This window comes from Pleurodeles waltl, chromosome 8 (genome assembly GCF_031143425.1).
Source record: "Pleurodeles waltl isolate 20211129_DDA chromosome 8, aPleWal1.hap1.20221129, whole genome shotgun sequence".
In the NCBI taxonomy this organism is placed as follows: Eukaryota; Metazoa; Chordata; class Amphibia; order Caudata; family Salamandridae; genus Pleurodeles; species Pleurodeles waltl.
The window spans coordinates 1,417,547,590-1,417,608,537 of record NC_090447.1 but is presented as its reverse complement, the minus strand read 5'-3'; the positions used below and the strand labels follow the sequence as shown (position 1 = coordinate 1,417,608,537).

General features: G+C 44.1%; 1 long non-coding RNA gene across 1 annotated transcript; it reads right to left on the bottom strand.

The window, feature by feature from the left end:
* Window positions 1-1,856: 1,856 nt before the first annotated feature.
* On the bottom strand, window positions 1,857-49,245 carry LOC138249247 (uncharacterized). The gene is made up of 4 exons (XR_011194810.1): window positions 49,116-49,245; window positions 4,023-4,058; window positions 2,367-2,504; window positions 1,857-2,040 (listed from the first exon to the last, which is right to left on the bottom strand). It is a non-coding gene; the product is annotated as an uncharacterized lncRNA (long non-coding RNA).
* Between the last annotated feature and the right edge of the window lie 11,703 nt (window positions 49,246-60,948).

The following is a 60,948-nucleotide window of genomic DNA, read 5'->3' as shown; positions in this document are numbered from 1 at the left end:
ACCAGCGCTGCCTGTAGCCAGGGTCCACTACTGCCCAGTGGAACACCACCCCGCTCATCATTGTTGACGGCAACAGACTGCATCCCTCACCACGTCCTATGAGGGCTGGCGCTGCTTTGCTGTGGCCCAGGAAGTGGCCCACATACCTGCCCCTATGGATGCCCTCTGAGTCTGTTTTTAAATTGAGTAGAGAGTTATGGAATTGGGAAGGGAAGTTGGGGAAAGGGTAGCACGCGTGACATTTGGGAGTATTTGCTTTGGGAGAGGAGTGGGCTTATTGTGGGTGAAAAAAATAGATGTTTTTCTGACTTTCCAAAGCATATCACTCATTATCTGTCTTTTGTCCTTGCACTGCTTTTTAGCGTAGCATTGTGTTTTTATGGACAAAAAGCCTTAGTCACATACTGTACATTGACTTTTCCCCCTAGACTTTTCCTACATGAAGCCCATTGCATATCATTTTTCAGTAGGTTATTTTACTTACCTCTTCATGCCGTCCAGGATACCCCACTAGGTCTGTTTGACTTATTACTTGATGAGGTTTTACTACTTGTGTAGCACCCAGCCACTTATCAACGTGTATACTAGTTAATTAATACCCTTGTCCTACTAACTTTTATATCTACTGCTCCCTGGGGGTATGCCTAAAACATACACAAAAAACTTAATCTTACTTATCATTCTCTGCTTGCTGAAAGCAACTTCAGTAACACGTTTCTAACTAGTTCACTTCTTAGTTCTTACCTGAGTAAATGAAGCAATGGCTGCTACCTCTCCCAATATTTCAAAACCTTATTGCAGGGTTTCCGAATGGGCTTTCTTAATAGTGGTGGGAGCAGTGGGCTAGTGCTAACAGAGAAGACATCACAAAGTGAGGTACCACTCCCACCTATTGCAAATGAGGTGAACTCCAACAGATTATTCAGAAGGATTATCCATCATAGGCAACTAGACTGAAAGAAAACACAGAGTTAGTGGGCTATCAAAGACTGAGCCCAGATCTCTACTATGACAAAAAACTCATGTTACGAAAACTAGCAGTAGTAATATCTAAGCACTTTGGGGATCTAGTATTTAATTTATTAAAACAATTAAAACTAAACTTTTTAAATCCTTAAGTCAGAACTCAGGAGACAGTTAAGCATTTAAGCAACACAAGGCTTCATTCAGAAAAGTAAAGTATGTTACCTTTTTGGTGTTAGTTTACTCTTGCAGTGTACGTTTACAAGTAGTGACTTTTCCCTCAGTAACCTTACAAGTGGTAACTTTGCAAATAGTCAGTAAACCCTATCACTTTAAAAGGAGTTACTATTACTACTAGTTAGTTACTTCTCTTAAGGTTACTACTCGTAAAGTTGACTTGTAGTTCAACTGCAAGAGTGAACATACACCAAAAGTGTTACTTTAACTTTGTGAATAAGGGCAGATAGTGCCCACTAGTACTGCTTATTGTGAGACAGACATTGCTCTAAGCAAGACTCTGCACCTTGATGATGTTGTCTATTCATGCCTGGGTTGGTAAGTGGGGCTGGTGTGGGCTATTGGTCAAGTAAGAAGAGCACACAATGAGTTGATGTCACTTTTACCACACCCCCGCCAAGGGTGTGATCCATTTATAGTGTAAATTCGTAAGTCTCACTTCAATATATTACACAGAATGGTGGAAGAGGATCAGGGGTTTGATGAATGGATGGTAACAGGAGTTGGGGAAAGGTGTGATAAGGACAAAGACAACATTCATCAGGTCGATGAGCAGCACATCAACATCACATCTATTGTGGGAGAAAATGAAGAAATAAATGCATTGCGAACAGTACTGCAGCCCCGGAGTCCCAAGTTATCTAATTGTTCTGAAATAATGGAGGATTAACAGTTCACAAAATTGTGATTGTTAAGAAAATAAAAATGATATCGTATATAAGTGCCAAAATGGATGGTGCATCTGCATTCTTCTTCTCTGAATGTCTGTCTTGAGTGCATGGCTCAACCGGTCTGGTAAGCAGGAGTGTTAAGGAGCTTTAGTCCAGAAGAAGAGAAGTACTGTGAATTACAAAAAGGAAAATGTTGATAATGCACAGTCAAGGAGAAGGTAAGCTTCATGGTGGATAAGTATTAAGAGGGCAGAGAAGAGCATAGGCTGGTGCAGTCATGTGTAATTAACTGAGAAGTTTTACAGCCAATCCCAGACAAGTAGATGCATGTACCTGGCTGATTAATCTCACAACTCTCAACTGTCATAACATTTAGCCGAGCGCGCTCATCATGTGATATGACTCCAGTTACAGCCCCTCAGACCACAACAACTTAATTAGAGGAGTTTGATATTTGAGCTAGCACACTACTCTGCATTTCTCAAATCAACATACCTTGTTCAAGTCCAGAGGGATGAGTAGGCCTCTTTGAGCCATGTTGTTTCCCACTGAAGTAGATGAGCATTGTTCATAACTTCCTCCTTCTGGTTGTTGAGGTAGTCCCGTCCTAAATCCTGACTCTGAGTCCTGATCCTAATGAGATTAAGGGAGACAGACCTGTAGTGCTTTTGATGAACAAGAAGAGCAAAATAATTTGAGCATTTTGTGTAATTTTGTTAAACTGACTAGTCTGGTCTCTGAAGAACCCGAAAGAAAGAAGTAGAGCAAGGAATTAGTCATGTAAGTAATTCTAGTGAAGTGTGAAAGGGGCAATCATTAAGGCAGAATCAGCCATTAGGCCCCACATATTGCAAATCAAGTTTACAAATTAGTTGAACAACACCCTCACTGCCACCACACAAATATTTATCACTTAACGTATCACTCATTGATGCAATAGTTACCTATTCCAAGCATGGTGGTACACATATGTCTCCCTATTTCCCATGGAAGCAACAAACAATGGAAGTCTTGTACATTAATGAACATTTACTGGCAGCCCAGCTAGAGAATGAAAAACAAATGGATAGGGATTGGGGGCATTGTCTTCATGTCCTTTAAGTGAATGGGGAGACTTCTGTGCACATTGGTCCAACTCCACTACAGCCCATACATGTCAATAAATGGTGGGACTGCATAAGTCAGACACCAAATATGTAAATGTTCTACTATATCTATTTTTTTGCAAAGCAGTTTGACGATAATATTAAAGTTCTATTGTGGTCTACTCAGTAAGGGAAGTAAAATTCATCCTCAATCTCATACATTCATCAGCTAACACACTTGAGTCTGAACAGTTGCCCTCAGCCTGCTGTGTTGTTTCATGAACAGTGTAAACTTATGGTATGAAGTGTTGGTTCATCTAAACCATGGTCAATCTCTTCACATTTTGAGGCAAGACACTGGTTCTTCTGACTGTGATAACTGTGCTAGCTGGACTGAACACACACTCAGAAAACACTTTTGCTATTGGACAAGCCACATACTTTATTGCCAGCCTGCTGAGCTCTGGCCAATTGTGCATCTTCCCATTGCAATAGATCAATGGGTTTTGATCCCGGTAGAACTCTTTTGGGTATTCCAGATCGTCTTGGACCATCTTCTGAATGGTCATTGGTTGCTTTCACTTGCTCAACATCTGTTGCCCTCAACTCTGCACTTGACTTAAGCTCTACCACTCGACACCAAGCCATTGCAAAGGTTGGGTCCAATTCTTCTGTTGCTGTTGGTGTTGCTGGTGTTGGCTGCTATGAAACAATAGCACTGCCCTCTCTAGAGTTTGAAGCCGCACACCAGAACTTCTGTTTAGGCCTCATTCTTCTTCCAGGTCTTTCACTTGGCAAACAATCCAAGTCTTGCATTGTGAAACACCCCCTCTTGTAAAAGAGGAATGAAAGTGGCCAGTATTTTTTTTCACTGTGGATCAAGTATTGTGGCCCAGATGTACTCTTTATAGGAGGCAAACTTTTTTTGCAGCCTGGCATTAACAGGAAAGTGAAGGATTAAGCTCTGAACCAACTCAAATTCTTCTTCATTCACACCGGTGGGTCATTGGAACACCTTTTTCATCTGGTTCTGTAGCAGATGCAACAATGGGAATGCTTTGCTCACCATATTGTCCTCCTTACTGGCTTCCAGTGTGAAAACCTGAAAAAGAAGGAACATTTGTGTCAGGCAGTTGACTAGCCCCATATTTTTCCATCTCCATGGACATGCTTTACAAAGTTGCATTCCCTCCTCTTTGAAGGACATAGTCAGTGATCAATCTGTACTGCTCAACCAGATGTTGCAACATGTGGTAGGTTGAGTTCCAATGTGTTGGCATCCCCTGTATGAGAGCTGTAACTGGTAATGTATTAACATGCTGAATGATCCTCAACTGCTTCTGGACTTTAAAAGAGTGACTGAAATGAGTGTAGATTCTTCTACAGGTGGCTAGCATGTTGCTGACTGTGTCTATTTTTTTTTTTTTTTTGCAAGTCCTGCACAATTAGAATGATGAAATGAGCCAAACACAGGGTCCTGAAATATCCACCATCTGCCATGGCCTTGAACATACCACAGCCATTGGCCATAGAAACAAATTAAATTTTAATATCTCTGGGTCGAACCCATTCAAACATCTTGCTGTTAAAGTCTTCCAAAATGTTTGCATCTTTACAGGATTTTGCCACGGTGAACATTGTTACTGTCGCACACCGCCGTACACCCTTAAAACAATTTTCAACACTGAGTCCTGAAGATAGCTGTTGTCTAACCCCCACATAAGAGATCCAGTTTACAGTGATAAACATGTAATCAATTGCTTGACAACTGGTCTGCATGTCTGTGGTCAGATGGATAGTGTGAGCAGCACTCAGCTGCATAGCTTGGCCAGCCTATTACAGCACATCGTGATGGAGCACTGGAACAACAACTCTGGAAAAATACTTCTGGCTGGGAATCTTCCATTTCTGGCAGATGGCCACCACAAGTTCTAAAAATCCCACTCCATCCACAAAAGAAAAAGGGAGGAGGTCTAGCACTAACATTTTAGCCAGCGTCCCATTGAACAAACGAGCCTTTGGGCGGTTGTGTTCATAGGGCCCCTCCTGCCTAAACATGTCTGTAATAGTAGCTTTGATTTTTTTCTTTTGTGGTGCAGCCTGACACTGGCGACTTCAGGATAGCAGGAGGTGGTAGACTCACTGTGCATCTTAAAGCAGGAGTGACTGTATGCATTGGTGTCTGCATCTGAGTCCTGTGCCATTTGGAGGTTGCTGATGCAGGTGATGATAGCACACTGCAGGAACCAGGGCTGCTTCATGTAAAGCTGTCACCCTCTTCTTCCTCATCACCTCCTTCTTCTAGCACCATGATCAGAGCTGCTTCCCTTCTCTACTCACCAGCACCAGCTATCTTTTTAAGATCCTCCCTACAACGGATTGTGTGATGTTTGTTCATATGGGATGTTTGACCTCCAGTGCAATAGGGTGAACCTGGCTTACCTCCATGAACACTTGTGTGGAAAATGGAGTGTACTACAATGTTATCCTCCTGCTTGTTAATCATAAAGAAGTCCAAAACTGGGCAGGATAACCTTTTTAGTGTGCCACTGCCAATGAATGAAGAACTGGAGGAAGGTGGGTGAGTTGTTTGCCTCTTTGCAATGTGTACTTTGACTGAAGTAGTGATGGATGCAGGTCTCAGTATGGGCCTTACAAATATGGAAGCTGTTGGTGGTGTTGAAACCACATCCCTCCGAGCTGTAGAACAGAAGTGGTTATCTCAGTGTCCTCTGAGCCCCCCTCCATACTGACAGCAGTCACTGGCTCACCATTACTGTCACTTTCCATAATTCTAAGGCTTTCAGGAACTTTCCCTTGTCTGTCATGGCAGGTCCCAGACTCGGCTGGGGTCCAATCCATTTCCAGATCATCAGAAGGGGGGCCTGGAGACGATGGTGGAGTAACCTTTCTTTTTCTTGCTGGAGATTGTGAAGTCAATGGTTTAAGAGTGATATTGTGTTCAGTAGGATCCTCAAAGTCCTGTTCGGCTCCTAATTCAGGAAGAATTGCTGCTGGCTGCGGCTTCTGTTGTCCACTTTGCTCAGTTTCCTGTGGTGTTTGGGTCCTTTGAAGCTGAGACAATCCAAATTCAGATTCATTGCTTGTGGCTGCTTTTCTGAGAGACTTAGGCTTAGGCTTCAGTTGGGGGTGATACCATTGATGTAGGAGTGCTCCTCCCAGCTTTTTGCTGCAAAGAGGAGGGTGCAGTTGGCTCACCACGGCCAGATGTATCAAGCTCCCGGTTTGCATTTTTAAATAGCGAATTTTGAGAAATTGCTGTTTAAGAAATGCAAAATGGAATGTTTGACAATTGCGAGTCGGTAATAGCGATTTCTTAAAATTCGCAATCACAATTTGTGAGTTGCAAATATCGAAATCGCAAAACATAGCGAATCGGTGTTTGCAAATCGCAAATTGCGAGAACGGTAACCTGGAACAGCCTGGTGACAACACAACCAGGAAGTGAGTCAGTCCATGCTGTTTCCAGAAGCCCCACCCACAGGAGCAGGCAGAGAGACCCAGCCAAGCACCAGGGAGGCAGTCTTGAGAGCCAGCCAGGACCAAAAAGGATAATGGCTACTGATGGGAATGTGAAGGAGAAAGGAGATAGGAAGCGCAAACTTAAATTCAGTGGCAGGAATTGGAGGTGCTCACCGAGGAGGTGGTCAGGAACCACAACAAACTATTTGGGAAACACTCACTACAGGTAGCTGAAAGTGAGAAGAGAAAACTGTTGTCCAACATCCAGACCAAAATATGCGCAGTGGGTGTTGAGCAGCGCTCCGTCGAGGAGTTTCAATCGCGATCGTACGACTTGCGTTCACATGCCAAAGAGAGGGTAGCAAGCAGCCTGAAGGAGGCAAGGATCACTGGAGGAGGACCACCCACCCAGACACCAATGGAAGATATGGTGGAGTCCACACTGCTTCCTGAAGCTGTCAGTGGTGTCACTGACATTGACACCTCAGGCACACTCAGCACCAGCAAAGGTAAGAGCAGTAATGATGTTTTCCCCCATATTTGCATGTACAAATGGGCCTTCGAATATAGCTATGGCACTATGCAGTGTGATAAGTAGTCCATGCCACATCTTACATACAACACAACAATGTATTATGGGAGTGGTAGTCAACACCCCTAAAGTACAACTACCACATAAATAGCAAGATAGTTTAAAATCAAACACATACACGACACAAAAGACTCTCAGTGATACTATACCAGGGTAAATTTAATCTTATTACGCATCTGTGTGAGTACATATCCAAGAATTACATGCTGTACATTGTTGTTGCAGATGTTCTGGGCCCTGACGCAGCAGAAGGTGGAAATGTGGGGGATAGTGAAAGTCAGCCACAGTCCGACTCAAACACCAGTGAGTCCTTCATGCAAGCATCCACCAGACGCAGGGCAAGAGTGCTACCCCTACCTGAGTATATCCTGGACTCTGATGAAATGCCAGGTGAAGTACCCACACCACACCCGGAGGCTAGAAGCACCGACAGACAGCAGTTCCTGCCCCAGTGTCAGTCCACTCCCCTCAGGAGGCGTTGCGAAGAAGGCAATGTGCTGTGGGCATACACGTGGAGTTGGCACATTGCAGTCAGGACGTTGCACAAGGATTGGTGCAAATCACCAATGTTTTGGAGACATTGCAGACAGCACGGAATGCTACAAACAGCGAACTGGGTGGTGGGGATAGTGAGGAGCTCTCTTGCCTCAGCAGTCTCATAGCCCCTGTGATTGATCCTAGGCATCGCAGTACCATACACAGTACTGTCTTTGAACCCGCAACTAGAGGTGCCACCAAGACCACTGAGCACTCAATTGGAGTGCAATGATGCAGGAAGTAATGTTGAGAGGTACAGGGGACTTGCATATCATGTAGCAATGCAGTGATACTTTGATGCTAATAGTGTGACACTGTAACTAGCACCTGTTTGTGTATAGTACTTACCTATATCCAAATCACACATATATTACCTGAAGTCAAGGCAATAAAGATGCTGCCTACAGCAATACATAAATGTTGACGTGGTGTTGTCATTACTTACATAAAAAATAGTGGCGCGTGATCTCAGCACATCTTTGTCTGCCCTCTGCTGCACTGCTTCTGTCTGCTAGCTGAAGGGGTGGCAAGGAATCGTCATCCTCATCTGAGTCAGGCTCTGTGGGTTCTACTGGTATGCCCCTCGTTGTTGCGATGTTGTGCAACATAGCACATGTAGCCACAATTTGGCATGTGTTTTCAGGGCTGCATCGCAGTGCACCGTCACTCTTGTGCAGGCATCTGAAACGGCTCTTCAGCAGGCCGAAGGTCCTCTCTACAATGCTGTGTGTCGTCTGGTGTGTGCTGCATTATACCTCCTTTCAATTGGCATGGCAGGGTTCATATAGGGTGTAAGTATGAACGAGCGCACTGCACATGCACTGTCTCCTAGAATGACAGGAGAGTAAAATGAGTATTTGTTCTCTGTGACATCACATATGCATCAAGGCGACATTGTCAACCATTACATTACCAAGTAGGTATCCGTCGCCAATCTCCCCAGCAAGTAGTCTTGTGTGTATTCCACTGTGCCTGAAGATGTAGGAGTCATGTAATAACGTTGGAGGCATTGCTTATGACTTGTATGTTCATGGAATGTGTACTCTTTCTGTTCCGATAAACATACTCTGTGGCCGATGGTGGACAGATAGCAGCTACATGTGTCCTATCGATTCAGCCAATGACATGTGGGAATGGGGAAATCTGGTAGAAGTTATATTTGGTTTGTAGCAATCCCTTTGGGATGTTGGGGAATCTTATGTACTGATGAAGTTTGTTAAGCATGGCATTGAGGTATGCATTCAAGAAGCGTGAAAGCGAACTCTGTGAGACACCTCCAGCTGCTGCTATGACCCCTTGATAGCTCTCTGAGGCTAATAGGTGCAGGGAGCATAATACCTCCACATGGGTGGGTATGCTATTGGTCCTGTGTGTATTTCGCTGCAGTAGGGGTTGTAGATCAGCTATCAGGTTAAGTATCATCGCTGAGTTTACCCTGTACTTATCATATATCTCCTCTGTCTGGTCAAAAAGGGTAATGTGCACTCTAAAAATGTGCTCCTGTCTCCTCCTCCCTCTCCTCAAACCTGCTGGGATCCTCATCCTCCTCGCCATGATGTGGAGACCAGCCATTGTGGAAAAGAGGCTGAGTCATTCTGGGCCTCTTTATACAGGTTGCACCTGTTTACCACATGATTTAAATTTGTGGTAAAGTGCACGTGCAAAAAGCCATTCTGCGAATATTCGCAAAAGATAGAGAGCAGCATACCAGTGGTGGTTCCATTCTTCTTCTCATCGCTGGCCATTTTCTTGGTAGGAACAACTTTCTTTGGGGCTATCTTTAAGCTCTTAGCTCTGGCATTTGCCACTTAGCTGCAAAAGCGGAAGAAGAGGAGGACACAGGTGATGTCACTTAGTGCTGGCCTTCTGTCAGGCAGTACTGTGGTTGATGTCTCTTGTGCACCTAAAAGCAAACAAACAAGAAAAGCATTCAGTGAAACAAGGTATTTGCAGTTTGAATACACATACAGACAAGATACAAATTAGTGAGGTTACCACAAATAATGAACAATAATGTATCCATTCCATTCCAATCCAATCCATAACATATTACTTCAATAACATACAGATTTAAAAGTTTACTTTATGTGCCTCTATGGCCTATAAAACACCTGTGGCAGGCAGGAGGTACAGGGGAAAATGAATCAGTCATTGAAAACATGAATGCTGGGGTGTCCATATGGCTGGCAGAGGATGCAGGGGGAAATGGAATAACCCTTAAGAATATTAATGTGCACTTAGGGGAGGTAAGGAGTGCAGGTGAAGATGGAATAAGCCTTAAAAAATGAATGCTGGTCTGTGCCTAGGGCAGGCAGGGGATGATGGAATAATCCTTTAAAAATGAATGCTGGTGTGTTCCTATGGCAGACAGAGGGTGCAGGGGAAATTGAATGAATCCTTAAAATCAATTATTGCTTGTGTGTGCCTATGGCAGGCAATGGGTGCAGGGGAAAATTGACTAATCCTTAAAAAAGAATGCTGGTGTGTGCCTATGGCAGGCAGGAGATGGTAGGGATATGGAATAATCCTTAAAAATGAATGCTGGTGTGTGCCGATGGCAGCCAGCGGATAAAAAGGAAAATTGAATAATCCTTACAAAATTAATGCTACTGTGTGTCTATTGCAGGCAGGGGATGCAGAGGAAAATGGAAATCTCCTTAAAAATATAATGCTGTTGTGCTCCTATGACCAAAAAGACTTATGACAGGCATGGGGTGCCGGGAAATAAAAATAATGTAAACAAAATAATTTATGGTATCTCACTAGGGACTATGCAAAATCCTTTGGTAGGTAAGGAGGTACGGGGAAATGGAACAATTACCATGTTCAAGCACAATAAATTGCTATCAGGGAAAAAAAGAAAAAAACTAACAAAAAAGAAAAAAGCATAGCCCTCTTCTATTAATGTTCCTAGAAGATGGCTTTGAAAACTGGAAAAAAAATATTTAACACACTCTCTGGTGGCCCAAATGGCTGCCAGCCGCATGTTTAAACAACAACAAGCAATAAGGCATGGACAACAAAGAACACTTGCAGGTCTACGGCAAAATTACACTGACTGCTAAACAAAATGGCTGCCGACCACATGTTCAAACAACAAAAAGCAAGGAGGCATGGACAACAAAGAACACATGCAGGCATATAGACGCTGACTACATAAAATGGCTTGCCAGCCACATGTCATGGAGAACAAAGAAAAATGGGGGCCTATGGCAAACACTCAGGCACACACACTGGACAGACACAAACATGGCCTCTTGGCCAGCAAACAGAGGCATGGTAAACAAAGAAGAAGATACTACTGTTACCGCAACACACATCCTCCCAGGGCATCAAAACATAATCCCATCAAAATACACTTTAACACTTTGCAGTACAAAAGATGTGACATGCAAAAAACACACATTTTGCATGTAATCCAATGCCATCCCTAAATGATAGATGTTTCAAAACAAATATAACACAGAAACAAGTGTTTTATATAGCTAATGCCTAGCATTGGCTAGATGGTCCTTGGGCAGACTAGGCCACATGGTAAAATAAATGACTAGTGCAAATTTCACAAACATGGAGAAAAGGTACTTACGTGTTTAACCTTTTTCCCTTATAAAAACTAAACAAAAAGAAGGCAAAAAATAGGTCCATATTGCAACTCAGGCCACCAACAATCAAATCTAAAAATTTAATCAAAAATCAAAAAGGTACAGATGTATACTAGTGCAAGTTGTCTATCAAGCAACACCCTTATGCAAAAGTTTTTTTAACTTGCTTGATTGTAATGTCACAAAAACAAAGTGCTTAAAATCCAATGGTAAATGCAGCAGGAATTGCAGACAAAGAGAGTGATCATTTCACCTTGAAATACAAATGAAGAGTGACCAGGAGATGGAGAAAGCACTGAGAGGAGCATTCTGACAGAAAGGAAGTTAGAGTCTCTGTGGCACTTCCTTCCTGTTAAAAAAAAAAAGAGTGCTTTGCGCAAAAAAAAACTAAAAGAACTGTCCATTCTGGCAGAATAATCACTCCTAAAGGTATTTTCCAGTTGATTTAACTGCTTCTTGAGTAGAAATCTACTCGAGAAGCAGCCCCGACCGCATGTGACTGCTGGTTTTAAAGAATGGCATCAGAAGGCTCACTGCTGACCGGAAATCACACCTGGGGCTGGCAAATCTTGCTTGTGCACTTGATGGAGCCTCATGTTTTTCCTATGGACATCGTGCTGCTCGAATGGGAAAATAATTCTGCCACACACTGACTGGCGGAATTTGGCAGGAGCACTGCATCACAAGAGCAATGTAGAGTTACTAAATTCTGCCAATTCCACAAGCAAAATTATAATTCTGCCCATGCCTAATCAGAAGGGAATGACCCTGCCTAATTTCTTCACTCTTTCATTAATAAAGTCTTGGGCATGATATGAGTCTCTTCACTAAACATCCAAAGATCTCATTGACTGGGCAATAGACCTAACCCTTCTGCTTCAAATCATAAATTCAGACGGGTTAAAATTTCATTTTCTAGAATACAATGACTTACAAAAAGTTATTATGGCAGCCATTGCTAAAAATTAATGTCTTGGTCAGGTCATGTCTAATCCTCTTCTCCGTACCTTGCAAAGGCCACTGTGGACAGATGAAAGGAATGTGTGAGCTTACTCCCACCCCTTCATGAGTTAGATGCAATGTCTGGTCTCTTTCCTCCATGTCTTTTCAAAGGCACATGCAATGAGAGAACAACAACTTATGAGGGTCCAGCTGAGCACAGAAGATTTTAGGAGGTTTGCAGAGACAAAGAAATTGAGACATCCAGACCTCCTGGCATATTAACAAATGTAATTTACTGATCTAACATGCTTTTTCTTAATAATTCATGTTGCCTACTTCGTTGCTATTAGATCTATCAGCATAGAATAGTGCTATATTTGATATTTTATTCTCTTTTTCTATCTATAGGTTTTCCTGTTTTCAGGATTTGCCACTCTGATTGTATTAATTTGCGATGCCTAAATCCCTTCCTGGCCCATTTCAGAGTGCAAATGTGTTGTCTTTAGCTTAGGATTCACCACTTTCAACCTTTTGTCTCTTATTTAGGTTTGTTATTTGTCCTTTTTTGTATATTGCTTTGTTTGTTTCTTATTGTTCTTTTCCTTCCCACAAATGTCTAAGGGCAAGATATACAGGGCCAGATGTAGCAAACGTTTTGCGACTCGCAAACGGCAAAATTGCCGTTTGCGAGTCGCAAAACGCGTATCCCAATGCAGAAATGCATTTTGCGAGTCGTTACCGACTCGCAAAATGCATTTCAGACTCGCAAATAGGAAGGGGTGTTCCCTTCCTATTTGCGAGTCGCATTGGGATGCAATACCATTTGCGACCGCATATGCGGTCGCAAATGGCATCGCAGTTACCATCCACTTCAAGTGGATGGTAACCCAATCGCAAATTGGAAGGGGTCCCCATGGGACCCCTTCCAGTTTGTGACTGGCCCCCAAAATATTTTTTCAGGGCAGGGAGTGGTCCAAGGGACCACTCCCTGCCCTGAAAAAAACCCGAAACTAAAGGTTTCGGTTTTTTTTTGAAGTGCAGCTCGTTTTCCCTTAAGGAAAACGGGCTACACTTCAAAAAAAAAAAACTGCTTTATTTAAAAGCAGGTGGCTAACATGGAGGTCTGCTGACGTCAGCAGGCCTCCATGTTAGCGAGTGCCTATACTCGCAATGGGGCCGCAATTTGCGACCCACCTCATGAATATTCATGAGGTGGGTCTTTGCGACACCATTGCGAGTTGCAGTCGGTGTCTGAGACACCGTACTGCATAGCAATTTGCGACTTGCAAATTGCGAGTCACAGGGACTCGCAATTTGCAAGTCGCAAATTGCTTTTTTGGTACATCTGGCCCACAATCTTTTGTTTTGCAACTCGCAATTTGCGATCAGTTTGCGAATCACAAAGTGCAAGTTGTAAAACTAAATGTACAACAATGTTAACCACACTCTTTGCGATTCCGAAATGGGTCACAAGGGACCTGCCACATGAATATTCATGAGGAAGGTCACATTTTGTGACCCATTTGGGAATGGCCGCACTCACAGGGATGGTGGCCTGCTGAGGTCAGCAGGCCACCATGTCTGTGACTGCTTTTTCAATAAAGCAGTTTTTTTTTAAATGCAGCCTGTTTTTCTTAAAGGAAAACAGGATGCATTTAAAAAATTATCCATAGGACCACTGCCTACTCTGAAGAAACATTTACGCTACCATTCACTAAGGGGAAGGGGTCCAGTGGTGACCCATTCCCATTTGCAAATGGGTTAACACCAAATTGAAATCAGTGTTAACTGCAGTTGTTTAGCATTAATGGTCACAAAACAATTATACATCCCCCTGCGAGTCGCAACTATGAAGGGACACCTTCAGGATGCGCCTTGCCATTGTGCAAGTGGGTAACTGGACACCAACTCGCAAAATAGGAATGGTACATTGTACAAGGCCATTTTGTAGTTGCAAACAGTGATTTTTGCCTTTTGAGACTGCAAAATCGCATCATACATCTGGCCCTGAATCTCTTCAGTTCTCATTTTTTTATTCACTACTGCCACTGTTTGTATGTAATTTATGGCACCATATGTTACACATATGTTTTCTTGAGCATTTATTTTCCTCTTCTTCAGTATGAAATTTATGTCTTTTTATTAATTAGCTTATTGTGTCACTATGGGTTTAGAGTAGTTGCCTGAAACTTCAAGGGGCGTTGATCACCAACTAAAATACAATGCGTTTTAGCGCACCTCTCTTAGCTTGAAACAAACATTGCATTAACACAGGAGGCTCATCTTAAAGAATAAAGAATATGAAAACGTGAATCTCAAAATAAAAGTTGGGTGGACAATGTCTTCTTCTCACCAGGTTCAATAATGACAGAGTTATGAATTATTGAGGAAAATCTCACAGTGTGAAACTCATTTCTAAAGAAAGAATGGATGATTATTAATCATATTTTGTTGGCTACTTTCACTGTTAGTGGCCTGGCACAAACTGATTGCACAAAAGGTGTGGATTATCCTGATGACAGTTTTGTTTTTGGAGAAGACTGTCACCAAGTCTTTAACGCCTTTTATCGCTTTTCTTGGCAGAAATTCAAAACGTAGCTTCATCCCTTAACAAGTCACATATACTATTTGTTAACACAAGAACACAAAGAGTGTTTGCTGATGAGTAGAGACTATGGGCATCATTACGAGTTTGGCAGTATCAGGACCGCCATGTTGGCAGTGGCGGTCATAGGCTGGCAGAGAAGATTGCCAAACTATGACTTTGGCGGTATTCCCTATGGAATACAGCCAAAGCACCACTGGCACCACTACTGCGGTCAGACCGCCACGGATAACTGAAGGCACCTGTAGGCCGGTGGAGACCATGCTTCTGCCAGACATATTATGAGGCTGCACACTGCCAAGATTTCTGCCGCGGTCACACCACCACGGAAACCCAGGTGGAAACAAACTCTATGAAAGGAGACACTCACCTTCAGGAAGCCATACTCGTCTGGAGCCACCATGGAACCACAACTAGACATCATTCCGCTGCTCCTGCTGGCAGAAAGACTTTGGAATCTTTGCCGACGATGACAACAACAACCGTAAGTACACAGACCTACCTGTTACTATTGTAGATTGTTACATCTTACACAAAATTCCATCTGGAAGGGATTGTGAGTGTAACACTCACACGTAACTGTGGACTGCCACGCACACTCACATACAGCACCATACAACTGTACATACACAGTACATATACTACAGCCACCACACACAAACGTCTAAAGTACACATTTACGCATGGAAACACAGCACAGGCCCAGTCTCACACAATACCACACAACACCACAACAAGTCACAACAACACCACAGCTGCACCATCATCAACACATTGGCAATCACTCACAATAGACACTACCCAGGGACACATCACACATACAACACAACGTACAACCGACAGAGAATGAACACACACAATTACACAATCATACAACTTACCAATCAACACACACATCACACACACAGCACATCGTACCTATCATACCATGCACAAAACACACACAATCACACAGTCGAAGCACACAAAGCCACACAACACAGCAACAAACTCATGTCAACACAATCACCACTCATACCATGACAACAACATGTTTGCAGCATACACATGCCCATCACACAACACACACCCTATCACTGGGGGGCAAAAACACTGCATACATCCTCACATACTGGCCATACAATACAGGAAGACCAAGAAGTGAGATGTGTAGGGGTGCCTATTGTTTGTTTTTCTATCTATTAAATGTTTGCTTGTGTCTGGTTGTGTTTAATGTTCTGGTTGCAAAGGAATGTGAGTTGTGTAGGGGTGTGTTTTACTGTGCAGTGTGTAGGTGTGTTGGGTGTGTGGCTGTGTATCGGGTGTGGGGTTTTCAAACTATACAATGTGGAGTGGTGTTCTGACTGATGTGAGTTCAGACCACTGTGGTTCGCACCGCCAATGGTTTTTCACCATGGAAGAACCGTTCTCGTGATTTGTGGATCGTAATACGATCAGAGGATTTTTGTCAGGCTGGCAGTGCTGGTAGGGGAACTGCCTCTTTTCCATCCTGTGTTGAGACAGTCTTGCCAAAAGACCATCAATCTCGTAATCAGGCTCTATGTAACCTCACTCTAAGAAAATAAGCATTTTCTCTCTCCATCTCACCATACACAATCCAGAGAGGTGATCATATATTTATCACTAATAACTAAAATGTATTTGCTTCAGAATGTTAATTTCAGATCATGCTCCTGCTGTTGTTGATCTAGACATTTTGCCAATCATCACTGTGATAGAAACTGGCATATTAATAACACAGTTTTATAAGTCACTCCCTATTGCATTGAAGATTTTTATCTCTGAATGTTTTCAATTTTATTTTACAAATGGCACGTCTATGCACATTATATGGGATTCCTTTAAGGCAGCAGCTATGGACTTTTTTAAATATGTTTTTTTGTCTAACAAAATGCAATTACAGCATGAGAAATCCAAAAAGACCTTAAATAATATTAAGGAGATTGAACATATATGTTACACTTCCAAAATCAAGTTGTGTTTGAACGAACTAATTCAAGTTAAATATGACTTTAACTAACTATCCACTAAACATGCATCCTCTTACCTTCTTAGATACAGTGTGAAGTATAGTGGAGAAACAAAGCATGCATATTGCTGGCAACTCATCTCAAAATTAAAAAGATTGTATTAATTGCTTTTCTATTTGAAAAAATAGCAATTATACTATACAGACAGATTATGAAATTCTAAACAAGTTTGAATAATTTTACAAACTATACCTCAAGAGGAGCAAATATAGATTTCATCTTTTGAGCACTGGATATTTCATTAGAAGACATGACCAAAGCCATCTCTTTAATTGCAGCAGTTAAGGCTCGAGGTCCATACAGATTCACTATTGAATTTTTCTCACACTTCTCTAAATTGTTAATGCCTAAATTACTGAACTTATTCCACTATTGTTCACATACTGGGTCAGCCCTAGGGACCTTTCAAAGTGCGTTAATTTGGCTAAATCCTAAAAAAGGCTGTGATCCAAGACAGTGCAAAAATGTTGGTCCTATTTCATTAGTCAATACTGAGAACAACATTTTAGTGAAAAGCGTTACCTTGCATTTATGTCCACTTTTACCAGACTTTTTGGGTCAAGAGCACTCTGGTTTTATTAAATGAAGATGCTTCCCTGACAACAAAAGATTGTTGTTTAATATTCTAAATAAATTAAATAGATATTATCATTCATTGGAAACAACCACCCTTCATGCTAAGAACTCTTTTGACGATATGAACTGGTATTGTATTTTTCAAACTCTTAAATGGTTTGGATTTTGACCCACAATTATCAACTCAATTTCCCCTTTATATTCATTCCCTCAAGCTACTATGTTCCTTAACAACTTAACTTCTTCATCTTGCAGACTAAACAGTGGAGTAGCGCAAGATTTTGCATTCTCTCCCTTCAGAAAAGTTATATAAAAGGTTTTCAATATGGTAAACAAAACAAGTAAATATTTAAGTATGTAGACAAAAATAATTTCCTCATTTCAAACCTCACGTCTTCTCCAGTTTTTCTTCAAGAGGCTAGTATTTATGATTTTATATGGCATCCATATAAAATTAGATATCTTGGTTTATGGTTTACAAACTCAATAAAGGAAACTATTAAAAAAATAACATACCTCAATACTAGATAGAAACCAATGTTCCTTTCATGCTTTCATGGTGGATCCTTTAGATACCATCAAAATGAATCTAGTCCACATTATTCTGTCTATTTTATCAACTATCCTCATAAACATTCATTTCTAAGTTTTCAAAAAACTCCCTGCTTTCCTGATTTTAGTGGAAGAGAAAAAACCTTCTATGTTTCTCTCAACAAAAAAATAAATAAACAAGAAGGTGGAGTTAACTTTCTGAAATTTCAAAATTATTGTAAAGGTTTCTTTAACAATCCTTTCACTTGCTATCGGATAATGCCAAAAAACCCTATTCTTTATGGATAAATTTAGAGAAATATTTTATTCATACCCTTTAATTTAAAAATGCTCTCTCTTTTTCACAAAGGCCAAAATTCTTGTAACTACCAGTTCTGAAAAACTCCTGTAGATTATTAGAACTTCTGTTTTTTTCTTTCTCTGAAAGCATTTTTTGTTCTACTATGTAGCATTGCAAGCATATCAAAATAAATAATAAAGCATTATATTGGAAAGCTTGGCGAGACAAAGGACTAATTTGAGTTCACCAATTTTCATCAAGTGATGTCTCGCTGTCTTTTTCAGATGCATGTCACACTCTTAATCTCCACTAACAAATGAAAAGAAATGTAGTAGTTCTCTTAATACATTTCTAATTCTTATAGTAAATTTCATATGGTTAACTGTGACAATGTCTATAATGTTAGTCAGTCTTTACGTTTTGTCTGCTAATCCAAAAGCTGGTATCCTTTACAATTTGTTTAACATAAGTGATACTGAGAGGCAAAAATCAGAGACTGAATCAAAATGGGAACAAGATCTAATTGTACTTTGTGGAATAATATTTGATGCAAGATTAGAAAGTCCTCTTGTGCTACTAGTACCATTCAAGCTTAATTATTGTCTGTGCAGACTTTCAATAGCACCGGTATACTTCAGTAAAATGAATCCCAGTCTACCTAGTGCTTGTTGGTTTTGTGATGATAATTTTACCAATTTAAAACATGTGCTTTTTATTGTAATTTTGTTCATGAATTTTGAAAAGACTTGTAAAGAAGTGAACAATTCATGGTCAAGAAGAGATGTTTATTTATTTAAGTTTAATGTGTACACCTTATCCACCAAGAGTCTCCTGCTCCAGCTCTAAACATCTCCTTTTGAGTCGAATCATACCGCTGCCCCTAGCACTCTAACATATCAACATTTCCCAGAACCTACAAACATTCCCTAGAACACTTCCTAAAGGGAGATACCAGATATTTCTCTCCCATTAACAAAACAAAGATAGTCAAATGGGGCAAAACAAAATATGTCATGGAAATGCACAAAACATAGAAACCACAGTACTGCAAGGAAAAACAATTTCATTTAGGTGAGTTGAAAGCATTAGAACAAAATAAATGTTACAAAAACTTATTTCACTTATGTTATAGGATACTGTAGTTTGTGAGTGACTCAAGTAGAGAGTCAAACAAAATCCTTCAAATAACTTGCTTTCTTGCAACATCTTTTACTTTTGCAGAACATTACACCCTTTGGACCCTTCAACTTCTTCATAAGCACCACCATAACCCTTTCCAGCTACCATACCAGGTAGCTTTGCCACTCTATTGCGATTCCATGTCCTATTTCCCTCTGTTCTAGCACCATTCTAGAATACCTTACTCATCTTAATGGGTGATAAAAATTTGGATAATGATTGAGTAGACCCTTTCCATGGATTACTTATTTTTACCATGTCGCCCACCTGCACAAAGGTCTTCATCACAGCACTGTGAACATCAAATCTCTTCTTGCCCTCAAATGTTTTCTTTACTTCTCCTCCACTCTTCTCCTCCACATCATGATCCACGATCATGCCACACTCAGACTTGTCATTCACCAAGGAAAGACAAATCAACGTATTAGCCCTCCTTTGGGGAAATAACTCAAAAGGACTAACGCCATTTATTGTGTGAGGAGTCACTCTGTAACTCTTAGTCTTCCTCCAACCCATCTGACATGATACATCTCTCAGTATATTTTCTTTTAACACCCTGTTGAACCTTTCTACCATGCCATTGGCCTTGGGGTGACGCAGTGCAGTTTCTTATGCTTGATCCCCCTATTGCAAAAATAATTCTTCATTTCCCTGGAGACATGGTGAACCTCATTGTCATCAATAACAAAAGTACACTGTTCCTAACTCTAGGGTGAACAGTTAAAGTTTAGGAGCTAAAAACCCTCACACACCCGAAAGGGTGTCATGCTTCATCATCGGGAAGCTCCTCGTCAGACCGGCTGGTGCAATGTCTGACGGGCTCCCCTTTCGGGGGCTCTTTGCCGGAGATCTTTTTGATATGTGGTGGCTGCCGTTGATTTATGAAGGTCAGACACTCTGAATGGCAGGAGAGTGATCAAATTAAGATTGATTAGAAACCCCTGAACTTGTTCTGTTTTAATATCTATCCAGAGGGGTTACGATCAAGATTAAAAACATAATAAAGTGGGGAATGAGAATGATGCTCAACCACTTTAGAAAGCCTGGAGTACTGGGAAATTGTCACCTGTCCCCTAGGGTATGGTCAACATGTTTCGCGTAATATTGGTCGTGAAAGATCCCCTAACGCTTCATCAGGACCTACAGCAAACTAGACTTCTCCTGGCTGTGTACAAAAGAAAACACTATCTAATTACGTGTAGGGCGAGCATGACTGTGGGTAGGTGTCTCGAATTGAGGACGCCTATATAAAAAAGCTATAGGCTGGATCGTGCTACTCCCTAAGGGGCCCCCCAAAAGCAGAGGGCGGGGCGACCTTTTTGTTTACGAGACAGTTCACAGAAATGCTGTAAGTGACTGCTATTTATCTCTCATACACGTAATTAGATAGTGTTTTCTTTTGTACACAGCCAGGAGAAGTCTAGTTTGCTGTAGGTCCTGATGAAGCGTTAGGGGATCTTTCACGACCAATATTACGCGAAACATGTTGACCATACCCTAGGGGACAGGTGACAATTTCCCAGTACTCCAGGCTTTCTAAAGTGGTTGAGCATCATTCTCATTCCCCACTTTATTATGTTTTTAATCTTGATCGTAACCCCTCTGGATAGATATTAAAACAGAACAAGTTCAGGGGTTTCTAATCAATCTTAATTTGATCACTCTCCTGCCATTCAGAGTGTCTGACCTTCATAAATCAACGGCAGCCACCACATATCAAAAAGATCTCCGGCAAAGAGCCCCCGAAAGGGGAGCCCGTCAGACATTGCACCAGCCGGTCTGACGAGGAGCTTCCCGATGATGAAGCATGACACCCTTTCGGGTGTGTGAGGGTTTTTAGCTCCTAAACTTTAACTGTTCACCCTAGAGTTAGGAACAGTGTACTTTTGTTATTGATTGCACGTATTGGGAGTATGTACACTGGACCTTTAATCCTCCCGATCCCTCTTTTTGTTGATATGGAACCTCATTGTCAGTCAAAAAGGTGGAGGGAAAACTTTCTTGTTCATTAATCTGTTCAAGAAAACCAATCACATCACTTATTTCAACAGAGCTACTTATCACAACTTCAGGCTATCTTTAATACACGTAGAGCAAAACAACACAGGCCTGTCAGTGCTCGAGATCCTAATGGGATCAAAAATGTCCAGGGCAACATCCTCTCAAGGTTCTTTGGGTAATTTTCTTAAAACCATAGGCTGCATCCTACATCTAAGTGTTTTGTTACAATTCAGATACTCCACACATTCCCTCACAAATCTAAGCTTGAATGTCCATTCCTGGACCACCAATGCATGTGTCTAATCTTCTGCTTAGTTTTGAAAATAACAGGATGATTTTCATGAGCAAAGGCAATCAAATCCATCCTCAAAGACACCAGAGGAGCCAATCTGACCGCTAGAGACAACAACCAACCTTGATGCACAAGTTCATCCTTGACCCTCCAATGCCCACACAATTGATTTTGTAATTCACCCATGCTTTCCCACCATCTTTGAGACACCTAAACACCTGTTGCAACACCACATTCTTGCCACCCCTACTCAACCATTCATCCTCTCATTTAATACTGTCCCTGACCAGAGACACATCCAAATCATAATTTTAGTCACTGTCCACCTCCACCTTATCCTTCTCATTCTCACCAACAAGATGTGAGCAGCAACTGGATAAACTTTTCTTCACACTAGGAACAAATTGAAAAATTTGTAAAGACATTACTCACTTTCTAACTCTTCCTGAAATAGCATCATTTCCTTTTGTATCAACATTTTCTTTCTGTGGTTTATGATCTGTTGTAACCTTAAATTTACTACCCCAAAAATAAATCTCAATTCACATGCAGCCCAAAAAATGGCTAATGCCTCCTTTTTTTTAAATTACAGAATAGTTCAATTCTGCACCTTTCATACTCTGAGACGTGAACAGGATTGTGTGTTTTACTTATTTATGTTGCTGTAACCAGACAGCCCCCAAACCCTTTGAAGTTGCATAAACAATTATGACCGTGTCATGACCAGGTTCAAAACTCTGTAGAAAAGAGGCCTCCTACAGACATGATTTCAACTGATTGAATTATTTTTCACACTCATCGTTCAACTGAGACGATGACCCCTTTTTCAATAAATATCTCATATTTTTTTATTTTTTTTTCTACAAATTTTTGAATGAATTTGTTATAATACTTTGACATGCCCAAGAATTTGATAACTTCCTCCTTATTCAATGGAAGGCCATGTTTTTCATTGTGTTGACCAACTAACTCATAGGTTTAATACCAGAGGGCATCATCCTATCACCTAAGTAGTCAATTTCTGTAAGATTGAATCTACATCTCTTAACCTTTAATGTCAATCAACTCTTGTTACCTTCCTAGGGACATCATGGAAACATTGATTATGTTCTTCAACATCACTTCCAAACACTAAAACATCATCCTGATAAATCTCCAGTCTACTCATACCTTTCAATATACTTTCCATCACCCTTTTCAAAATGGCCACAGCAGAAATCAGCTCAAACAGTGTCCTCAGAAATTTGACTAATCCAAATGGCATGATAAACTCTGTCAAGTCTCAAGAGTGAAGGTGTAATTTCACCTGATGATACGCCAAAGTAAGATCAACAGATGAGAAGTACTTTGCTCCTTCAACATTGAAAACATTTCAGTTATGTTGGATAAAGTGTAATGGTAGACTATGACACGTTTGTGAAGTTCATGTAAGTCCACACATAATCTCCCTTCACCATTGGCTTTGCATGCCATAGCCACAGGAGCAAGCCAATCAGTAGCCTCAACTTCCTCAATTTTGCCAACCTCTTTCAACTTCTCTAACTCCTCTAGCATCTTGTTCTTGACAATTATGGGTACACTGCTTAGTTTAATTACCACAGGTATATATTATTCTTATCTTAATTCTGTGTACATATCCTTTCAAGCATACCAACCCTTCCTGAAAGAACTCAGGAAATTCCTTCTCATGTTCCATTCTGTCTATGTCCACCTGATTGTTTTGTTCCTTCTGTTTCAAATTCACATTGGGGATGATTTGTCCATTATTTCTCAACCTTGCAGCAGGCCTTTCATTGGTATCCAGGTAAATCATTAGATTCTTTTGATTAAACCAACTAATCAATCAGCTTATCACCCCTCACTGAAACATAGATCTTTTCTACAGAGTATCTTACTTTGAAATGAAAGAGCCACATGAAGTATCCTAATATTTGACTGATTCACCCATATAGCCCTTAGTATATATATATTAGGCTTGTAGGAGGTAACTTTCCCTTTCAATTCTTTTCCATACACATCTTTCGGCTCCTGAATCAAACAGCATGTGTACCGATATATCTTGTATCTAAACAACCTCAAAGAGACCCCATTCTCCTACTTTGATTATCTGCAGTACTGTTTCATCACAATCAACATCTTTTTCTCATGTTATTTCTCAATTTTTTAATTACCACGTCTATAACATTTTCTATATTAAAGGCTTTGTCAGGTGTTCATTGAAGCTATTCTGTGCTTTACATCCATTATTTTTTACTTCTCCCTCTGCTTTTCCTCTTCCTTTACTATACATTAAAATATATGGTCCTAACTAGAACCTGCTTCTTATTGTCCACCAATATTATATTTAATATTATATATTGAAATGTTTTTTATATTTTCACAAACAAATGTCCTTTCCTAAATCAACAAAACCCATATTTGACAGGAGTTACATAAGAATATTATTTTTTGATGAGTCATAATTTGGAGAATGTACATTATTCTCTTTAAATTTCAGAACTGGACCAATAGGAAGCAAAGAAGCCAATATTATGTACTACTTTACAGAATAGTATTATGTGCTACTGTTTCAAATACACATTTTCCTATTAAAAAATCATAGTAGAAATACAAGTCAAACTTTTTTACCTCAGCCTTTGTATTCATGGTTGCGACTTTCCACAAGGTGCAGATTTGTCATTCCTTTTCTTTAATGCTATAACGGGCTCTTATTAGAAAATATGAGAAATGTAAAGTTTGCTATAAATTTCCATAGTGAACGCATGTAAATTCATGATTGTGTCAGTGTCCTGAGAATAAATGTAATGGTGTCACTTCAAGCCTATACAACATTGCTGATTTTCTAGGAAACAGTGTGCTGAAAGGAAATGCTTACAAAATCGAGGTTAGTCTATCAGGTCCTACACACATATTTACCTCCTACAACCTCTTTTGGTAACTCCCAACTATATTGGGAGCACCCATCATACTTAAGTAAAGAGTTAAACTCTTAGGGCCTCATTACGGGTTTGGCGATCTCAGGACCGCCATGTTGGCAGTGGCAGTCATACCTCCAACAGGCTGGCGGAGAAGACTGCCAAATTATGACTTTGGCGGTATTTCCCACAGAATACAGCCAAACCACTGCCAGCACCGTCACTGAGGTCAGACCACCATTGACAACTGAAGGCACATGGAGGCCTGTGGAGACCATGTTTCTGCTGGACATATTACGAGGCTGCATACCGCCAAGATTTCCACTGCAGTCGCGCCCCCACGGAAACCCAGGCGAAATCGTACTCTATAAAAGGAGACACTCAACTTAAGGAAGTCATACTCGTCCGGACTCGCCATGGATCTACAACTAGACGTCATCCCACTGCTCCTGCTAACAGAAAGACTTCAGAATCTTCGCCGCCTGCAACCATAAGTACACACACTTACCTGTTACTGTTGTATATTATTAGTTTTTGTACACTTACACAACATACTATCGGGAACGGGGTGCCAGGGTGACACTCACACGTAATTGTACACTGACACACCCATTCACATACAGCCACACACATAACTGCACATACACAGTACACACACTACAGCCACCACACACACACATATATGTCAAAAACACACACTTACGCACGGAAACACAGCGCAGGCCCAGTCTCACACAATACCCCACAACACCACAACACGTCACAACAACACTGCAACCCCACCATCGTAGACACATTGGCAAGCACTCACAATATACACTACACAGGGACAGATCAGAGATGTAACACAACGTATAACCAACAGGGAACGAACACACACAATCACACAATCATACAACTGACCAATTGACATACCATGCATAAAACATGCACACTCACCCAGTCAAAGCACACAAAGGCACACAACACAGCACCAAACACATGTCAACACAAACACCACTCAAAACCATGACAACAACATGTTGTCTACATAAACGTGCCCATCACACAACACACACCCTTTCCCTGGGGGACAAAAGCACTGCATACACCCACACATACTGACCATACAATACAGGGAAACCAAGCACCACACATACACACAAATACTGACACACAACAAATGTCAGCCAGGAACAACTCTAACCTAGGAAAAGAAATGCAGGGCAAAGATGTAACCTGGAAACCAACAACTGCTTGGTAGTAATATATTTCTCACAAAATGAGATGTAAGTCGAAGGCCATGGGCCAGTCCATAGTCAATGGTATGTGCAGCAAAAGCACATATTGGTGCCCCGAACTTGAGTCCTCACTGCCATGTAACCTCCACAGGTAAGGGCATCAAGAAAACAGGCAGGCACCTCAGGGATTATCTGGGGCGGTAACGGAGGGGTGTTTGGGGCTTAGGCTTGCGAGAGGGGGGCTTTAGGATTTAGCTTGGGAGGGGGGTTTGGCTTGGGGAGGGTTGGGACTTCTTGGGAGGGAGGGGCATGGATTCTTTCAGGGGGTAGGGGAGGCCTTGGAGGCAGAAGGGATGGACTTGGGGAGGGAAACAACATATTTAGGGGTTTCACAGGGGAGAGGAGTAGGAAAAAGGGCAAACTCAGAAAGGAAAGATTTCTTACACATACGGGGATGGTCATAGCAAAAAGGTTTGGGTGTGGAGGGAGAAGGAGTGGTTGTATGAGGTGTTAATGTGGTGTGGATGTCTTGAGTGCATGTTTGTGGGAGGTATGCTTGTGGGTGGTGGGTGTCTGAGGGCCTTTATTTGTCTTGGGCTAAGGGCGGGTGGAGGTCCTGGGAGATGCCGCGATGGGTGTGTGGGTGTCTACTGAGGCGGTGACTGCAGGTATGGTGGATGTGCTGCATGTAGGAGTGTCAGTGGTTGTGGTGTCTGTGGGTGTGGTGACTGGGGTGGATGTCTGAGGGTCTGCTGTGGTGCTGTCTGTGGGTAAGCTAGGTGTAGTGACTGGATCTGTGAATGTTGGTGTGGTGTCTGCAGGTGTGTCTATCATCTTTGTCATTCTCCACCTGTAAGCAATGTCTTGCACATTTATATGGGCCTATTTAGCCCACAGCATTTACCCACAGACAACCATAGGTAGCATACCTACTCCTTAAATACAATGGACACCTGTCATGTCCATGAAGGCCACATACAGTCCAATGTATCATGATGATTGACAACATCAATATTCCAACACTTGAGTGGCAACATCACTATCCACACTTCAGAAATGAGTAGTCTTATATCAGTGTAGGAAAATGTCTGTGACACAAACCACATCTAAGCATACCATGATAGAGACATACACATTGAGGCAAGCCATATGACTAACTACACATCCCATTCCACCCACATGTGACTGTGAACTACCACACCTGCACCACAATATAGTCAGTGCAAACAATAGATTTCCATAATAAAATCATTCAAGACATATCCAAATTAGCAAAAGAAAGAATGTGTTGGATACATTACAATGTTGATTCATGACAGAACCTAACAATGCACACATGATGTTGGCAAAACCCAGTGAAGAATGTACCTCTTAATAAGATATCTTGGCCTATTTAGTATGACCACAACATAATGGCTAAGGAATTAGCTGCGTAGCCACTTACCATCCAAAGAACATGTACATGGTACTAACATTCAGAACTCTGATATCAATGTATGTGTTGCAATAGGAGTCTAGCAATACCTCCATGGTTTCCATCATGTAGGATGTCTACACAGATGAGACATTATAGGTGCCAATGTACAGCCCTCACTTACCAAATGGGCACACCTCCTCACAGCTCTGAGTAAGTTTAGCAAGTATGGCATGTGAAATGTCGGATGGACATCACAGCATCATACGAATTTGCCACTCATATGAAACCTCATGAAAACTAGGAATGACTGAAACTTGGCAGATCCTATGTTGCACATAGGCATGGATCAAGGGGCATTGGAATTGGCAGAGGGCAAAGACGTGGACAACTTACCATCATAATATTGGGAGTATGGATCTGTAGGTGGCAAGGAACAACCAGCAGGGTATATAAAGCAGCATAGTGGTACACATATGACAGTGCATCATCATATGCTTTTGTACAGAAGGGATAACATAGGAGAGTAATATGTCTCTATACACAATTGAATGTGCACACCTGTGTACCAATATTGAGGACTGTACATCTATGTGTTCCTACGAGATCGTCTACCCATTGCACTTACCACATCGTCACAGCTTAGATTTTATCACTTCATACACTGACCTGGCATAGGGATGAAAATGTGTTAAGTCAGTACTTACCCCCTCGTGGTTGCTGTACTGCCCTCAAACGCCCATCCAACTCAGTGCAGGCCACCGTCAATATGGCCATTAGTGGGTGCTTTGCCGGCTGTGGACCTCAAGGGTCTGCACTTTCTTGGCGAGGGCATGCCAGATCCCCTTTTACTGATGGGCGTTGACCTGCATGGATGACACAGACAAGAGGAGAAAGTAATTTTCACATGCACCATACCAAAACAAGTAGGGTGCAAATACAAGTTAGTGCAAGTAGCCATACATACACTTCCCCCAACATCCCCTTCTATGTCAAATGACCATCTGCTGTCACGCCATGTGTGAAGTGGAGTCAGGCATACAACATGCATATCCAGTACAATGTGTTGGCTTGAAACATATGACCAGACCACAACCATGTCTTTAAACATGGTATAAGTAAACAACTATTTCTAACACCACCATCAATTATGATGTTTTGCAGTATTTATGTGGATCAGGGTACATACACCACACACTTCCTACTATGTATCAGGGCTCAGACTCTATCTATGCACATGTCCATCGACCCACACATATTATCCCAATCCTTCATTCTACCACATTTAATTCACATCATCACGCACTCAACATTTCAAACATTGGTATTGCATTGCACTAAGCTTCTGCTCTGGTGCACCATATAGCTGTTCATAACAAGGTAGGACCTCCTCCACAAGCTTTTCTAGCTCTTCTGCTGAGAAGGCATGGGTCTTCTCTTCTGTAGGACGTGGTATGATTGCTCCTAGAGGCAGTACACAGTAGCTCAGGTTGTGGAGGTCTTGCTGGCAGCAGTGTCAGGAGTCAAGTGAGGCATGAAGTATGAGATGGCTGTCACGTCCGCCACGTACAGGACTGTCACCACCAATGGATGTCGCCATTGGTCCAAGTCTGCCAAAGGCAGCAATGTGTTCCAATGGCAATGTTCACCATGGTTGTGACCGCCTACCACCATGGCGACATCCGCCAGCGGAGTTAGGTCAATTCCTGATATCCAGTGCAGTAGGTCAGGCAACTGCCATTTTAAGGCTCGTATATTAAGGCAATAAAAGGTGCATCATTGACAAAAAATTGTATATATGATAATGTGTTAACTGCTGGCTTTATGAAAATATGTAGAAATGTGCATGTAATATGTAGAGGATGTGAAAATGATGTATCCTGAGTTATGTACATGAAACTGTATTGCCAGCATATTCATGACAATCTGGACATATTATAGGTGTACCAATATATATTTCACATGTTAAGTAAGTTGATGTCACACTTACTGTCTGTTACATATTTCTCCATTAAAATAACATGCTAGGGTTTAGGGGATCTGATTTCAGTATTTTGGCAAATGTTGCCTTGGTATGTGCTGAATAAAACTTTTCTTTTTCACTGTTTCATCTGGCTTAATGTAGCTTTATGTATGACTTTAGTGCAATCATACTTATGCTGTATAGACTGAGTGATACACATACATTCTGGTGTTGTCCCACATAGTTACCCTGGCATGAGAAGACCAAGACAACCTCCAGTGTACCAACCACTAGCAGACCTGCAGACCATGGAGAAGCAACATATCATCCAAACATGGATAAGCAGACAATTATTGATCTCTGTCAGCAGTTGGAGCCAGATCTGACGCCTGCCATTCACAATCCCAATAGCATACCTCCCATTGTTCAAGTCATGTCAGTGAAACACTTCCTTGCCACTGGGTCCTTTCAAAATGCAGTAGCTTTAACTGCAGGAATGTCTCAGCCCATGTTCAGTATGGTTTTGAAGGCTGTACTGCCTGCATTGTTGAAACCTATATAAAGAAACGACGGACTGGGAGTATTAGGGCAGGTCCAGTGTGCAGTCTCCCTAGGCAATAAGTAACAATCAAGCTGAGCACACTGTTCCTAAGAAGAGAAAAGACACATGGGCACCTCTAAATTTAGAAGCTAGAACCCTCACACATCCATTGGATGTCATGCTTCATCTTCGAGTCTGCTCCTCGTTGGGCAGGCGCTGCAATGCCCGACGGACCCCTACGAGGGGGCTTTGTGCTGGAAATCTTTTAAAAGCGTACCATGAGGATAAGTAGGAAACAAATCAGACCTACTGTGAAGAAAGGAGAGAACTAAGACTTTAAAATTGGCTGGAGAACCACCCAGCAGCATAATTTATTGTGAATGATGGGTCTCGGACAAGATTAAAAACACAGGGAGTGTAAGGAAAATTATGTTCCTATACTCTAATCATTGACATGGAGGGCACAGAGCACACTGGTGTTGTTGAACCACCTTAACAGCTACATCACATTTCTCCAATGTGAGGATTTGGCCCATGTGAAGGCTGATTTTTATGCTTTGGGACTCATTCCACATCTGGTTGGAGAAATAGATGGCACCCATGTAGCCTTAGTTCCTCCAATTGCCAATTAACAGGTATATAGGAACAGGAGAAACTTCAACTCCATCAACGTCCAAATAGTCTGTTTGTCTGACCTCCACATTTCCCAAGTTTGTGCAAAGTATCCTGGCTCAGTCCATGATTCCTTCATCATGTGGAACAGCAATATCCCACTGCTAATGACACAACTATACGCAAAGAGGGCCTTGCTGGTTGGTAAGTCATATATGTCAGGTGTGTCTGTACCTTTTCTCTGCTACCAGATATCTGGATGCCCAAGACTAATGTTTGGATTGTTGTAACTATACCTTACTGAGGACTCTGGCTACCCAAACTGTCCTTGGTTGTTGACCCCAGTGAGGGACCTAAAAACGCCAGGGAATGTCCGCTACAATGAGGCCCACGGAAGGACAAGGTGTATCGTGGAGCGGACTTTAAGACTTCTGAAGGCAAGATTTTGGAGCATTGATAAGTCTGGAGGAGACCTCCTCTACTCACCCAACAAAGTTTGCCAAATTATTGTTGCCTGCTGCATGCTCCACAACCTCACCCTGAGACGTCAGATACCATTTATACCAGATGAGGGGGAGGCAACAGATCCTGTGGGTGGAAATGCAGATTTGCCAAGTGAGGATGAGCATGATGAAGAAGAAGCTGGAGACATCAGGGCTGATCTAATCAATCATTACTTCACCTGACTCAAGGTATGTGATGTAATGTTACAAAAGAGATTCAGTGGGGTATTGGTGAGGTTATGAATGCCAGATAAGGTTCTTTTTACCACCATCAGAGAGGTCATAAGTGGCTCTAAAACCATTGACTCAGATATGCATGCACAGGGCTGGCTTTAGCACTGGTGGTGCCCTGTGCAACAGTCTTTTTTGGCGCACCGCACCCCACGACCACCTCCTCGGATTCACTTACTGCCACCTGGTAAATGTGCCCCATATCTCTCCATAGCCCCCCTTTCACATATATTCATTTGTTTTAAAGCACTTGTAAAGGATGGCTATACTAATCCACTCAGCTATCCACATAAATTATAGTTCTGTTCTTTGCAACAGGCATATTAACCCTCTATGCTACTTTATGGCAAGTCAAAGCTGCCGCTAGACAAAATGCCCATCTCTCTCCCTAGCAGGAACATTAATCACAAGAGGTGTCTTGACATTTTAATTGCTTACTGAAGGCTGGACGCACAAGGAACTTTTCAGCAGGTGCTTTTAGAATGTTAAATTGCAGGTTTCTAATCTAAGTTATTGCTAAACACAGCACCCCCATGAGGTCAATGCCCCACAATTCAGGTCAGCGCCTGGTGCCCTAAAGCCGCCCTGGGCATGCATATTGTTACTTGGAGTTGTGTACAGAACTGTTATGTACATAGTCTAATGTTTTGAAAATGCACATTCAAAGTCACATTTGTACATATAAATTGGCAGTGTTATGTATGTATACCATTGTGGCCTATACCTTATGTTTGTCAATTACATATTGCAGTTTGACTGTTTGTCTCATCCTCATTTGGCAATATCAGACAGTGTCACAGGCAGATGAGACTGACATGTGAAGTGAACATGGATTAAATCATGTACTGTAAGGCATGAGATTTGTGGTGTGTGAGTTCTATGCCCAGACTGTCAGAACAGTTGGATGGTAGTGTCCATTTCCACACTAAACACCAGTTTGGTATTGGAGGTGGTGCCAATGATGCCATGTATGTGTTCATTTGTCTCTGACACATGTCGTAATATGATATCCAAGCCCTTTAACATCATGATGTATATGTATGTGAAGCAACTTTTAGATAGCTGACAGTGTGTTTCCACTTTGCAGACCAATGTGCATGTCTCTGAAGACCTACATAGGTGAGTCGCAAGCCTACAGATACCTGACCATGGTAAGTGGAAGGTTCCATGACTGGCGACTTTAGTACTGACCTCTGTCTGTTTAATGTGGTATGGTCATTTGTGAGGTATGGTATGGGGATGTGATAAGGCTTTAGCTGATGATACATTGAAGCAATATGTTTGCCTCCTGGGATGGTGAAAGGCTGACATGTCCCTAACTTCAGTAGTCTGTGGGATGGTAGTGTAGGAGTCCTGTGCTGAAACACTGAAGTTAACAGCAGTGATTCACTATGTGGTGATTGGCATTCTCCAAATAAATATGGGGGAATGTACAATACAAGTGATTTGTGTCATGTGTTTATTACATTCTCAATGCAGTATGTATCCTGGCTATGCAGTATATGTGTAATGACCATGACAAATGTTTTACATTTGAGAGGACCATTTCGGTACAAGACTTGTTATACATGACAGTTGTATATGGTTGATACATCACACTAACACATGGTCTGTTGTTAAGTGGTATTTATTGGGGAATGTACAGCAAAATTATTGATAGGAAACACAAACGACACAAACAAAATAGTGAAGGGTTCAGTCATGGTGGATGAAATCATCAGGGCAGCTGCTACATCATTTGGAAACACAAGTCCAGTGTCCTGGTACCAAAGGAAAATGGAGATAGGTTTCAGAACAGTCAACAGGGTGTATCTGTGGCATGCAAGTGGAACCAATCAGTAGAGGTTCACTTCCTGGCAGTGGTTTTGGTCTTGGCATCTGCTCCTCTTGGGTGTCTGGGTGGACGTCCACATTTGCGGGGGGTTCTTCAGCTACAGAGGGTGGGGTGTCTGAGTCATTCCCTTTCCCTGGCAGGGCCTCCATTCCACTAGCAGCCACAGATGTAGAAGGGCCTGATGTTTCATTGCTAGTGGAAGAGACCTGTTGGGTACAAAACCTACTCAGGGTGGTATCTATGTTCCTCAGCATCCCAGCAATGGAAGCCAGGATGGCATTTTGTGCCTGCCACTGCTGCATAGTTTCCTGGTGGCTGTCCCTCTGCAGCTGTTGGATCTCCCCCATCATGGTCAGTACCTGGCCCATCAGGCCTTGGAATGTTAGTAGGGTCCCAGGACTTGGGATATAGCGTCCTGGTCAGTTGTATCCCTTAGAGCCCCCATCCTCTGGCCCCACCATCTCTCCCACTTACTCAACCCCCATGTACCTGTGCCCCTGGTACAGTTTGCCCACTCCCACTGGTGGCAGGACCATCATTGTCAGGGGTGACAAGAGGAGACTCAGGTACCTGTAGTGGGGACCACAATGGAAGACACTGTCCTTGGGACATAGGTTTAGGGGTGAATGGTTGCCAGTGATGTGGCTGCAACAGGCCTTGGAGGAGTTGATGTGGGTAGGGTAAGGCTGACATTTGTTGACTTACCAGGTGTCCCTGATAGGCCAGCTTGGTCAACAAGTGATGTTTAACTTTGACAACTAGACATGCTAAGTGAGATGCACACACTGCCCTTACGTAATACCCTGGTATGACAATGACAGCTGCTTCCAAATCTGGGTAAATGCAATGTGGGACACAGGGATTCGTAATTGCATACACCATGCTTCAAGCTCTTTGAGTATGTTGGTGTTTAGATGACAACTTACACCCTCATATCTTGTCTGAGTAAAGAAATAAAAATGTACATTTCTCTCCTAGTAAGGTGTATGGCATCATTGATTCAACTAACAGCTGAACAATGCACAAAGGTGTCACTGCTGGCAAACAATATAGGAGTTACCATTTGACCTGGGCCTCTGTATGGATGTACTGCAAGTGCAACCAGTTTACCATTTAGTTTCTCAAAGGCCAGTTTGGTAGGGGACACATCTGTAGCTGTGTTTTGCTTGTAATGGTACTGGAAGTGGGCCATTGTATTGCTGTCATTGCCATGGACTGTTAAACAGTGGTACATTCAGGATGGGTTACATTGATTGTAAGTTTCACATGCAACACATTTTAAATTTAGTACACTGTTCTGGTTTTCTTCAGGTGGAATAGTGCCTTCTGGGAGTTGTAGTGCTGTCAGTTCCCAGTACTTCACATGCCATTCACAAACACCTTGGTCCCAGGTGAGTTTAGTTGACATGTGGCATGCCAGATAGAGGTACTTGGACATTTGGACTCACGGGTGGTGGGTGGTTTGGTCATTGAGGTGGGGAAAGGTGATCAGTGAGCATGCAAGACAAAACTGTTTGGTGACATGAATGGGGTAGTTACTTACCAGAATCCACTCCCCCATTTATTCCTGTCAGGCCCTCAGGATGCAAGATGTCCAAGGCCTTCTCCTCCCATGATATGAAAGTAGGGGGAGGAGGTGGGGGACAACTGCCAGTCTTGAGGACCGCCAGCTGGTGCCTGGCAGCAAGGGAACGCACCTTCCCCCTGAGGTTGTTCCACCTCTTCCTGTGCATGGGTAACTCCTACAGAATTCACCCTGTCGACTATCCTTTGCCACAACTCATTTTTCCTGGCTATTGATGTTTACTGGACTTGTGCTCCAAAAAGGTGTGGCTCTACCCTGATTATTTCATCCACAATGACACTTACTCATCTTCAGTGAAACATGAATGTTTTTGTGGGGACATGGTAGTGGTGGAAAAGACGGTGAGGTAGTGAAAAACAGGATAAGAAATGACTGCATCCTACATTAATGATGAGGTGTGGGTGCTGTGATGTGAGTGGGTGATGGTTGTTGTGTATTGTGTGGGGTAGTAAATTGTGTGTTGCATATGATGTGCAGGGTGGAATAAGTGCTGAGTGAAATGTGTAGAGATGCCTATTATTGTTTTTTCTAACTCTAAAAATGTTAGCTTGTCTGTGGCTGTGTGTGGTGTTTTGGTTGCAAAGGATTGTGGGTTGTGTAGGGGTGTCGTACATAGTGCAGTGTGTAGGTGTGCCAGGTGTGTATGTGTGTCGGTGTGGGGTATTCAAACTATCCAATGTGGTGTCGGGAGCCACCAAAACCATCTGCGGCGTTCCCCAAGGATCTTCTCTCAGCTCTACTCTTTTTAACATCTACATGGCACCGCTCACCAACATCGTCCGATCCCACAACTTCAACATCGTCTCCTACGCCGACGATACCCAGCTGACCCTCTCACTCACCAAGGACCCCGCCACCGCCAAAACCAACCTCCACGACGGACTGCATGTCATCGCCAACTGGATGGAGAAGAGCCGCCTCAAACTTAACTCCGACAAGACAGAGATCCTCATCCTCGGCTCCAACCGCTCCGCATGGCACGACTCCTGGTGGCCAGCCACCCTAGGAACCGCACCAACACCCACCACCCACGCCCGCAACCTAGGCTTCATCCTAGACTCATCGCTCACCATGACCCAGCAAGTCAACGCTGTCTCATCTTCCTGCTTCAACACCCTCTGCATGCTTCGCAAGATCTTCAGATGGATCCCCACCGAAACAAGGACGGTCACTCACGCCCTCGTCAGACTGGACTACGGCAACGCGCTCTACGCAGGAACCACAGCCAAGCTCCAGAAGAAACTACAACGAATACAGAACACCTCTGCACACCTCATTCTTAACATCCCTCGCCGCGATCACATCTCAGCCCATCTCAGAGACCTTCACTGGCTTCCCGTCACCAAGAGAATCACCTTCAAACTCCTCATCCACGCTCACAAAGCTCTTCACAACACAGGCCGACCTACCTCAACAAGCGACTCACCTTCTACACTCCCACCCACCAACTCCGCTCCGCCAACCTTGCCCTCGCCGCCGTCCCTCGCATCCATCGAACTACAGCCAGCAGCAGATCCTTCTCCCACCTCGCCGCCAAGCCCTGGAACACCCTCCTCGCCCACCTACATCAGACCCAGGACCTCCTGACCTTCAGGAAATGCCTCAAGACCTGGTTATTCGAGCAGTAGCAGTCCTTCCCTCCCCCCCTTTCAGCGCCTTGAGACCCTAGCGGGTGAGTAGTGCGCTTTACAAATGTTTGATTGATTGATTGATTGATTGGTGTGCTGTTCTGACTGATGTGAATTCAGACCACCGCGGTTCTGACCGCCAATGGTTTTCCACCATGGAAGAACCGCTATTGTGAGATGTAGATCATAATATGATTGGAGGACTTTTGTCGGGCTGGCGGTGCTGGTAGTGAAACCACCTCTTTTCCGTCCTCCAGTGTTCTTGCTGTTTCAGAATTTTGGCAGACTGAGCTGTATGACTTTTAATGCGGCAGTCAGATTACCGCCAAAATGGCGGTCTTTTGGTGGCCGCCACTGCGGCGGTCTTGTCAAAAGACTGCCAAACTCGTAATGAACCCCATAGCTTTTGTTTAGAACACTGATTCGATTCTGATCCTGCAGTTTGACAAGGTGACAGTTTAGGTTTTGTCAACTATCCAGAGCACATCACTTTTTATCTGAAAACATGCATATGGTAGCAGTTGGAGCGATGATAAATGCTATGCTTTATAAGTTAAGTGTCCATCATGGAGGTCTCACTGACTCCCAAAAACAACTGCTACAATGTGTTCAAAACGCTGCACTTCTGCTGACTGTTGAGCATAGAAAAGCTGGGTCACATTTCAGATCTTCTGAAATCACTACACAGACATCACATTGAAGAAATAGCAAGCTTTAAAATTCGAATCCTGATATTCAAATAGGTACACTGTGTAGGACCTGCCTACAATACCAACATCCTTAGGTGGTGCAACCCAGATAGTACATTGCAGTCGTTCGAAATTCTTTTTTTAGATTTTCCTGCATATGAAATGCAAGTGCGACGACTACTTGAAGTGGTAGTCCCGGGACAATGAAACTGATTGTTGAAATAGCAAAGATAACTGCTACTCTAGACAGCCCACCTACGATGCTGCTGCTGTCAGCAAACTCCTCCTTTGTTTATTCCATCAGCCAATTTGGGAAAAAGATTGGAAGAATTCAAGAATTATCTGCAGTATGAGTGTGCTCTGAAAGAACAAATTCATATGTATTCATTAACCAAAAATCATAAAGGCCCTCATGTCGACTCTGGTGGGTGGAAAAGGCCGCCTACCAAAATCCAGCGGTCAGCTCACTTCCAGTGCAGTGACCTTCCTGCGGCCCCTATTATGAGTTTCCCGCTGGGTAAGCAGGCAGAAACAGTTTCCGCCTGCTGGCCCAGTGGGAAACAGCCCACAACATTGAGGCCGGCTCGTAATCGAGCCGGCGACAATGTTGCGGTGTGTAGGATGCAACAGCACCCGTCGTGCTTTTCACTGTCTGCTGAGCAGTGAAAAGCGCGATGGAGCTGTCCATGGGGGTCCCTGCACTGCCCATGCCAAGTGCGTGGGCAGTGCAGGGGCCCCCTGTCTCCGCCAGCTTTTACATGGCGGTGCAACCATGTGAAAAAAGCCATGTGAAAGCTGGTGGAGAGGGGGGTCGTAATCGCCAGGGTGGCGCTGCATGCCGGGCTGCCCTGGCGGATTAGGACCACCAGCACCGCCAGCACTGCCAGTCCCTCCAGTGGAGGGAAACTCGCGGTGCTGGCAGTCCGACCGTGGCCAAACCACCACGGTCATAATGTGGCCGTCTGACCGCTGCCAATGCGGTCGGACCACTTCTGCGGCGGCGGTCAGACCGCCACCCCGATTCTGGCGGTCCTAGGACTGCCAGACTCATAATGAGGGCCTAAGTGTGTAATACTCCACAAAACCATTATTATAGCTAGTTCTGTACGTCTGGTTATTAACCAGTCACAAAAAGCTGGTACAAAGTCCATTTCATTATCTCTGTCTTACACATTGAGCTGAGCCTAATCAAATGCCCATTTGTTTTAGTGAATGTACATTTGGAAAGATTGATGCAGATTCAATGTAACAAAAGTAGATTTGAATCGCAAACCTGACTTTGCACTACAAATATACATTTAGACTAGGAAATGCACATTTACAAAAATAAATGTACATCCATGTAGCATCTACCCAATATCACAATTACAGGAGGCAACTAAACATGTATGAGGTGTATGGCCCATGAAAGATGCCCAATTAATTTAGAAAAACACAATATTGCTTGCAAAGGCTCTCTGCTAAATAAACATAGAAATTATACATATTCAGAATGGACAATATTGGACTTGACTCCATATACCGATACTTAGGCCTTCATTATGATCTCGGCGGTAAAGAACGCCGAGATCAGCGCTGGCGGTCAACAGAAGACCGCCAGCGCGACGACCCTCCTGCCGGCCGCATAATGTTTGTCCACTGTTTCCACCTGCCGGCCCAGCAGGTACAAGGGCCTTAACATTGACGGCAGCTCCAAATCGTAAATCGGGCAGAGACCCAAATGCATGGGCAGTGCAGGGGCCCCCAGGGGAGCCACGGAGCACCCCTTCCGCCAGCCTTTCCGTGGCGGGGGAACCCGCCAGGGAAAGGATGGAGGAAAAGGGAAAAGGGATCCCAGCGCAGCCCTGTCGGATAATGATTTCCGTCATCGTCAGGCTGCCTGTTGGTGGTAGCCTGGTGGTGGTGGAAGGCTGCCTGTGGGGGTCCCCACAGCCTTCATTATTTGGCGTCTGAGCCCGCCATGCCGGTGGCGGCCATTACCGCCGCCACCGGCATGGCGGGCTCAGCCGCCAATGTTCATTGTGAGGGCCTTAGTCACTGCCATTCACATAGTACAAAGGCTTCAAAAGGAGTTAACAGCCCACATAGTGTAAATGATTAAATTTAAAAATCAGCATTCAAATACATCAGTTACAGTGGTTTTGAATAAACACATTAGACTATTATACAAAACCATTAGCTAATTCAGACAAACCATCAGTGGTACTGAACAACATGACATAGCTATACATTATTCAGCACGTTAGTGTGGTAGGATATGTTTGGACTAAAATAATTTTAACTCTTGAGACATTTTTCACTGTTGTAGTCTATAGACGTTGTAATCTTAACTTTAATTGAAACCTTAGTTATTTCATTTAACAAATGAATAAGTCTGTCTTCTACTTAGCATTTGCCACAGTAAACTTTGCACTTTTGTAGCACTGCAAATGGAACTCAATGATATTCATCTTATCTAAGAAACATGAGAAGGCTATGCTACCCCTGTGGAGATGCTAAACGGCTGCAGATTACCAGTGTTGTAGCATGCATGCCAATGGCCCTATTTCAAGCAAGGAAATCATCCTTGGCCCTTAGTTTAGTAGTAAACAATAGACATAATTGGATTGCAATGGGCCCCTCACATGCATGAGCCTCGGTGTCACTGCACCTGCTACACCATCCATAGCTATGCCTCTACAGGTTGCACAACGAAGGAAAGGCACAGGTGATCACATACATCCCATTCTCTCACAAGTGCATAGACATACTCACACCCATGATTCACAAGCCCATGCATACACCCATCCACACACATGTGTGCAAGCACACATACATTCATACCAGCATGCACATATCCAAACATTTATTAAACGTAATTACCAGGCTGTGGTGGTGACAGCAGGTCCAGTAGGTGGCGGGAGGTGAAGTTGAAGGCACCAGAGGAAGCTGGATGTTAGTGGGTGCTAAGAGAAAACTAAAAGATCCTGCTGCTGCCTCTCATTGGCTGACCTTATCATGGGTCAGTCAATGAGGGGAGGACCTTCCCTAATTTGTCACAGAGTGGGATGGCATCAATGAGAGTTGCTTACCCCACCCCACTCTGTGAAGAGGAGTCACTGATAGACATTCAGTCTTGCCAACTTCAGGGCTTAAACCTGAGATGCCGAGGTCTGTTTCTATTGGTGACACTCTTACTTGTCACAAGGGGTGGCTCTCGCAAGACTTTTCTGGCCTGATGAGGTCATGCTAAGGACTGTAAAATATTCAGTCCAGCAAAGCTTGGCTCATGCTGACAGGCGCCTGTGCACGTAGCGCCTTGCATCCTGACCCTAACACGGTGAGGGTCTGTCAGACTGACCTTTGCTCAACCTCACAGACACTCATCATGCTTTGCGAAATCGAGGCAGTTAGAGCCCATACGCCCATAATAACAGGCAGCTTCTGCATCATGTCTGCAGAGGGCACCATGCTGGCAGGTATATCCACCTACGTACAGTTGCATAATCATTGCAAAATTATGTTCTTTTTTTTTTACCCAGCGTGAAAAAAACATTGCTTCTGTTCAGGGCTACACATTATGAAATGCCGCATATCAATGAGGCATTAAACAAACCACTCTTTCCAGGCATTTCAAACACCTTTCTCCTATCGCTTTATAGTCCGCCATAGCGGGCTATACCGTCCATTAAAGGCCCGCTCTTGTTTTATAGGCCTGAGTCGAAGGTGAGGGCCTTTAACAATTAAGCTGGACTTTAATGCCAGTATAGCCCAGCTACTGAGGGCTATGAGGCTGTTAGAATATTCTGCCACTAGAGGGCAGAATGTTCTAATAAATAAAACAAAGGCCTCATGAGGGGATTGGAATCCCCTTGAGTTCCGTGATGCCTTTGTTCACAGCTGTCAATGAGAACACTGGAATGTTGGAGCTCCAGGTTTCTTCCAACCATTAGAAGCCCAGAGCATTCCATTGTTTTCAATGGAGCACCTAACATTTCAGCGTTCTAATATTATATATGTTTTGGCGGCTACATTTGTCTAGCATATATAGCACTGTCTTACTTTTAATTGCCTTCTGATGCAGTTTTTTTTATCTACCTTTTATAGTGGGAGTGTTTCAGGGCACCAGTGTTGTTTCTTCCTGCTTGGAGAGGCATTAGATAATAGCACCAGTCATCTTTCGTGTGATGTCACAATTCTCCTCTATATGCTTTAAGTATTCCAAGTTACTGTTCCTTCTCTTTCATTAGAAAGTATGAAGCAGACAATGGGTCGGCAGCATCTGAGAAAGGATTGTACAACCATTGGCAAACCCAATAGGTCTGTTGTTTACTGCCAGCATTTTTGCTTTTTCAGTGCTTGATTTGCTTTACCATTTTTTTAAGTGTATTGTTGGTGCAGATGATTGGCCTTTGTCAATACAATTGTGGGCCCAAACTTTACTCTTTCCAATAGTAGTTACTTTGTATGAGGCTGTGCTTCTTGAGAAAGTGCAGAATGCGGTCACACACAGTAAAGTTGACCAATGGGTGAAGAAGACCGACCCATGGCCCAGTGCTCTATGCTATTGTTGGTGGACGATAAAATGTGAATGAAACAACAAATCAATGGATAAAGAGGGTTGGCTGAAAGTCCTTATAAGTAAGGATATCATATATATGATTTTGGTAAAATTATAAATTATTGGCTAATGCCAGACATAGAAAGATGCACTGGCAAAGCCAATAGGTCTGGTATTAGCTATTGGCGTTTGGTTTTGTCAATGCTTGTTTTGTTTTGGAATAGATTTTGCAGAACTTTATTATGGAAGCTGCCTGGCCCTCGTTCACCTGAATAAATGGCTAAAAGCACAAATGTTTTGGTCTCAAAAACCCTGCATTACCATAGTAGCTTCTGCCACTGAAGGGTACTACTTGGTGTGGATGTGCTTCTTGTGAAAGGTCAGCATTCCATCACATCCAATTGTTTTTAAGCCATTTCTGCCCCCCTTGGGGGCAGATCGGCCTATTTTTATTAGGGGGCAGAAACCAGTAGACACCAGGGATTTTTTTTTGTGCCAATTTCATGCAAAGGGAGCGACCTCTTAGGCAAGGATCGCTCCCCTGGGGAGGGAATTCATTTTAGGCCATTTCTGCCCCCCTTGGGGGCAGATCGGCCTATTTTTGTAAGGCTCATCTGCCCCCTAGGGGGGCAGAAACCCCACCAGACACAAGGGAAGATTTTTATTTTTTTTAAAAAGAGGGTGGGAGTATGGCCATACTCCCACCCCAAATAAATGGGGACAAAGTTGTTCTGTCCACCGATGGGCAGATGGTGCAATTACCACCGGTCCACTCGCCGGGGGGGCAGAAAGCCAACTAGGTGCCAGGGAATTTAAAAAAAATAAAAAATAGTGGGCTGGTGGCTACCAACCAGTATCGGCATGGTTTGCCCCCACCACAACTAAAGGGGGTAACAGTCTTTCAGCTCTCCCCTGCACACTAAAACATGTTATCCCACAGCAAGCAAGAGGACATTTGATTATTTTGGATTTTGGTTTTACATTTGGGCCATGAAAGCTTGGCAAACTCTCAAAACCTTCCCACTAAGAATGGTAAGAGCTGCACTTTTTGGACTTTGAGACGCTGCCATGTAGAAAAATCCACAATACCTAGACACATCTAAAAACTAAACATCTGGGTGAGTCCAGGGTGGTGTGCTTCAAATGCACCCTGCACCATTTTCTTACCCACAATGCCCTGTAAACCTCCAATTTTGCTGGAAATCACACATTTTTGTGATGGAACTGACGAAATCTGCAGGACTCCACAAAATTCCTAAAACCGAGCATTGACGCATCCATACCGATACAAATTATGCCGCACTTGTCAGCCTAAAAATGTTTTTTTTTCAAACTGCCCTTTTAGATCCGCTTTGGTTCCCCTTAATTTCAACATGTTTTGGCTTTTCCCTGTCACAGGCACTTGGCCCACCTACACAAATGAGGTATCAATTTTATCGGGAGACAGAGGGGAATGTTGGGTGGTAGGAAATTTGTCCCCATTGCAGTGATCCCTTAGAGAAATGTGGGAAAAATTTTATTTTTATTTTGCTAAATTTGAATTTTTTTGAGGAATGTGGGTGAAAAAACACTCGGGGATCCACGCAAGTCACATCGCCCTGGACTACCTCGGGTGTCTAGTTTTCAGAAATGTTTGGGTTTGGTAGGTTTCCCTGTACGGCTGCAGAGCCCAGGACCAAAAACGCAGGTGCCCTCCGGCAAAAACAGGTAGTTTTATATTTGATAATTTTGATGTGTCCAGATAGTTTTTTGGGGCATTTACTTTCGCGGGCACTAGGCCTATCCACACAAGTAAGGTTCCATTTTTATCGGGAGTCTTGGAGGAACGCTGGGTGGAAGGAAATTTGTGGCTTCTCTCAGATTCCAGAACTTTTTGTCACTGAAATGTGAGGAAAAAGCATGTTTTGGGCCAAATTTTGAGGTTTGCAAAGGATTCTGGGTAACAGAACCTTGTGTGAGCCCCACAAGTCACCCCATCTTGGATTCCCCTAGGTGTCTGGTTTTCAAAAATGTATAGGTTTGGTAGGTTTCCCTAGGTGCCGGCTGAGCTAGAGTCCAAAATCCACAACTAGGCCCTTTGCAAAAAACAGCTCTGTTTTCTTTAGGAAAATGTGATGTGTCCATGTTGCGGGCATTAGGCCTACCCATGAAAGTGAGGTGTAATTTTTATCGGGAGACTTGGGCGAACACAGAATAGCAAAACAAGTGTTATTGCCCCTTGTCTTTCTCTACATCTTTTCCTTCCAAATGTAAGACAGTGTGTAAAAAAGACGTCTATTTGAGAAATGCCCTGTAATTCACATGCTAGTATGGGCACCCCGGAATTCAGAGATGTGCAAATAACCACTGCTTCTCAAGACCTTATCTTGTGCCCATTTTGGAAATACAAAGGTTTTCTTGATACCTATTTTTCACTCTTTATATTTCAGAAAATTAATTGCTGTATACCCGATATACAATGAAAACCCATTGCAAGGTGCAGCTCATTTATTGGCTTTGGGTACCTAGGGTTCTAGATGAACCTTCAAGCCCTATACACCCCCACAACCAGAAGCGTCTAGCAGACATAACGGTATATTTCTTTAAAAAATCTGACATCGCAGGAAAGTGTTACAGAGTAAAACGTGGAGAAAAATTGCAGTTTTAACCTCGATTTCAATATTTCTTTATTCCAGCTGTTATTTTCTGTAGGGAAACCTTGTAGGATCTACACAAATGACCCCCTGCTGGATTCAGAATGTTGTCTACTTTTTAGAAATGTTTTGTTTTCTGGGATACAGCATTGGTTTCATACCCATTTCTGTCACTAACTGGAAGGAGGCTAAAAGCACAAAATTTAGTAAAAATTGGGTATGTCCCAGTAAAATGCCAAAATTGTGTTGAAAAATGTGTTTTGCTGATTCAAGTCTGCCTGTTCCTGAAAGCTGGGAAGACGGTGATTTTAGCACCACAAACGCTTTGTTAATGCCATTTTCAGGGAAAAAAAACACAAGCCTTCTTCTGCAACCCTTTTTCCCATTTCTTTTTTTAAAAAACGAAGTTTTGGCTGTATTTTGGCTAATTTCTTGGTCTTCTTCAGGGGAACCCACAAACTCTGGGTACCTCTACAATCACTGGGATGTTGGAAAAAAGGATGCAATTTTGGCATGGGTAGCTGATGTGGACAAAAAGTTATGAGGGTCTAAGCGCAAACTGCCCCACATAGCCAAAAAAAAAAACTGGCACCTGAGGGTGAAAAGACCTGGCAGCGAAGGGGTTAAAGCCCTCCTCTGAAACACTCAGCTGCTGCACTTAAATATGTGAGCATGGAATAATGAGGCAGCATAATCCTGAAGCCATTTCAGACCTCTTTTATCCATCTACAGCCACTCCCTGCCCCTTCTGCTCACTCTTGCAGCTTTATGCTTTCTTCCTTTCTGCTGCTTTTTCGTTTTTCTCTTTCACCGTCTTTCTCATATGTCTTTTACTTGTAGTAAATGCATGAGGCAGAAAAATAAATGCCAGCCCTCATAAATTAATGCTGGTACCCCGCACCAGAAACCACGGGCTCAAATTAGGCACTGAGCCCAACCCACTGAAACTGACAGGTGGGAGGAGAAGAGAGACTGAAGACCTCTCAGCTCGGTGGGATTTGAGAGGACCTCTGGAGTGCCCTTCACGGTCATGTAACAAAACATGCCTGATCGGCTCTGTGCACTCAAGTGTTCTCACTCGGCCATGTGCACAAACACATCGAGGTGGCAAGCCAACGAATTAACAGGGAGAGCCGAGCTAACGGGTCGGCTCTGATCTTCGAGCCCTGCAAATATTTATGATGTTAATTATATGATGCTTCACATAAAATATGATAAAACCTCTTCAGAATTCAACAAATGCATTTCTTTAACATCTCGAAGCTTTGACATTCATAGGACACGTAATTCACAGCGCTGAGAGGTTCTTACTAAAAGTGCCATTTCTTAAACACGAACCATTAGTGAACTAAGAGGCGCGACAGTTGTCACATAAACCCTGAACGTGGCACAGATTATTCTAGAGCAACTTTATAGCGTCTTAAATCAAACGCTTTGTTGTACAGATGGCATTCTGAGCGCACTTATTTGAAAGTGCTTTCATGTGCGACAATGAAGGAAAAAGTTTGTTGAAACAGTATATTTGCAGAGGATCACACAATCTCAGAGGGAAAACCTGCGAATTATCCACGTTTTCAGGCTTCGCTTTGTACCAAACAGCCCGTAAACTGTTCTTTATGTATCTTCCCTTATGCTAAAGCTATGTTTTCACCTTCGACTGCAGGGACTGGGGTGTGTTCCATTAGCAACACTTCCATCACACGAGGTCACCATTCATTGTTTGTGGGGACGGGGAGCTTAAGTGAGTTGCCAAGAACCCCACGATGTTGAGCCAACGCCGATACTCGTTTCTGGCCCTCCAGTTCCAAGCACAAGGCACATGCAAGCTCGGCTCGTCATTGGCTCGAGGTTCCAAGAGGACCTCGAGCAGAGCCCGAGCCAGGATTCAGGCTCGAGCCTGTCTCGAGCTTTCAGCGGCTCGCGCACCTTTGCAGAAACAAATCTCACTTGTCCTCGAGCCATTCCTTTCTGCCCGAGTGCGCGAGCCTGATACTGGCAGCTCCGAGCCAGCTGACGGTGCCTGTGGTGAGCAGGGCCCGGCCCGGACCCCTGAGTAACGCGGTGCTTAAGTCTCACTGCAAAACGTCAGGGGCGATAGACACGAAGCTTTCCTCATATCAGGGGAAAATATTTCACCAGAACTGTTGTCGAGTGGAGTAATGTGGAAAGGAATCACAGCCTAATCCTTCTTTTCCCGCTTAATTCCAAAATATCCTCCATCCTATTCCATAATTCGTTTACCCTTGTGAAAATAGAAGTAACTGGACGAGGTGATGTTTTATTCCAATAACATCCCTCTCTATAATAGATTTAGGAGACCGTGTGCTTATTGCCACTCAGCTGCAGTATTCTTAAATACTACTACTAATAATACCACTACTAATAATAATATTAATACTACTACTAATAATACTACTACTAATGCTACCACTAATAATAATGATACTACTAATATTAATACTACATAATAATAATAATAATAATAATAATAATAATAATAATCATGATAATAATAATACTAATGCTACTACTATTAATACTACTACTAATAATAATAATACCAATAATACTACTAAGAATGACGATAATAATAATACCAGTGCATTTATTATTAGCAGTAGTACTAGTAGTATGCGTGTTACTAGGAGTGCTGCTTGTTATACCATGTCGAAGCTCTTGCATGCACACGTCACTGCGCTGAGAAGTACTCACCAAAAGTGATATTTGTTAAACATGAACCACTAGTGAAGAGGCGAGACGCCGTCATATTATATCTTATATCTGTTTAATGTTTTCAATTTACTCTTGTTACTTAATTTGCTGATAATATTTACAAACAGATCATTAGAATAATGCTATTGAGAGTATTAATAATAATAAGCGGAAATCTATTATTGCCACTGCTAATAGTGATACTAACAGCAATAAAAAATAATGAGAATGAATAGTAATTGAAATAATAATATCATTAATACTAAAGATACTAACAATTTTAACACATAAATATTACCAAAAAATACAGCCACATATTTTTGTATACAGTAAACGAATTATAATGTTAACATAAAAAATTATTGAAAAAAGCAGAATGACGATTATCATCATTATTATTATTGCAGTATTATTAATAATTATAATAATGTACAGTGTGTTATTATTGGCGGCCTTTCTTCCTCTGGTTGGGGGGCGGGAGCGAATGCTGCTTTCAGACCCCTTGTTGAGCCCCATGAAGCGCCTCCCGGGTCCTCCGCCGCTACACACGGTTCCAGCGGGTGAACCCGGCCGCACTCCCCAGCTTGCCCCACTGGGCCGGGGTGCGCCCTCCCTCCCTTGCACGGGGCTTCGCGATGTTTTCCAGGAGCGAAGATTCACACCCTCCCCACCGCGGGAAAATAGCGTCTCGAGGCGCTGTGCTGGGCAAAGAAAGCACCCCCCCCCCCCTTTACAAAGCTGATAATAAAAGAAACCACGACACATTAGCATCGAAGTGAAGGGGTCCTATGCGCGGAATCATTACATCCCTGAAATTGTGACATTGTCTTTGTAAATCCGCGCTAGTATTCAGAATATATATATATATATATATATATATATATATCAGCAAAAAACATATAAAACGCGCACACTGGAGATCAGGAAATGCAAAAAAATGGAAAGTTTAATCGCCAAACACAAAGCGTTTGGACTGAAATCCACAGCCTTGATCGCGTGTCCCGAGTGTGCGTTTTCCATGGTTTTTGATGTGGATTTGAATTTACCGGTCTGCTCTGCCGGTTAACGCACCCCTTCTCCCCCCCTGCCGTTAGAGCCCCGAAGGAGCGCCTTATTTGTGGGTGTGTATATATATATATATAGATATACCTCTGACCAAACAAACGCCTTTTGCTGTCGCTATAGTCAGAACCTTAGCAATGAATCCTTCCATCAGCGACACGCACATTAAATCTGGACAAACACACACACCTGGTGCCGTTGTAAACCTTATAAAGTAAATGCACTTTATAGGAAAGGGGTTTGCGGGCTGGGAGTTGAAAGAAGTGAGTCAGGAAAGGAGTTGGTGAGAGGAAAACCGCGGACTCTTAAAATCAAATGTGCTCCGACGTCAGTAAACTCCCTGCAGCAACAATAAACGCGTTATCTGCCTGCACAGGGGTCGTGGTTACTAGTCACCTTTCCTGAGCAGTTAATGCCAGCGCCCTAGCGTCTGGTGCTTATTTTAAATACGGAGCTACGTGTTTCTAAAATGGCTGGAGCGTTTTGGTGTAAGAATTGTTACACGGATTATATACTGCACGTGTAAACATGGATGGTGATTTGAAGGCTCTACCTCGTAAATTATCAACACTATACGTTACTGTATGATCCACGTAATGTGCACATTATGGGCCTGATATATACTTTTTTTGCGCCGCTTTTGCGTAATTGTTTTACGCAGAAGCGGTGCAAATTTACAAAATTCTATCATATTTTGTAAATTTGCGCCGCTTTTGCGTCAAGATATGGCGCACATGCGGCGCTAAAGAAGTATAAACCAGGCCCTATGTTCTTTGTATGACCAACCCATGCTGATCATAACATGTCTGTTCTACTTAGAATAAGGTTCGGATGATAATGAATGTGAGGATTTGACGTATTGCATATAGTGCTTTATATAGCTTTATATAGCGCCTTAAATTTAAATTTCCGGTTTTTAAGAGCTGTAAATATCCACCGCACCTTACATAATGGCACTACAATTACTGTTGGCAATATCGAGAGCTGGTGGGTCTTCTGAGGACTCGAAATAACAGATATTATGGGTCCCCGCCGCAGTCACCTCGCTGAGGTTTCGTGCAAGCTTAACTGGCGGTGAAGAGAGGAGAGAATGCAACCAGTGTTTCCTGTTCACGTCTGAACCACCAACATACACTTGCAATACGACTCAGAGATGCCCCAGTGTGTGGTGGCATCGCGGTGCCCCCGAGACTCGTCCTGCAACAAGTCACGGAGCCGTCTCCGCTTTTTTCATGTCCACATCTTTCCCCTTTTTGTATTCCAGCCCCGTGTCTCCTGTGTTTGAAGCCAATCGATGTATATATGTCAGCCGTCCATCCTTCTTACACCCCCACCCTGGCATAAGCCACGGGCGCTGAAAGTCGCCCACCCCCACCGCTCATGTATTCTTGCAGACTAGGGCTGACCTTGTTCACTTCGGGACCAGGTGACCCGACTTTACTCTCGGCTTCTCCACCCGTCCGTGCGTGTGATCTTGGGCAAGCTTTGAACGGGTTCCTCTGTTTGCCACAGCAATCTGAGACAGCTCGAAGGCTCTTCACACCAGAAGGCCTCTTCCCCGACAGTGTCTGCATTCATGTGGCACACATCTGAGCCCAGCTGGCTCACAAACACGTCAGCGTGAAATCCGGGTCAATAACCAAGCATTCAAAAATCTGCCATAAACGCAGAGCTGAGCTATAGGAGTGATTTATAATCACGTGGGCTTGGCTCAGGGCGCTTCATACATACACAGAAGACAAACTTCGGCTCCAAGCGCCTGACAGTGATGCGCGTGCATGGAGATGTTTTATCGAAACAGAAACGCTGCGTAATGAAAACACAAAAACAAACACATCTAAACAGGGAGACGCAGGCTTCCGCTGTCAGTCCCTCTATTCAGGTTTGACTTTTGTTGCACAGTAGTTCATGTTTAAAAAGCGATAAGTTTTCGGCGCTGCGAGATCTGGGGAGCGGTGCGACAGTGAATGGGGGGGGGGGGGGGGGGGCAGGTGCGTGGCCGGCACATCCAGTGGGGTAACGAAACTTTAGTCCCCCCCCCCCCTCCAATAACTTTGGGGAAGGGGGTTGGGGGAGGGCTCCTCCCTGGACCCAGTCAGGGGTCTGCCACCCTTGCACATTGTTCTGTCCTAAGAACCCCCCTGGAGCTCGGGGGCCACCAGCACCGCGGAGGCCTTTGCTACGCCACTGGGCACATCCTATGTGAATACCAGCTTCAGGGGGTACCACGCAGCCAAAGGCCAATGAACATCTGTGACATGGGGACACCCGCAACCCTCACCAGGTTCTGTATGGCGGCCATAACATTTGCGTTAGGCCTCTGTGCACTACCGCCCCCTGCGAAAGGAAACAAGGCGGACTGGGTGGAGATTGGGGTTTGGGGGTGGGGGGGGAGATCTTTCAGCTCTTGGTCACACTGTCGGACAGTTTATTGGTTCCCTTGACTCACCCTGCTCAGGGACACTCCGCAACAGTTTTGCATATATCGCGGCGTGCTGCACTTTGTCGTTTCTAGGCGCTGTAAGTGACAATTACTAGTCTTCAAATTCTTTAGCGCCCTGCCTGAGCTGCCTCCCTTACAAAAATGTAAGTTCCACAGAAATAATAATCACATACAGAAGAAACCGCATTAGGTAGATAAACAACAGTAATAACATAATAATATGTTTTGTAACTCAAGATGTTAAACCCCGTTGGCGCTGCTGTCAGACGATCGCGCAGGGCTTGAACTTGCGACCCCGGAGTGGGAAGTCTGAGCAACAGTCAGTTCTCCACAATGAGCCCGACGGGTTTGTCTGGTGCCACTCAAACAGCCAAGGCAGGTAAATCCCCAGTTTAGCCACTCAACGCAAACATACAACAACTATTCACACAAGACAGCGCCCGAGTTACTGGGTGCAAAGGGTGCTACAAACATGGCTGCGGCTGTACCCTTGGTCTCGGAAGCCACACTGTGTTCGTGATCCTGTTTTCTGTGACTGCGGGACACAAAGACCTCTGCGCAGTAGGCACACTGACCCACAGGGCAGTGTCCCCGAGACTGAGCCCCGCTATTTACAAGCAGGTGAGCCGAGCCCAGCTCAACGTTTATATAAGACAACAGCCATAAAAATAAACAAACTTCACTTCATCTGAAAGTACATTTCAGGGAACATGCAAGAGTTTTGTCTTGTTTTAGGTGGAGATATTGAGGGGTTGCGGGGCACTTTTAAGTCAAACAGTCATCATGTCCACAGAGGCTCGGCGTTTTGCACCAGTCACTATTTCCGGGTTTCACTCTTATCAAAGGAGTTTTGTATAGCGCTAAAACATGTTACTTTGCGGCCTCTTCGGAGCGCTGGGAGGTGGGCTCGGTTCATTTAAAGCTCTCCAGGTGACAGGGACAGCGCAGACATTTGTTCAGAGATATTGGAGATGTCCTATGGGGGGTGGGGGAGTAGGAGGTGTTATGCACCGGGAAGGCGATGTTGTCTTAATCAGTCATTGATGGGCTAAAGGCGTTGTTAAATAGAAGTCTTTCCTCAACTTCAAGTGGTTAAGCTGATCTCGCGAGGACAGTTCTGGTTCGTTCAGGAAGTGGTTTCTTCGACTTTGAGACAGCCTCCTCCGTTTATTCTACCTGGCTTTGCTTTTGGAGAGACTGCCGTGTTCTTGTACAAGGTGAGAGCAACTCTCATGTGACTGGGCTACTCACATCGCCACCAGGATTTCCATCTCCAGAGATATCTTGACAATCGGTCAGTCAGCATGTCAGTCCGACTGTCTGATACCTAGACAGACAGCTATTCTGTCAGTCAACTATCCAGATAACCAGTCAGAGAGACAGCTAGTCAATCACGCAGTCAGCCAACCATCCCAAATCCTACCAGCCATTCAATCTGTCAGTCAGCAAGTCAATTAGCTAGGCAGCCATCCAACCAGACAGGCAGCCGTTCAGTCTATCAGCCAATCAGATAGTCAGTCTATCAGCCAATCAGTCTCTCAGCCAATCAGCCAGTCTATCAGCGAGCCAGCTAGTTAAAGTGTTTAACAGGCAGTCGATTAGCATATCCGCAGCCAATCACTGTTCAGGTAGGGGTATTTCTTCTAGGGGAAGTTCTACAAGTGTCCATATGCTACACCCGGTGTTTATTTAAAATATTCTGCCGGGTCACTTGATTATAGTTGGAGCAATGCACGCGCTGCAATGCACTGCTCTGTTGGTGAGCAATGGACAGCTGTCCTGTAAACTGGCTGTGGCGTTGTATCACACACTCCCTGGCTCTGCTCCGCTTATGCGCTTTTCATTACATTTGATCACAAAATAAGCGAACGTACTTTTGACTTTCGTGAATGAACACGGACTCAGCCACGGACCACTTTAAAGAAACCACAATTAGAAAGAAAACAGAGGTACGAAGATGCGCACCCACAATCTTCTCGTGTTACAGAGGTATGCCGCGGGAAATATACCGCGTAGGCTGTAATGCGGCCTCACAGGTCTGAGTAACTGTGTCTTTTGGGTGAATGAGCCGATGTTGGGGTTCTCTACTGATCCGTGAGAAGGCCATTTTACATCTCAATGCAACATCACAAAACTAAATAAAATGATGGATGGAGTGTTGAAACTTTTCAAACACTCAGCCCCAGTCACAGCTCTGGGTTTAATTCATCGTTATTTTGCTCGCCACTTCACCCCAGTTTGGACCCAGCCATATGCAAATCAGTTTTGACCCTGTTCCCCATAGGAACAGTCCAGGCCGAACTGCTAGGCCAGGCCTTCCCTGGACAGGAAACAAGCATCCTGGGACCGGTTTCAGGGTATCACCCTTCATCACCCAGGCTAGCTTGAATCCAGTGGTGCAGTGAGCAAGGGACCCATGTCTGGGCATACCCCTGCCACTTAGGGCGCACAAAGCAACATCACAAAACAAAATAAAATGATGGACGGAGTGTTGAAACTTTTCAAACACTCACCCCCAGTTACAGATCTGGGTTTAATCCATCGTTATTTTGCTCACCACATCAACACTCCGTCCATCATTTTATTTTGTTTTGCGATCCCACCATATTCAAAATCCACCACATTTAAACCCCACAGTATTCAACAGCTATTCTTGAGCACTCCGAGACCCCACAATCAGAAACCACCACATGCAGCATTCTCCATCATCACCTGCTGCATGCAAACCCACCACATTCAGCGGCTCTCATGTTCAGCCCCCCAGATTATTCATCATCCAACACTTTCAACAAACACCACCTTCTGCACGCACCGCATTCAGCAACCACCACTTGCAACACCATGCAACTGCAGTACCGACCAGAGTCCACATCCACTACATTCAGCCCTCACAGTGTTCAACAGGCAACACATTAATACCTGCCAATTTCAGCATTCACTATTTTTTATCAGATATCACAGTCAGAATTTACTATGTTCAGGATTTCACACACACAGTACAGCCACATTTAACATCCACCATGTTTAACATAGAGTGCATTGAGCAACCGTGAAGTTCACCACCCACCACAATCAGCCAGCTATCAGTTTGACAGTAGCAAAAGTCACCACCTCTAACACCCACCTCAGTTAGTACCCACCACCTTCAACACCCACCCTGGCTTGTACACCTAAAGTGTAAGGTATATACTAACATATAACTATAACGACATGTTAGCACACCTATATTCACATATGAACATACTCTGATATATTAACACTCTGAGAAAGGAATGCACTGACATGTAAACATTAAACAAATCTATGGCAAGATATATAGTGTGGGTAGAGCATAGTAACATGCAAATGTTTTTACGTCAACATGTTAGCACTCCTAGACCACTGTTTAACACAACTGCACATATAGAAATGTCATGTCACACACTGTTGAGTAAACAAATACACTGACGTGTAAACACATGAAAACTATACCCTGAAGTATTAACATATCAGCACTGATATGTAAAAACACTTAGAAAGATTTACATTGATAGCCAAAGGCATCAAGAAAGGTGTACATTGCAATGTAAACACACGTAGACTAACATACAGGCACACTTACACCAACATGTAAACAGTTGCAGAGTGGTATTCACTGACATGTAAACACACCTACGGTGACACATCAAGGCATTTTTACACTCACATGTGGGCACACATCACAGAAACTAAAATGTAGGCAGACGGAGGAAGGTTTAACCTGAAGTTTAAATACTCTGAGGAATATGTACTCTGACATTCGAACATACCTAAATACCTATACTGACATATAGGCGAAGATGTTAATGGCAATGAAAACAAGGAGGACGGTACACATTCACGTATAAAACACGAGGATCCTATTGCATTCAACATTCAGCAACTCCCACATTCAGCATCTATGACTTTCATAACCCTTTTCTTCAACACCCACTATATTTAGTGTGCATCAAATTCAGTACCACATTCAGCAACCACAATATTTAGCACACACTAAACCCAGTACCAACCACATTCAGCACCCACTATGTTCTGCACCTTTTATATTCTGTGCTTTCCACACTTAGCACCCCCATATTCAACACCCACCACAATCCGTATACAGCATATTCCATACCACCCACATTTATCATCTACTCATTTCAGCACCTATCACATTTAGCACCCGCCACCTTTAGTGTCCACCACATTTAATACCCACCACTTTTAACACCCACCAAATTGAACATTCAGCATCTGACCATAAGCAATAATGACTATTCCCCGGACCCATCCAATCATCATCCACCACATTTAGCAGCACATGTAGCCATAGCAAGTCTAGCACCACGTTTGACATTCTCCTCTTTAAGCATCTGCTACTTTCAGCAGCCTCACATTTGGCACGCACCATCGGCATCAGACACCACACTTTTGACACTGATGACTTCTAGCTCTTTAGCACATTTAACATCTACTATATTGATTACCGAGCAGTTTCTGAACCTGCATTCAGCCCCTACCACATTCTGCACCACAATCATCTTCACCACACTCATAGCCAATCACATTAAAAATACACTACATTCAGGACCTATCTTACAAGTAGCATACACCACATTCAGCATCAACTCCATTAAGCAAGCCCACAATCGGCATCCACTGCCTTTAGCCCATACCACTTTCTGCACCCCATTCAGAAAACACAACATTTATCACCCACTACATTCAGTGTCCAGCACTTCTCACCATGTTCCGCCTCATCACAATACATGCACCGTATTCAGCACCTACCACATTTAACACTCACCACCTTCAGGACCTACACATTTAACACCCACTACAGTTAGCTCGGACCACATTCAACATGCAGCATCGTCACATGCAGTAAGGACCATTCCTGGACTACCACAATCAGCCTCCACCACATTTCGGGGCCACATGTAGCAAGCTTTTTGCACGTCGCAAACAGCGAATTTCTCTGTTTGTGACATGCAAAAAGCACATTGCAATGCACAAACCTGTTTTGTGATTCAGTAACCTGGTTACCGAATCGCAAAACGGGTTTGCGACTCACAATTAGGAAGGGGTGTCCCCTTCCTAATTGCGAGTCACAGTGCAATGTAGGATTGGTTTGTGACTGCGAACGCGGTCGCAAACCAATCGCATTTAGCACCCATTTCAAATGGGTGGTAACCCATTCGCAAAAAGGAAGGGGTCCCGATGGGACCCCTTCCCCGTTGTGAACGGCACTGTAAACATGTTTTCAGAGCAGGCAGTGGTCCGTAAAATGAAACGAAAACGTTTCATTTTTCGTTTTTGTAATGCATCTCGTTTTCCTTTGAGGACTGCTTTATTGACAAGTAGTCACAGACATGGTGGTCTGCTGTCTGCAGCAGGGCACCCTCCCTGTGAGGGCCGCCATTCGCAAGGGGGTCGCAACTTACCACCCACCTCATGATTATTCATGAGTTGGACATTTGGGACCCCCTTGCGAATCTCAGATGGTGTCAGGGACACCATCCAACATTCGGATTTGCAACTTGCAAATTGCGAGTCGCTCTGACTCGCAATTTGTGGGTCGCAATTCTGAATGTTACTACATGTGGCCCTTAGCCTCACCAAACCTAGCACCTGTTTTGACACCCACCACATTCAGCATCTACTACTTTCAGCACCCACACATTTAGCAGACACCATCTTTATCACATACCATACTTTTAGCACCAACCGCTTCCAATACTGAACTCATTATGCATCCACCACATTCATTACCAAGCACAATGCGGAGCCAGCACATTCATCACTCGCTGCATTCACCACCCAACACATTCTGCACCCAAAACGTCAGCATCCAGTACATTCAGTTCACACTAAGGGCCAGATGTAGGTAGCCGTTTTCATGGTGCAAACTGCGAAAATCGCAGTTTGCGCCATGCAAACAGCTGAACGCGATGCTCATTCACCGACTCGCAATTTGTGAATTCGAATCGCAAATAGGAAGGGGTGTTCCCTTCCTATTTGCGACTCGCATCGCAATTCAGAATTGCTTTGTGACCGCGAATGCAGTCGCAAAGCAACTCGCAGTTACCACCAGTGTCACACTGGTGGTAACTCATTCGCAAAAGGGAAGGGGTCCTCATGGGACCCCTTCCCCCTTTGTGAATGTGGGCATAAAGGTTTTTTCAGAGCAGGCAGTGGTCCTATGGACCACTGCCTGCTCTGAAAAAACGAAACCAAATGGTTTCGTCATTTTTTTCATTTTGCAACTCGTTTTCCTTTAAGGAAAACAGGCTGCAAAATGAAAAAAAAAACTGCTTTATTTAAAAAGCAGTCACAGACATGGAGGTCTGCTGACTTCAGCAGGCCACCATCCCTGTGAGTGCAGGGACTCGCTATGGGGTCGCAAAATGCGACCCACCTCATTATTATTGATGAGGTGGGTCTTTGCAGCCCCATAGCGAGTCGCAGACGGTGTCTGAGACACCGTTCTGCATCTGATATTGCGACTCGGAAATTGCGAGTTGGACAGACTCGCAATTTCCGTGTCGCAATATCGGACTTAACTACATGTGGCCCTAAATTCAGTGTTCACCACATTCACCATCTACCACAGATTTTGCATGTGCCACATTCAGCATGCACATTATTCAGAATGCAACACTTTCAGCAGCAAACTCATTCAGCTTGTACCACACTCAGTACCAAAACATTTGGCCCACACCACTTTCTGCACCTACCACATTCAGCATGCACCACAGTCAATCTCCACCATATTCAGAATCCACCACATACAGCACCTCCCACATATGTAGCATGCACCATATTCAGCCTCCACTACTTTCTACAACAATCACTTTCAGCATACTGTATATCCATTTTTGGGTGAACTTCCTCGTGACTGGGGGGGAGCCTGAACTACAAGCCCCAGACTCCTTAGCGGCACTAGAGCCGCCGGTTGGCATTTCGCGCCCAGAGGCGCTGTGATAAGGACGCTGCAAACCCGCTCCGCGGGATGAACTTCCTCGTGACTGAGGGGGAGCATGAACTGCAAGCCCCAGACTGTTGCCATTTCGCGCCCGGAGGCGCTGTGATAAGGACACTGCAAACCCGATCCACGGGACGAACTTCCTTGTGACTGGGGGGGAGCCTGAACTACAAGCCCCAGGTTCCTTAGCGGCACTAGAGCCTCCAGTTGCCATTTCGCTCCCAGAGGCGCTGTGATAAGGATGCTGCAAACCTGCTCCACGGGACAAACTTCCTTGTGACTGGGGGGGAGCCTAAACTACAAGCCCCAGACTCCTTAGCAGCACTAGAGCCTCCGGTTGCCATTTTGCGCCCGGAGGCGCTGTGATAAGGACGCTGCAAACCCGCTCTGCGGGACGAACTTCCTTGTGACTGGGGGGGGGGAGCCTGAACTACAAGCCCCAGACTCCTTAGCAGCACTAGAGCCTCCGGTTGCCATTTAGCACCCGGAGGCGATGTGATAAGGACCCTGCAAACCCGCTCCGCAGGACAAACTTCCTCGTGACTGGGGGTAGCCTGAACTACAAGCCCCAGACTCCTTAGCGGCACAAGAGCCGCTGGTTGCCCTTTTGCGCCCGAAGGCACTGTGATAAGGACGCTGCAAATCCGCTCCGCAGGACGAACTTCCTCGTGACTGGGTGTAGGAGGCTGGACTGGCTTGTAGTGAGTACCAAGGGGTACTTGCACCTTGCACCAGGCCCAGTTATCCCTTATTAGTGTATAGGGTGTCTAGCAGCTTAGGCTGATAGATAATGGTAGCTTAGCAGAGCAGCTTAGGCTGAACTAGGAGACGTGTGAAGCTACTACAGTACCACTTAGTGTCATATGCACAATATCATAAGAAAACACAATACACAGTTATACTAAAAATAAAGGTACTTTATTTTTATGACAATATGCCAAAGTATCTTAGAGTGTACCCTCAGTGAGAGGATAGGAAATATACACAAGATATATATACACAATAGCAAAAATATGCAGTATAGTCTTAGAAAACAGTGCAAACAATGTATAGTTACAATAGGATGCAATGGGGAAACATAGGGATAGGGGCAACACAAACCATATACTCCAAAAGTGGAATGCGAACCACGAATGGACCCCAAACCTATGTGACCTTGTAGAGGGTCGCTGGGACTATTAGAAAATAGTGAGAGTTAGAAAAATAACCCTCCCCAAGACCATGAAAAGTGAGTGCAAAGTGCACTAAAGTTCCCCTAAGGACAAAGAAGTCGTGTTAGAGGAATAATGCAGGAAAGACACAAACCAGCAATGCAACAACTGTGGATTTCCAATCTAGGGTACCTGTGGAACAAGGGGACCAAGTCCAAAAGTCACAAGCAAGTCGGAGATGGGCAGATGCCCAGGAAATGCCAGCTGCGGGTGCAAAGAAGCTTCGACTGGACAGAAGAAGCTGAGGTTTCTGCAGGAACGAAAAGGGCTAGAGACTTCCCCTTTGGTGGACGGATCCCTCTCGCCGTGGAGAGTTGTGCAGAAGTGTTTTGCCGCCAAAAGGACGCTAACAAGCCTTGCTAGTTGCAAATCGTGCGGTTAGCGTTTTTGGACGCTGCTGGGGCCCAGGAGGGACCAGGAGGTCGCAAATTGGACCTGAAGAGAGAAGGGACGTCGAGCAAGACAAAGAGCCCTCACTGAAGCAGGTAGCACCCGGAGAAGTGCCAGAAACAGGCACTACGAGGATGCGTGAAACGGTGCTTGCCGAAGTTGCACAAAGGAGTCCCACGTCGCCGGAGACCAACTTAGAAAGTCGTGCAATGCAGGTTAGAGTGCCGTGGACCCAGGCTTGGCTGTGCACAAAGGATTTCCGCCGGAAGTGCACAGGGGCCGGAGTAGCTGCAAAGTCGCGGTTCCCAGCAATGCAGCCCAGCGAGGTGAGGCAAGGACTTACCTCCACCAAACTTGGGCTGAAGAGTCACTGGACTGTGGGGGTCACTTGGACAGAGTCGCTGGCTTCGAGGGACCTCGCTCGTCGTGCTGAGAGGAGACCCCAGGGACCGGTAATGCAGCTTTTTGGTGCCTGCGGTTGCAGGGGGAAGATTCCGTCGACCCACGGGAGACTTCTTCAGAGCTTCTGGTGCAGAGAGGAGGCAGGCTACCCCCACAGCATGCACAAGCAGGAAAACAGTCGAGAAGGCGGCAGGATCAGCGTTACAGAGTTGCAGTAGTCGTCTTTGCTACTATGTTGCAGGTTTGCAGGCTTCCAGCGCGGTCAGCAGTCGATTCCTTATCAGAAGGTGAAGAGGGAGATGCAGAGGAACTCGGATGAGCTCTTGCATTCGTTATCTCAAGTTCCCCCAGAGACAGAGACCCTAAATAGCCAGAAAAGAGGGTTTGGCTACCTAGGAGAGAGGATAGGCTACTAACACCTGAAGGAGCCTATCAGCAGGAGTCTCTGACGTCACCTGGTGGCACTGGCCACTCAGAGCAGTCCAGTGTGCCAGCAGCACCTCTGTTTCCAAGATGGCAGAGGTCTGGAGCACACTGGAGGAGCTCTGGACACCTCCCAGGGGAGGTGCAGGTCAGGGGAGTGGTCACTCCCCTTTCCTTTGTCCAGTTTCGCGCCAGAGCAGGGGCTAAGGGGTCCCTGAACCGGTGTAGACTGGCTTATGCAGAATTGGGCACATCTGTGCCCAACAAAGCATTTCCAGAGGCTGGGGGAGGCTACTCCTCCCCTGCCTTCACTCCATTTTCCAAAGGGAGAGGGTGTCACACCCTCTCTCAGAGGAAGTTCTTTGTTCTGCCATCCTGGGCCAGGCCTGGCTGGACCCCAGGAGGGCAGCTGCCTGTCTGAGGGGTTGGCAGCAGCAGCAGCTGCAGTGAAACCCCAGGAAGGGCAGTTTGGCAGTACCAGGGTCTGTGCTACAGACCACTGGGATCATGGGATTGTGCCAACTATACCAGGATGGCATAGAGGGGGCAATTCCATGATCATAGACATGTTACATGGCCATATTCGGAGTTACCATTGTGAAGCTACATATAGGTAGTGACCTATATGTAGTGCACGCGTGTAATGGTGTCCCCGCACTCACAAAGTTCAGGGAATTGGCTCTGAACAATGTGGGGGCACCTTGGCTAGTGCCAGGGTGCCCTCACACTAAGTAACTTTGCACCTAACCTTTACCAGGTAAAGGTTAGACATATAGGTGACTTATAAGTTACTTAAGTGCAGTGTAAAATGGCTGTGAAATAACGTGGACGTTATTTCACTCAGCCTGCAGTGGCAGGCCTGTGTAAGAATTGTCAGAGCTCCCTATGGGTGGCAAAAGAAATGCTGCAGCCCATAGGGATCTCCTGGAACCCCAATACCCTGGGTACCTCAGTACCATATACTAGGGAATTATAAGGGTGTTCCAGTAAGCCAATGTAAATTGGTAAAAATGGTCACTAGCCTGTTAGTGACAATTTGGAAAGAAATGAGAGAGCATAACCACTGAGGTTCTGTTTAGCAGAGCCTCAGTGAGACAGTTAGGCACCACACAGGGAACACATACATGCACACCTATGAGCAATGGGGCCCTGTGTGACAGGGTCCCAGTGACACATACATATAGGCCACAACCTTATGAGCACTGGGGTCCTAACTAGCAGGGTCCCAGTGACACATAACAAACATACTGAAAACATAGTGTTTTCACTATGAGCACTGGGGCCTAGCCATCAGGATCCCAGTGAGACAGTGAAAACAGTGACAAACATCCTGACATACACTCACAAACAGGCCAAAAGTGGGGGTAACAAGGCTAGAAAGAGGC